Genomic DNA, 60,948 nt, shown 5'->3' on the forward strand with positions numbered 1-60,948 from the left:
GAAGGCATCTGCTCACCCTGGCTGCCCCACCCAAAGAGACACTCGTATTAGAGAAAGGACAGGAAGTAGTTCTTGTGACAGGCTGACTAGTTTCAAATGCACAGAGCATGGTGGGGTTGTAGGGAGTGTCCCCAGAGCTTCTGTCCCCTTGTGGCTCCTTCACCACAAACTGAGCGTCGAAGTACCACATTCTGTCTGTGTGCCACGCTCGGTGTGGGCCTGGGCAGCCCGCTATTGCCACAGTGATTGCCACAACAGAGGTGACAATCTTCTAAAGAAGAAAGGTTTGCTTTGGCTCTAGGCTTTGCAGCTCTAGTCCCTGATTGGTTGGCCTTGTTGCTTTGGATCTGTGATAGGCAGCGCCCCATGACAGGGTGGGTGGGGCATAACTTGTCCATGTAACCTGGACTCAATAGGCAGAAGAATCCATTTTTTAGATTGCTGTGTAGTATTCCACTTTTGGAAGGTATACTCGTTCACCTACTGCCCTGTGTGGACACTGGACCAAATGGACCAGATTTCTAATCTTAGGCTATCAGGAAGAAAGCTATGAGCACTCTTAAGTGAGACCTTTTGTGAATGTCATGGGTCATTGACACCAGGTTCTTTAAAGTGGCTGCGACATTTCATCCCCGTGCCCCTGCCAGCAACACATGAGAATTCTGGGTGTCCCTCTGGGTTTGGGTAGGAGACAACGCCGTCTTTCCTATTTTAGCCATTCGCTGGCTGTGCACAGAGATATCCACGGCTATGATTTGCAATTTTACTGCCAATACTTACTCAGGGGTCTGCCTAGCCTGCTCACCCTGCCCCTGTGACAGCCCTCCGAGCTCTGCCCTGTCCCATAAGCCAGAGCAACCTTGGTATTACCTCACCCCCTTGGCTGAGGACTGGACCCTGGGCTCCCTGGTCCTCTTCTCCCCTTATCCACCTGCTTACTCTCTCCTTCCCCCTCCCCACCTGACTCTGGCCTGCTCTTCCTCCCTCCCCACCTTTCCGGTCTCTTCTCTGTGATGTCAGCGTGCTGGTAGTTACAGTGATAACCATTTCTAGGAGCCACCAGACAGAGAAGGTTATGAGGTGAGGTTTCACCCCACCACGATCTCCTGCTACAACAAGGCCACCCCCCTTGCAGCAGACCCAGTCACCGGGCCTGCCAATTGCCAGAGGCTCAATCAACAATCGAGATAAATCTGACAGGCAACTGATATGGGCTGCCTTAGTTCTGAATGAAGGGGAAATTCACAGAATGTGAAATCAACCGTTTGTTCCTCTAGTGAGCGAGCTGTGGGTGGTCCGCTCACACACAGCTGTGCGACCATTGTAAGACATTTCACTGTGGCAGCCATCTTGCCCTGACTCCAACACGTCTCATGTGATCTTAATTCTTTTTTTTCTTCTTTAATACCTCAGGAGACTGACCCCAGAACTTCACACACGCTAGGCAAACCTTCTGCTACTGAACTACATCCACCCTCCACCCTGTCCCCAACCCCCGTTTTTCTTTTTTGAGACCCAGTCTCATTCTGTAGCTCAGGTTGGCCTGAAACTTCACATTTAGCCCAGGCTGGCTTTTATTACTTTTAAAAATGATTTATTTATTTATATTTTAATGTGCGTCTGTGTTTTGCCTTCACGAATGTCTGTGTGCAGAGTCTCTGAAACTAGAATTACAGACAGGTATGATCAGGTGTGGGGGCTGGGTTCTCTGGAAGAGCTGTCAGGGATCTTAACCACTGAGCTGCCTCTGCAGCCCCTGACTGGCTTTAAATTCATGGAGATCATGAGGCTGCTGGCTCCTCAGTGCTGGGATTAGAGGAATCATCTCTAGGCATAAATCTCTGGGTTTCTCCTTCCTTCCAACCCTAGACTTAACCCTGTTAAGTCTAAAAGTCTTCCCCACAGTGTAACGGGGGCAGTTAAAATGCACCACAGGGGCTAGGGGATTCCTTGGTTCCCAGAAGTGCCTGCCGCAAAAGTCTGAAAACCCGAGTTGCATTCCTAGAACCCACATAAAAAGAAAAGTCTAGGATCCAGCCCTGGGGTAACGGAGACAGGAGGACGGCTGGGACTCCTGACCAGTTAGCTCAGCCTAGGCAGGGGCTCCAGGCCAAGGAAACCGTTTGTGTTTAAAATTATCTCATTACATTTATTCATTCATTGATGCTAACGGCTGTGCAAATGCTACGGTAGTTTGCATCTGGAGGTTAGAGGACAGCTTGTGGAAGTTTTCTCTCCTACCAAGTGGGTCCCAGGGAGCAATGGCAGTACTCCAGGGTTGGTTGCAAGCGCCTCTCTGTGCTGAGCCCTCTTCTTGTGTGTCTAAGGAAAGCAGGCCTGGGGAGATGGCTCACCAGCGAAGACACTGGCCACTCTTCTAGAGGATCCAGGTTTCATTCCCAGCACCCACATGGCAGCTTACAACTGTCTGTAGCTATGATTTCAGGGGATCTGGTGTCCTTTTCTGACTTCTGTAGGTACCAGGCATATAGGTCGTAAACACACACACACACACACACACACACACACACACACACACACACACACGCACGCACGGGGGTGGGGGGCAGGGGGTAAATCTTTAAAAAGAAAAGACCCTGAAGAGGGATACCTGAGGCAGATCTCCACATGTGCACACATGCACAAACATGCGTGTCTGAACCCACTTACCCACCCACCCACCCCCATACATAAAAGGGAAATGAGATTAGATATGGGGGTAAGGTAGGCTGATCAGGCTTCCTACCCAAGCCAGGCGCCCCACTGCCTCTCCTGCCCCCATCCTGAGAAGGAGACAGTGAAGGGCCCTGGCTGATTCTCTGCTCACTGCTGGTGATTCTGCCTGAGACAGAGTTGGGACAATCCAGGGTGACCTGGCTCTGTCATCCCACTCTTCCAGCCTGTCTCCCTTCCACCCACAGAAATCTCTCCTTCCCTCTGGCTTCTAGCTGGGGGAGGGGAAGAAGACCCAATTTATTTGGCAACAAATAAAGAGCTGCCCGATTAAGAGTGGGGGGGAGAGTTTAAAGGAGGAAAGATACGTCGGCTAATGCCATCTCCCGCGTCTTTATATTCTGAAGCGGATCGTTCTGGACGCGGGCAGAAGGCCTGATTTAATATCCTCATGGAAAATACTGCACCTGATCCAATTACCACGGGAATTTTGATACAGTCAGCAGTCAAGATGAAAGATTCAGAGACGCACACCGCAGGAGTAAACACACAGACCGAATTACCCACGCTCCTCCGGGACGACTTAGGAGGCTCGGGTCGTGGTGAGGGCACCTCGGGCCAGACCAGGGGGGCTCCGTGGAGGCTGGTTGCACAGCCCCTGCCCGGCATCCTCGAGGCCATCCACGCCTTTTATCTCCCACGCAGGGAAGTCCTGAGACAGGGCAGCACGGGTGTGATGTGGTCCGGCCTGGTCCTCTCACCCTTTCCCACTCCTAATTGGTACTCCATCTGCCCACTCCTGCCAAGACTAAACAGGTTTCACCCTCACTGTCTGGGCACCCATGGTGTCCTGCTGTGCTTCAGGAAGCCAGTGTCTCTCTGCTACTCAAATTCTTCAGCTGCCTCTAGTTCTGAGAACATTCACCTTGCGGGAGTTACCCACCGGGTCCCACCCCCAGGTTGCGTTCTCTATCTGCCTTGCTATAGGGCTGTGATTCTCAATCTGTGGGTCGAGACCCCTTTGGAGGGGTCCAAACAACTCTTCCACAGGGGTTGCCTAAGACCATCGGGAAACACATATATTCACAGTGAGATTCATAATAGTAGCAAAATTACAGTTATGAAGAGGCGAAGGAAATAATTTTACAGTCAGGGGTCAACCACAACATGAGAGACTGTAAACTAGGGTAATAGCATTGGAAGGCTGAGAACCATTGTTCTTGGGCCTCCTGCTTCCGCCTGTGTGTGGTTGTGGCTCCGCCTATGTCGGTCTTGGCGGGATAAATACCATGAGCCTAGGTTACAGGGTAACAGACTCGTTTTACCCTTCGATGTTCCCACCCACTCCAGGCCACACCTCCCGGCCTTCAGACCAGGTCAGCCTTCCTAAGGCTCGACTTCCGCCCTTTGCCACTTAATATCTACTATTGAGGTCCCACGATGTCTATCCCCCCTGCAGGGCTTGGACCACAGAGAGATCAGCAGGACCAGAAGCAACTTGTGCCTGGATGGCCCTGCAGACTCTGGACAAGATCCCTGTCTGCCTGAGCCTCAGTTGACTCATCTGTAGAATGGAATAATCAGGTCGAGTTGGCAGACGTGAGGGAGTATGACTGGAGAAGCCGGAGCATGGTGGAATACATAGGGTATCTGGTAGACCCGCGCTGCCCAGTCAGATCAGCGCCCCCTAGTTCTACAGGGCTCGGACTCCTCAGCTGTGACAGGGGTCGGTGGGGAAAGAGCTGGTATCTTCCAGGCTTGACACAAACATGTCTGTAGCAAACATCAGACCGCCTTTTGAGCTCAACTCCTGCCGCCATTGCTACTCCTCCATCTTCCATCCCTATCCCCACTCCCTTACCGCCTCACTGCCACTCCCATACCTTTATCTCACCCCACCCCCACTCCTACACAACATTTAGTGTCTTGGTTGCTTCCTGAACATTGTGTAGGCTCCAGCAACCTCCTCACGCCCCACTGTGGTAGAGTGAATTAAGCCTGCATAGGTGCTCTCTGCCAAATCCGTTATCCGAGCTCCCTACCCCCACCCCACCCCACCCTTCTGTTTCAGGACACCCAGCTTAAAGCTCTGAGGGCTTATATCTTGGGAATGAACCACCAAATATGGTGTAAACAGGAAGATACAACTTTTGTTTTGCTTTGGAGTTTTGGAAAGTTGTTTGCTTTGTTTCTTTGTTTCTGCTTTGCTTTTTGAGCTAGACCTCTCTTTTTTAAAAAAAGGATTTTATTATTTTACACGGGAAGTGTTTGCCTAGCATGCACAAGGGTCTGGGTTTGGTCCCCAACATCACGGTAAAAGAACTAAATAAAGTTTATACTCTAGGTGCTTAAAATATCACTTCCTTGGGCTAGGGATGTATCTCATCATTAAAGCACTCCCCTAACACTCTGATTCATAAAAAAATTAACCGGGGGCTGGAGAGATGGCTCAGAGGTTAAGAGCACTGTCTGCTCTTCCAGAGGTCCTGAGTTCAATTCCCAGCAACCACATGGTGGCTCCCAACCATCCGTATTGAGATCCCATGCCCTCTTCTGGCCTGCAGGCGTACATGCAGGCAGAAAGCTGTATGATATATACATAATAAATAAATACTCAAAAAAAAAAAAAGAAAATTTAAAAAATTAACCAAATGACTTTATTATTTTATATGGGTGGGCGTCTTGCCTGCATGTGTGTGCATTGTATATATATACATGTAGTATGCCGTATGTGTGCCATGTATGTCTGTGTACCACATGTATGCCTTGTATCCCCAGAGGCCAGAAGTAGGCACTAGATTCCTGGAACTGGAATTACAGATGGTTGTGAGCCACCATGTGGGTGTTGGGAATCAAACTCGTGTCCTCTGGAAAAGCAACCAGTGCTCTTAATTATTGAGCCACAGCTCCGTTCCACTCCTAGGGTGGCTCTTATACCCAGAGGACGACTTTGGGACTTTGGTTTTAGCATTGGTGTTAGGTTGAGGAATGTCATACACAGAGAAGCACTCCCTTCCGTAAGCCCTGGGTAGATGCTCCACGTGACTGCCTTTGTTGTGCCGTCAGTACTCGCCAAGCTTCTTTGAAGAGTTATTAAATTACTGCTCTGCCCCAGCTCCAGGGCCAATCCTCGATGCTTTCGAAACACTTTGAACTTTCTGAATAACCCACATGTATTTGCCTTTCTAAGTCTTCAGAGCCCACTGAGAGACCGGCCTTGCAGTTCCCCTCTTACACGGCAGCTCACTGTGTTAGCAAGTGTGAACCCCAGTGCTCATGGTTCCTTTCTAAAGTCTGCAACTCACAATTCTGTGTCCAAAGCAGGGCCGGGTTTCCCAGGGAAAGTCAGAGGCTTAGCTCCTGCTTTGAGCACAATTCTCTACTACTCAATCAATGATGGCACCACTATGTTGCTCATATGTGGTAAAAAAAAACACTCCCCAGAGTCTCTGGGGTCCTCCCAGATGTTTATATCAAACTCTAGGGCTTCTTGGGGTTAGTGATGCTACCTTAGCATTGGAATGATCTCACTACTCCAGGGGACTGGAAGGTTACCTTCTTAACTGATTAATGGTCTGGCTGGACACTACACACACACACACACACACACACACACACACACACACACACACACACACACACACACGTTCAACCCATCACCTGTAAGAATACAGAGCGCCTGAGTGGCCAGGGCTCTAGGCTAGTCAGTCTTTGGTTTCCCTCCCTGCTCTCATCAGCCTGAGCCCCTGCCCAGGGCTCCTGACTTGATTCCGTTGGGCTAATTCACTTACAGCTTCATTCTGCTCCGGTGACTCCGTATCCTCCTCCTGGTTGGTTCAGCGACTACGGAGGACTTTTAATGACAATGATTGGATTCTGTGGATCTCCCGGGGCTTTTGTGGCAGTGTTGAGGTCACCCCAAGTACAGGAAAGCATTATTACCCAGGAAGAGACATGAGTGGGGGACAAAATGTGTATCCCCAAGGCCATACTTCAGCACAGCATCTGGCCAAGGCCAGCCCCATGCATACTCAGGAAGAGAAGGCTGGATGCAGAAAACCTTGGGTTTCGGGAGCACACAGGTCTGGGAAAAGCTCTTGCCACCCATCTTTATGGTCTGATTGTGTGGTCAAGTGACACTCTTTCCTTAGTCTCACCTGGATCAAGTTCTTAATCCTGTCTCCTTGATAACAGGTGTGAGTTCTAAGCAGGTCTGATCTCTGAGCAGGAGTGGGTGCTGAGCAGGGTGTGAGTACAAAGCAACAGGTGGGAGTACAGCTGTGAGTTTTGAGCAGGCATGAGCACCTGTGAGTATAGAACAGCCGGTGTGAGTGCTGAGCAGGTGTGAATTCTGAGCAGCAGGTGTGAGTGCTGAGCAGGTGAGAGTACAGCTGTGGGTTTGGAGCAGGCATGAGGGGTGGGAACCTGTGAATGGAGAACAGCTGGTGTGAGTACTAAGCAGGTGTGAGTTCTGAGCAGGAGCTGTGAGCGCCGAGCATCAGGTGTGAATGCTAAGCATGCCTATCAGCAGGTGTGAGTGCTCCATTGGTTTATGTGCTGAACAGTACTTGTATTGAGTGGCAGCTGTGTGTTAAGTGGCAGCTGTGAGTACTGAGCAGGTTTGAGCACTGAGTAGGCCAGGTCCTGTGTCGCTCTGCATTCGTACCAGCCAGCAGCTTCTACTGTGCTCTGCCCATGGACGCCAGAGCTGATTCTGTGCACTGTATACTAGACACTTACTGGCCTCACGGGAGTGGCCATCCACACCATTGCGCTCACAAGATCATGGAGGAGGGACACAGTACCACGACTCTGACTGATTAAAGTGCTTGCCCAGACTCTCACAGCTCAAGCTGAGCAGCCTGAGAGCTGTGGCAGGTGGTGTGAATAGAGTAGGGTGTGAATGGAGTAGGGTGTGAATAAGGGAGGGAGTGACAACCTTCTTTGCTTTTCTACTGTTCTGTTTGGTTTTTTTCTTTTATGGGTCTTCCTCCCTTTCCTTCCCTCCTCCTCCCCCCTCCTCCTTCCTCTCCTTCCCTTCCTCCCTCCCTCCCTCCCTGCCTCCCTCCCTTGCTCGCTTCCTTCTGTCTTCCTGCCCTCTCTTTCTAGGGCCTTAACTTCACAATCCACATGTGTGAATTATCTACTACAGTGTCTGGCTCTAGTAAATTATTGATAAAGTTTAAAAAATGAGGTGTCGCTTGCTCTTCCCTGGGTCTATACTGAGTGCTCCCCTGCTGACGGCGTCCACAGAGCTCCTGCCTTCTTTTCACTGGGGCTGAGATGAGGTTGGGGTTTCTCCGACCTGCCCTCTCAGGCCTGCACCCCCTCATGGCAGCTGTTGGCTGCTCCTGGCCCCAAGGGGAGTTCCTAGAAGAGGCTGTCAGCGCTCCAGTCCCAGTCTATCTCTGTCCTGTGAGCTCGTGTTTCAGATTTTTACCTCCCCGAGGTCTGCTGGCTCTGCAGTGTCCAGCGCTGGCTCGGCACTCACCAGCGTTACCTGAGAAGACAAAAAAGAAAAAGTCCAGATTTCTGGACTCCCCACCACGGCCTCGAGTCCCATGAGCCTGTGCACAGTTTTCCGTTACATAAGAAGTGACGCTTCGTACTTTACCGCCGCACTATTTCATTCTCAGTATTGTGACAAAACAGACATAAAGCCACCACTTTATCCATTTTGTGGTACACGATACGCTGGATGCATTGACATTAGGCACACTCAGTGTTGCAGAAACACCTTCTCTGCCTACTTCCAGAACCTTCTAAGCACCCACAGACAGACTTACCTGAATAGCTGGTGCCCCTTCCCCATGCTCAGTGCCTCTCCCAAAGACTTGGTAGCTTCTGAATACCTATTAAAGATTGATTGATTGATTGATTGTATATGAGTACACTGTAGCTGTCTTCAGACACACCAGAAGAGGGCATCGGACCCCATTACAGATGGTTGTGAGCCACCATGTGGCTGCTGGGATTTGAACTCAGGACCTCTGGAAGAGCAGTGTGCTCTTAACCACTGAGCCATCTCTCTAGCCCTGGGCATCTCCTTTTTTTTTTTTTTTTTTTTTTCCGGAGCTGGGGCCCGAACCCAGGGCCTTGCGCTTCCTAGGCAAGCGCTGTACCACTGAGCTAAATCCCCAACCCCGTGGCATCTCCTATTAAAGAAATGGTAACACAGCCTTCCCAGTCTGGCTTCTTTCACTCAGCATGACTTTGAGGTCCGTTCATGAGTTTAGTGCATGTGACAGTTGGTTTTAATTGTCAGCCTGACTAACTCTGGAATGGCCGTTCTCAACCTATGGGTCATGAACCCTTTGGGGGTCACATATCAGATACCCTGCATGTCAGATATTTACATCAGAACAGTAACAGAATTACAGTTATGAAGTTGCAACAAGATAATTTATTGTCGTAGGTCACCCCAACACGAGGAGCTGTATAAAAGGGTCTCAGTGTTAGAAAGGTTGAGACCCACTGATTCAGAACCAGCCGAGAAGAGAGTTTCCATGAAGAATTGTCCAGGTATGGGCACGTCCGTGGGGGGCTTGTCTGATGAGGGCAGTCCCGGTTTGGATGGTGCCATTTCCTGGTTTGGAGTTCTGAATTATGGAGAGGAAGATCCCGGTACTGACATTCCTTCTTGGATGTTGACTGTGGGTGTGGTGAGCTGCTTTGTGGGGAGCGTGGGAAGTCCTAGAGAATGAGCGTTGCTGACTGTGCATGGCAGGGGCCCCAGTGCCTGAGGCCCATGGAACGACAAAGACTTCCATCCACCGTCCATATGCAGATGTTGATGGTGCCTAGAGAAAATGTCCACAACAACTTCCTCCTCTTGGGTGTTTACAGGGACTCCCCTCCTATGAAGACTAGCTACACTTACCTCCTCCTTCAGGGGTGTGTGTGTGTGTGTGTGTGTGTGTGTGTGTGTGTGTGTGTGCGCGCGCGCACGCTCACCTATAATTCTGTCAGGCAACACCTGAGCACTGAATGATTGGACTAGTGGCCACACTGATCTCCACATGCCATGCCATACTCAGTTGGCACCAGCAGCCTTGGACGACATCTCTGTCCACAACCATATTGTGTATTTACTTTGGGCTTTTGCTCTTTGGGGCGTCAGCTGCACAGGTGTGAGTGCCTCTCACGTCTATGCCTGGTATTCCAGAAGTCTCCAGTCATGCTTGGCTTGTAAGTCCCCACCGTTTCATTTCCTCAAGTCACGCTGGGAGGCCAGGCTCCGGAGAACTGACATCTGTCCCGTCCACAGCAGTGGAAGACAGAGGCGCTCAGGCTGTGAGCCTTTCTGAGGTCACTGTGCCAGGCCTAGCACTGCCACCAGCCTCTGATGTCAACCCTGACTCTCGGGTCCTGCCTTGCCGGCCTTCTATCCTTCACCCCCTGCTATGAATAACCTTTGGATTTTTTAAAGTCTTGTGGAAGGAAATTAATCAAAGACGATTGTGCAAAGTCTAAGGTATTTACTGCTTGCCTCTTTGGAGTTGAGGGTTCCTATTCAGCTTAGTGGGGTGACTAATAGCCTGGGGGCGTGACCGAGAGTAAGTCTAGAACAGTGTTTCCCAGCTTTGCCTCACCCAAGGCCTGGGTGCTGGCCCGGGATCACACAACCCAGGTTCCTCTCAGCCTAGGCTCTGCCTGGATCCCCAATACCTTCTCTTCCACTCACCCCTCCCCCATCCCAGGAGGAGGTAAAGAATGTGACACCTCAAAGTGGGGCATTAAATTTTAATGGGGGCCGATGCATATTTAATAGGGCTTAACAAAGCGTCCTTAAAGACATCCCAGACAGCCCCTGGGGGGCTAGGGGCTGGCTGCTACAAAGGCCAGCCTGCCCGCCATAGCCTGTGCCCCCTCATCAGTCTATGGTGGCATCGTGGGACGACTTGGCATTCCAAACTCCTGCCAGAGCCCAGTGCAGGCCCCGAGTCTCTGAGGGAACTGTCCTTCCATTATTAATATTTGTGAGCTGTCTGATGAGCCCCTGAGGCAGGCGGCCCAGTCACAGCCCTGCAACTGCAGGCTCAGCATAGCCCTTCTTCCTCACATCCCAGCTAACGTCAGGCACCACTGTTGGAGGCAGAGGGTCAGCTGCAGACATCTGGGTACGAGCAGAGGCATGGGCAGGTCCCCCTGAGGCTCTGAGATGAGGAGGGTCTGTCTCCATGCCTGCCCCATGCTAAGAATCCTGGTGTCTTAGATTGGCTGCCAGTCAGGCCCTCCTGGCCCTGCTGACTGCTCTGAGACCAAAGGGACTTTCACTCACGGTCCCCCACTCCCAGTCTACTTTCACACTTACCCTTGGAGACATTTCCGGGGGTCTCCAAAGGTCCTCAACGGGAACACGCCTGTGCTTAGGGATACTTCCGTGCAGAGGAAGTTCCCCCAGCCCTGGGTACATGAAGTACAAGGACATCCCTGGTCTTCCCACCCCAGCCCCCTGGCAGTCTCCCTGATTTCTGGTTGTACAGACAGCATGACCTAGCCATCCGTCTGCACCTGCAGCCCATCGGGGCTGTGTCCACACCTTCGTGACGTGTTGCCTCCTTACTTCCCCCATGGGACTTTCCAAAGTCTACCAGGGCTCAGTAGGTTCATCCTGAGGCTTTAGATGGACTCTGACCTAGTCCTGGCTCCAAGCTTCCCCTTGAGAGGAACTCGTCCCTGTCAAAATGCTCAGGATGAATGCCTGCTCAGAGTCTCTCTCCATAACTACTTCTCTGACACCCATTGCTGGCCTTGTTCCTGCTCAGACCTACTGATTCTGCACCCACACCCACACTCCCTATGCTCACTCCCTCACCTCCCTCACACTCCCACCCCACACACCCATGGTCCCAGTGACCATGACCTGTCCTGAGCTCTGTCTGTGCAGCTTCTAGATGACACCATTGCATCAAATCTCCAAGCCCCTGGCTCTCTCTGAAGGAAAACAGGCTCCTCATTCCAACCCAGAGGGACCCTTTCTGGTTCTCCATACTACAAGGGGCTTGGGGTCCACAGAAGTGCACAGACCAAGTATTACACTCTGTGCCAGTCAAGGCTTGAGCCCTAAAGCAACACAAGGCGACCTCAAGTCTTCCAGGGTCCATCCTCAGGATAGTTAATATATATCTTCTTGTGTGTGTGTGTGTGTGTGTGTGTGTGTGTGCGTGTGCATATGTGTGTATGTGTTTGTGTGCACATGTGTGTGCATGTGAGTCTGTGTTTATGTGTTTGTATATGTGTATGTATGTGTGTGCATGTATGTTTATATATGTGTGTTCATGTGTGTATGTGTTTGTATATGTGTATGTATGTGTTTGTATATTTGTGTGCATGTGTGTATGTATGTGTCTATATATGTGTATGCATGTGTGTGCATATGTATATGTGTATATGTGTGTGCATGTGTGTATGTGTGTTTATATGTGTTTTTGTATGTGTATGTGTTGGTGTATGTGTATATATGTATGTGTGTGCATATGTGTATGTGTGTGCATGTGTTTGTGTATATGTATGTGTTTGTGTATGTGTATGTATGTTTGTATATTTGTGTGCATGTGCGTATGTGTATATGTGTTTATATATATATGTGTATGTGCATGTATAGTGTGTGTTTGTATATTTGTGTGCATGTGTGTATGTGTGTATGTGTTTGTATATGTGTGTGTGTGTGTGTGTATGTGGTGTGTGTACTTGTAGAGGTCAGAGGACAGTCTCAGGTGTCATTTGTCAGGCAGCATCAACCATTTATTTTTAAGAGATGAACTCTCTCGCTGGCTTGCCAAGTAGGCTGTGCAGTGAACCCCAGGGGTCCGCCTGTCAACCTTTCCCATTGGGTTCTGAGACTCAGACTTCACTGATTGAATTATGTCTCAAGTCCCAGCATGTGCCTTCTTCCTCCAATCACTTGCCTCGACTCAGCTCACCTATGCCCTATCTGAAGTGAACAGGAGTTTATTCATAGCCGAATAGTCACTGGCTGGGCTAGCACAAGGCCCTGATCTACATAGAACCTTAAGATTGCCTGCTGCTGTGTTGAGAGAGTTGATTTGATGCCATGGACAGACCTGGGGGTTGGGCCAGAGATGTGGGTCAGTGCTTGCTTGGCACCGGAGGCCCTGAGTTGAATCCCCAGCATAAGAGAGAGGTCATGTGGGGAGAAGCAGAGAGAGAGAGAGAGAGAGAGAGAGAGAGAGAGAGAGAGAGAGAGAGAGAGAGAGAGAGGAGAGAGAGAGAGAGAGAGAGAGAGAGAGAGAGAGAGACACACAGACACACAGAGACACACAGAGAAAGACGGGGACAGAGAAATTGCACAAAGAAGTGCACCTCTGTGCCTGCAGCCTCTGGCTCTCTGAAGTGACATCTGTGGGACTACACTGTGTAGCTATTGTACTTTGAGGCAGACTCAAGAACCTGGGTATGGTAGCCATGCTTTCAATCCTGATACTCAGGGGCAGATCTCTGTGAAGTTGAGGCCAGCCTGGTCTACATAATGAGTTCCAGGCCAGCCAGGGCTACAGAGTGAGTCAGGATTCAAGCTAAGCAAATTTACAAGACTCATGAAGCAGATGAACTTCAATGGTTCAGAAAGGGGCCAGTGAGATGGCTCAGGAAGGAAAGATGCTTGCTGCCAAGACTTCAGGACTTAAGTTCGATCCCCAGGACCCGCATGGTAGTTAAGAAGTGATTCTTACCAGTCCCGACCCTTACACACAGCCCTAGCTCTCACATGCTCCCCCTCCAAACAAACAGATGTAGTCTAAAATTTAAGCTCAGAAAGTTTCAAGTCTCATGAGTCAAAAACAGCAAGCAGTCACTGGGGAGGAGAGCCTTTCTGGTGCAGATGCCTGGCACAGGGAGCTGCCACCCGGGCTGTGGTGACCCGCACTCCTGTGCTTATGGCCAGTCAACTCACTGGGTCGTCTAGACAGACTTGAGTGGAATTATAGTTTTGGTCTGCCACCTACTTCCTATCTGAAGTGAACAGGAGTTTATTCATGTCTCCCCAGGAAAAGTCACACAGCAGTAGGCAGGAGAGGCTGAGGGAGGAAATGGGACGCCAAAGTGACCAGTGCAATCCAGACCCTTCAAGAATGGCAGACCCAGAGGAGCTCTGTTGCGCTGCCCCCAACCCCCGCCTCTCTTTCTTCCATTGAGGTGGGAGCTCCCAGATGATACCTTGTTTGAACAGAGCATCACAGTTAAAGCTATGCCAGACACTTCCTTTGGCAGATGGGAACAGGATATACAGGACAGGGTGGTTCCTCTGAGGCTCAGGCTTGCCCTGGACCAGTGGGACCTGGCAGTGCAGGGGCCTTCTGCTACCTTGCCAGCAACTTGTCACATCCAGGTCATTGCTCAGAAAGAACTGCGTGTCCTTGCAGCTCCCCAGCCCCCTTTGTGTTTCCAGCCCCTCCCCAGCAGCCCACGCCCACCCTCCAAGCTGGTGTGCACAAGACAACTCACATGTGAGACGTGTTTTCAATTCTTTTACCATTTGCTGTCTTGTTAAAAAAAAATATATATCATTCTTCCAACCGTCCTGAGAGACCTGTGAGTCCGTGTCTAAGATGCTCTGGTCCCCAGACTCTGGAAAATTCTCAGCCACCCTGCATCTAGGGATGGGTGGGTGCCTGGCCCAGGGACTTGGCCCTTTAGGCAGTGGGGTCAACCCTGGCCTGAGGACTTGTGGCGTGGGAACTGAAAGGAAGCCCCACTGCTATATTTTGGGGTCCCATTCGGAGATCTTAACCTGCATCCTCTTGCTCAGGGACAGGGGTTCAAAGCCTCCCAGGAGGGTGGTCTGTGTACTGTGGCTTGCTGAACACTCTACTGCAGTTCACCTCTCTCTTCCTTCTTGGGGCTGAGTGCCCTCTCCTCCCATAGGACCACCAGCCCTGGCCCTCAGACTTGTTTTGGAGCCTCTAGAGACACAGGGTGGGCATTTCCTGGCAGACTCGAGGTGGTAGTAAGGAGGTCAGATAGGCCACTCCCACTGGCCACTTTGATCTGGACAGCTTAGAGTCAAATTGTGAGGGTTAGATAGAGTAGTCGAAGGACACTTCTAGAACAGAAGAGTCAAATCCAGTTTCACCTCCCATTCATACTCAGTGTCCCTGAAACCTCCCCATCTGCAGGGCCTCAGTGGTGGGTGCCCACACCCCAGGGCAGGATAGCAAGGCCTTAGTCAAAACACTCTCACCCTGTCTCCTCAAGGGCTCCTCTGAACCTCCAGGCCCAGGAGGAGGGGGCAACTGTGGTTAATTTAGTCCGTTTGACTCTTGCGAGCCCTCTGAAGTTCATAATGTATGGGGACTGTAAGGGACAGAGTGTCAGGTGGGAGCCATGAGCAGCAAACCTAGGCCAAAAATAGGCCCTTGCCTCATAATCAGGCCCCACAGGTGGCCCTGAGCTGGCATGGCTTTGGAGCCTGGTAATCAAGGAATTAATGCTGGGTCGGTGTGAGTGGGCATGCTCTAACTCCGGTACTGACTGTTCGAGGGTGCAGATTAAGCCTGGGAAAGTATCTGGTGGTCTCTGCAGAAAGCAGGGCACGGAGCCTTTGTGGAGAAAGGTGGGAGGGGGTGGAGACAGCACCAGTGGCAGAGCAGGGGTGGCGGAGGGGAAGGCGGGTGTGTGCGTGTGTGTGTATGTGTGTGTGTGTGTGTGTGTGTGTGTGTGTGTGTGTGTGACAGTCACAGTGGTGGTTATAGCGGTGAGGATGACTGGTGGGAGTGATGGTGGGGGCGTGACTATGGTAAAGAAGGTGACAGTGATGGCAGTGGCAGTAATGGTGATGATGAAGGTGGGATGAATGGGATGATGGAGATGGTGGTGGTGAGGCGGCGATGGCGATTTTGGGGACTAGCCAGCACAGGGAGCGAAGGGTCTGAGGATGACTGTAGCCCTGTTCCTGGCAGGCCCACGCTGTGAGGCCAACTGCTGTGTTTCATCTTCATGGCTCCCCAAGCAGGCTTGGCCTATTGTTCTTTGGGGGTGTTTTGTTTTTAAATCTTGAAGGATAAATGAGTAGAGACTTCGAGAGATGCTGTCCCTGGCTCATGATCCTTCAAAGCGGCAAGGCTGAACCAGCACCCATGCCTGTTGCCTCCACTGCTCTGGCCCCTGCTTCAGGGATGCAGAGTCTGGTCAGCCAGAGGGATACACCACAGTCCATGTCTCTCCCTTTCATAAATGACATCCCCCTTGCCCAACCAGGGGGCGAGCCTGTGTGTCCTCAGCAGCCCCTCTGCAGAGTGGCTTCGTGTTTCTTATCTCTTTGACTTCTGCAAGGAAGCTGATTAGCAGATGGGGAAACTGAGGCCAGAGAGAAGCTATAACCTAACAGAGGTCACAGAACACAGGTGAGGAGGTTGCTGACCTGCCCAGGGTGCTGACTCCTGGCTTCTCCCCTGGTCTCCCTCGAGCCCCAGCTGCCCCCTCATGCTCTGGGACAGAGAAGAGCATCCCAGGCAGGTGGGGTCACTCTCCTGAACGTGGCACCAGTCCCTGGATGCCTATGCTCATCCTACCGTCCCTGTGGTGGGATCTCCTGACAGGGGGACCCAGCTGGGCTACAGTCCCCAGTGCCCAAGCTGCTGAAGGCAACGTGAAAAAAAAAAAACAGAACCAGATGCCTCTGTGAACGCTCCTGGCGTTCTCTCCTCTCTCTCTGAAGGCTGGGGCTCCCCAAATGCTTGTACTTCCTCTCTCTGCCTCCTGGCTGCTGTCTCCAGCTCTCCCACCCTGCAGGTGACAGTCCCCACGACAGGCACCTTCCAGTCAAACTCAGCAGCCGGCTGGCCTGCAGTTCCCCCAACCCCCAAATTGCTCTCACTCACTGGCCAAGGCTCTGCTGGTGATCCAGACTTCCACCTCCCCAGGGAGTCACACTCCTGGACAATCTGTCCAGCCCTGTGCAGGGCCCTAGTCTACCTGACAGGCCTCCACCTATCTCTCATCTTCTCTGAAGAACCCATGGCCTTGGTCAGCCCCCAGAGGCCTCCTGCAGAGAAAATGAAGGCCGGCTGTGCTGGAGAAAGGTGACTTTTGTCACCTCCTGGGCCCAGCAGAGACAGAGCTGGGTCTCCTGAGGACCCTCTGCTTTGCCCAATGGCTTGGAGGAAAGTCAGATCCCTAGGCAACAAGCAGACGCAGAGGCCCAGCGCTGTGCCTTGAAGACCCTCATTGGGCTGCCTCTCTCCCCGATGGCCCTCTGTGCCATTGGTCCCAGGGTCTCCTGAAGAAGGAGCTACGAAGGGGGCTCCTCTGGGCATGCTCAAGGCTCCTGTGTGGACCTCAGTTTCCTATCTGGAAGTCAAGAGGGCTAAGCTGGCTGGCTGTTAGCCGCTCTTCCCGCTCTTCCCGTCCTGACATTGCAGGGATGGAGAACGGCCCCCTCCCCTCCTGCCCCACTGCAACCCCATCTCCATCACTAAGGGAAAATAAAAAGAAAAAACCCCACCACCCACCCCATCTAATCCTTTGCCGGCTTATACCACGCAGCTCAGCTCTCTCTCAGCTCCTCTGGGGGATGATGGAAATGTGAATTTAAATAGAGTTATGTTGAAAGAACATTACCTCGCACGGTCCCAGCAGGGAGAGGTCCTGCCGAGATGCCGAGGAGGCGGCGGGTGAGGCCGTCTGTTTGTGAGCAAGGCCAGCACCTTTGGACAATTACAATCAGGACAGCTTGATTAGCCCTCCTTCTCGCCTCACCCCTTCCCATGAATCTCTTTAATAGCTAGCTGCTTTCTTTTGGGGCGCTGGGGCCTGCTGCTGGGAACTAGCCACGGGTAGATAATCTCCAGGTGGCGCCGGCATGCCATTGGCTGCCAAGCCAGACTCAGCACCAGCTTTCTGGGCAGCCGGTTCCCCTGCCTCGCAGAGTGACCATCGGCCCGGGACAGGATTAACATGGCTGTCTGCTCTGAGTTAAGGCTCCAGACACAGAGCTCTTGGGCAGAAGGGAGTGGGTGTTATGAGCTGGGAGCACCCAGCAGGCCCTTCTCCCAGTGTTACAGCCTAAGCTGAATCGTCCCATGCTACTGCGGGACAAGGGGTCCGCTGCCTCTCCTGCTGGCTTCAGAGTGGGCAGTTATGGGGAGGGCAGGGTGGGCAGGATTGTGGGAAATATTCTTGGAGGTATCTGGGTTGACTGGGAGAGGTTGCAAGCTGCAGCTGGGCTTGTCCCCCCCCCCCCCGGGGTATCCCTTCAGCCTGGAGTTCACAGAGAGCCCTGAGGGGGTGATCAGGAGCAGAGTAGTGTTGAACTGGTTAGAACTGAGCTCTACGTAGTCACACTAGGCATGGGGGCGGTGCTCTAGGAGGAAGCCAGGCAGGCAGAGGGAGCAGGAGTCCTGCAATCCCCGCTGGCCCAAACCAGTTCTTCCAGGTAAAAGCCAGGCCTCCAAGATGAGAGGAGCTTGCTGAGGGGTACAGTTCCAAGAGGTACAGTTGACCCCGAATGCAGTGCTGGTGAGGATGACGGGGTGATAACGCTTCTGTCAGTGCTGGTGATGATAAGGGTGATGGAGATGAAGATGCTGATGAAGTCCATGATGGGTTTTGGCTACAGACCCCGGGTCTTCCTTTCTACCTCCTCTTCCCCACCCCACAGCATCAAGCTTCCTTCTCCATGAGAGGACCACACTTGTGACACCATATGGGAGGGGTTGATCCACAGGGAGCTGCTCTGTGACTGAGAACAGATGAAGTCAGACCTCATTCATTCATTCATTCATTCATTCATAATCAAGTCTGCTGTGTGCTGGAGCAAGCATAGTCCCTCACAGCCCTGCTTCCCTGTGGCCCCAGCGCAGCCCCAGCCCGTCAGAGGACTGCAGGACAGGCCTGAGTTGTCGGAATAGAGGTTACCCCTCATCCTCGGGTGCAGAGAAGGCTACAGCCTTCCCACCAACCCTGGGCTCCAGGCACTGTGGGAAAGAAACCCTGAGATTGCAGAATCAAGGCCAGGCTGGGAGAGGGGATGGGGTGTCTTAAAGATGGGTTTGCCCTCTGACTTGGTAATTCCCTCCCCGGGAATCCATCTAAGGGAATAATTAGCGAGGCGGGCGGAGATGCACGGGAGTGTTCACTGTGATGCAGGCTGTTCATGGAACGTTGTTTATCAACAGCTACAAAGTGGAAATAAACGTCTAAAAAGAAGCAAGATTTACAAAGATGCAGCCCCGCCATTCCAATTCTGGAGGCTGGCCACGCGTGGCAGGGCTCCAGGCTTCCCTGGGTGGCCTCTTGAGGTCTCTGTTCTCTCATCTGTAGATGGGGTAACCTAAGAGATGGCTTCCTGTGGAGGGTGAGCTAGTTAGTAGCCGTGAACTCAGCTTGACTCAGCTCCGGGTACCTAGAGCACCTTCTGGACACATCCCCTAATGCCGGTGATGATCAGACTGGCGATTAGACAGGAGATTTAGGGCATTTGACACGATGCCATCAGAAGCTACTACTCAGATCTCCCTTGTCCCCCTGCCGACCCCAGTTGTCTTAGAAAATTCTTCCTAAAGCCACAGGCCAGACACACCCATCTGAAAGGTCTTTGATGGGCCGCATAGTTGTCTCAGGGGACAAAGGCGCTGGCTGCTGAGCCTGATGCCCCGAGTTTGACACTCAGAACCCACACGGTAGAAGGAGAGACCTGATTCCCACAAGTTGTCCTCTGCCCTCTACTTGCGTGGAGCACACTGTACGTATGCATGTACATAATGCACACATACACACACACAGGTATGCACACACAGAGGCATGAACACACACACAGGCATGCACACGCACAGGCATGCACACACACAGGCATGCACACACAGGCATGCACACACACACAGGCATACAATAAATAAAACGCGATAGGAAATTTAAAATAAACCAAATAAACAAATGACTTGAAGAGCTTAGAACATGAGCTCTCTGCCCAGCCTGGTAACGAAATGACGTATGTAGTTAAACACAAAGGCCACCTCTGCTCAGCCTGAGGGGCCCTGCCTTTGCGCCGAGGACACAGATGCCACACGCCCCCATAGGGACAGACCGTGGCTGTTGTCAGGCTATGGTCTACACACTGGTTAGATCACAATGCACTGGTGGTGGCAAGAAATGTGATGGCGGCCAGTCGGCATACATGGTATTGGCTGTCTTGTGGGAGCTTCAGAGCTTTACATACCAGAGACATTGCCAGATGACCCCAAAGTACTGAGGTCAAGAGGGGACAATGCCAGGAGGAAAGATGGCCATTACAGGCTCAAGCCTACAGGAAACCAGAAAACAAGTGTGCACTGACTTTTGCAAAGGTGAGATCTAAAGGGGTCTCTCTAAACCACCCTGCTTCTCTGCGTCTGTGACGAAGGGTTGCCCCAGGACCAGGGTACAGTTGCATGTATGATGTGGTCTAGAATAATAAGTGCCCACAGAGCTAAACTCCCACAGGCCAGAGGTCTGATGACACAGGCTGCGCTGGGCTGGGCTGTGGTAAATATTGATGAAATGGGCTGCTGTTTTCCTGTCTAAGCCCCAGGGGCTCACGCTGCCGCTCCCTCCCTCCCTCTGCCTGGGTTACACAGGCACAGATTCCTAAGAAGAGAAAAGAGAGTGTAGTATATACAGTCTCCAGCAATGCCTGAAAGCAAGAGTGCGGGCTGGGAAGCTCAGACATACAGGGCTGCACTAAGCCCCAACGTTCTCCATCCCCAGCACCACATAACCCAAGCGTGGTAGCTCGAGCCTGTAGTCCAAGCACTTGAGAAACGGAGACAGGAGGATCACCAGTTCAAGGTCATCCATGGCCACGTAGCAAGTTGGAGGCCAGCCTGGGTTACACGAGAGACCCTGTCCCAAAACAAATAAACTAAACACAGGTTCGGAAGAAGTTCTCTAAATCGGTAACAGAGGTGGTTTCTAGATCCAACCTTCATACAGCTATTCATGATCACCTGCCCCTGCTTGTGCATTAGTCAGCTATGACTGTGGCAATGCTGTGTAACAACCATCTCCGACACAGCGGCTTACTAAATAGCTGACTGGTAGCTCAGCTGGGAACAGTAGCTTCTCAGAGCCCCGAGAGGAATGCAGGAATACTTCTTACAGTCTGTGCTGCCCTGGTTCCAGTTCCTCTTTTCCCTGCTTCATCCCTTACAGCCATAATAGGCTCTCTTTCTCTCTCTCTCTCTCTCTCTCTGTCATGTCCACAAGGATGAACTATTTCCTCTAAAACTGGGGGCAAAACATGTCTTTGGGTCCTTAGGTTGCTTCAGGCCACTCCAGCAATAGAAGAATGACACAATACCCCGCCTCTGTCTGCGGTCTGTCCAGGCCTCTCCTGCTTCCTTCCTAGCTCTGCCCCACACTTGTTCACTGGTCCATTTCAGTCAAGCCAGTCTGAGCTGCTCCATCTCCTGCAGTCCCAGCAGCCTCTTCAGTGGCCTGCCTCAGCCTCCCTTAGAGCCTATGTGGTAACTAACCAACAAAGGTATCCACTGGATACTGCTTCTCCGACTTCTGCCTGCAATGTCCCTAGGGCTTCCTATCCTGAGCGGTGTAAAATCTACAACGGGTCCCTTGCCTTGTGTCACACAGTCTCCTTTGTGTCTCTGACATCCTCTCTCCATTGTCCTGTCCCTAATACCTGCCAGTTCTGTTGGCACCCCAGGACCTTTGCGTCTGCTTCTTCCTGTGTCTGGTGTATGTGTGTGTGTGTGTGTGTGTGTGTGTGTGTGAGAGAGAGAGAGAGAGAGAGAGAGAGAGACAGAGAGAGACAGAGAGAGACAGAGAGAGACAGAGAGAGACAGAGAGAGACAGAGAGAGACAGAGAGAGACAGAGAGACAGAGAGACAGAGATAGAGACAGAGACAGAGACAGACAGACAGAGAGCTCCTCAGCGTCTCTCTCCTGTCTTCTCTGAAGATTAGCACTCAGCAGCCCTTCCCTAGTTCCCGGTTCATTTTCTCAGACACACCGTTTCACTGTAGTTAACACCACTAGGCTTAAACTGCACATAGTAGCACTTAATAAATATTTGCTGAAGGCGCTTGCTAGCAGATTGGCTGTAGGTGGAGAGGGAAGTGGCAGAAGAGAAAGCTAGAGAGACAGCTCCAAGTTCTGAGGGGTCATGGGGTTGGCTGAAGTCTCTGTGAGGTTAGGGGGTTGTTACTGTGCAGTGACACCTGTCACTCCAGCTGAGGGTCTGAGCTGGACTCAGAGTGCAAACTCCCAACTCCGAGGCCAGCCGGGAGACAGAATCCAGCCAGTCACGCTTGAGTAATCGTTCCCTTCATGGGAAGGGGAGGTGGGGCTCGGGGGGTCTCCCTGCGAGCGGGAGTGTGGATGGGTCCGACTGCACAGGAAAGAAAAGAGGCAGCCCTGGGGAGGGGACCAGTGCTGTGTTCTCGGCGGTGAAGGGGGCTGGGCACTGAAGCCCAGGTCACCGCCAAGGAGATGATTGGCGTGCCCTTCCTTCTCACTGACACTGCTTCTGAGTGTTGACCCATGCGTCAACCTCCTTGGAGGCACGGTGACAGCTGGGCTGCCTGCCCTGCCACTGCACTGAGACCAGCCCTCTGGCAGGCAACACTGAGAGAGGGTCCCCAAGGAGCCAGAGCTTTCCCTGGGGACAGACACCCCCCTTCAGTCTAAGGGTCCACACTGAATGAGGCCTGCTGGGTGCTGGGCATGGTGTGTTGAGGTAACAGGGTGAGGGGGCCAAGGGATGGAGTGACAGATCCACCTGGGAGCACGTCACCACCCAGATTCCCACTGAGCATCGGGGAAGAGAACCATGTGCCTGGAGACCACACTTTGTGGGCAGGGGAGAGTAGTGGAACAGCCACCATGAACAGTGATTTGGCCAGTTCTTTCAGAGTTAGCCACCCTTCCACTCTAAGTTCCCGCAGAGCACACCCCAAGGTATGGTGCACCAGAAACGTGTGCAAAGGTGCTCGCAGCAGTGCCAGCACCATTCCTTACAGCCTTGAACAGAAACCGGCCAGATGCTCACCAACACAGAGACAGCAGCAGCAGAGGCCCAGGTAGAGCTGCGGACACACACAGGTAGATGACCTGTGAGGGCCCCCAAGGTGCACCAGGTCTCACCCCAAGTGTTTAAGAAGTGGCAAAGCAGGGCTGGGCCGTGTCTGCATGACACAGCAGTTGCCTAGTATGCAGGAAGCCCTGGGTTCCGTCCCTAACTCCACACCAAACAGGCATGGTGGGACATCGGACACTGGGGAGGCAGAGGCAAGTGAAGGAGAAAAAACGCATTCTGTGCTACACAGCGAGTTGAAGGTTAGCGTGGGCGTGGGCTACAGGAAACCTTGTCCAAAAAAATAAAGAGCAAGATGAACCAAGAACAGGAGTAACACGGAAGGGAATGTGACCAAGTAGAAGTTCAAGGTGCCAGCAGTGCCCTACGTGCTGACTGGCATGATGGACAAGACTCTTCTTAAGGTCCACAGATTTGGACTGGAAGTGATAGCTCAGTAGGTAAGAGGTTGGGCTGCTACTGCAGAGGTCCGGGGTTCAATTCCCAGCACCGGCTGGGACTGCTGCCATCTGTAACTCCAGTTCCAGTGGATCGAATGTGCTCTTCTGGTCTCTGCAGGCACTGCTCACAGATCATGCTAGCAAAACACCCATACCTGTAAAATAAAGATGAATAAATCTTTATTTTAAAAAAAGAGACCTGCACATTTGGAGTTGGGGAAGTGGCGCTTACTGAGTATTGTGCTTACAAGCACGAAGACCTAAGTTTGAGCCTGGAAAGTTGCATCAAAACCTGGAAGAGATGGTGGGCGCTCCCTCGGAATCACACTGAGGAGGCAGAGCTGACAGCACAGCCTGGGGGCAGGAGCTGCTCCCTGGGATGCACCTGTGCCGCCCATCCCCCAACTCTCTCACTAATTAAGAGGGTTGCGGTTGACCTAGAGAGTCTTCAGTCCTAAGCAGGAAACTGTGTGGTGAATGAACCTCTTATGACTCAGTTTCCCCTTTCATCCAAAGGGTTAACAGCACCTCACTCTGAAGGGCTCTCTCTTCTGGGGTCCTGAGGCAGACATCATTAGCATCTGAGGGGTTAGGGCTCAAACTTCCCTGCTGCAACCTCAGGCAGGCTTCATGCTCTCTCAGGGCCTCAGTTTCTTCATCGAGTGAGCAAAGGGTTCCCCAGGGCTCCCCGGCCAGCCAATCTATCCTGAAAGGTGGGCCTCCGTCCTAGTGAGGACTGTCCCAGAAGACAAGGTAGATGAAGCCCAAACAGGGACACTGGAGACTGACCTTTGGCACCTGCTTCCTTCCTCAGGACTTGGGAAACGATAAAAGCGACTCCACAAAGCTGTCCTCGATGTCCACGCATGCCCCATGGCGCAGGTGCCTGCCCCACCCCACTTCTCAACACTTATACATTAAATTAAACAATTTAAAGTGAAGACTGGGGTTGGGGATTTAGCTCAGTGGTAGAGCGCTTGCTTGCCTAGCAAGCACAAGGCCCTGGGTTCAGTCCTCAGCTCCGGAAAAAATAAAAAATAAAATGAAGACTCTGGAGTCTGGAGGGAGAACTTAGCTTCTCACCATGGTTTTTAAAAGACCAGCAGCCATCCTCCATGGATTTGCCTCAGCTCTTCCTGTCTTGTGGAAACACACAGAGCATGCAGAGGCCAGTCACATGGCAGACACATAAACCAGCTGGTCCAGGCACCCCAGTTGTGTCCTCTCCCTCCTGCTTGGGTTTCCTGCCTAGTGGGTAACTCTGCATCTGGGGTTCCCCACTCCCCACTTCTCCCAGCCTCAGGGGTGCCAGGGTCTTGAGAAGCACACTGCCTCCACCAGACATAGCTGGTTAGCCTCCACCTTCCCTCTAGGGTGCTCCTCTCTGTTTTCTCCCAACCCTCCTTTTGGACAGGTCCTTACTTCTCTTGGGTTTCTTGTGTCTCTTGCATTCTGCTCTCTCCTCGAGCTTCCAATTTTTTTTTTTTGGTTCTTTTTTTCAGAGCTGGGGACCGAACCCAGGGCCTTGCGCTTCCTAGGCAAGCGCTCTACCACTGAGCTAAATCCCCAACCCCTCGAGCTTCCAATTTATGAGTGTGTGTGAGTGTGTCTGTGTGTGTGTCTATGTGTGTTGTCTGTGTGCGTGTGTCTGTGTGTGTGAGTATGAGTGTGTGTCTGTGTGAGTGTGAGTGTGTGTGTCTGTGTGTGTGTGTCTGTGCAAGTGTGAGTGAGTGTGTGTGTATGAGTGTGTGCATGTATGTGTGTGTGCAGGCACTCCTGAGCACATACATGTGCATATTTGCATGCCACAGCACTTGTATGGATCCCCCGCCTTCTTTTTAAAGATAAAGACTTCAACGGACCTGAAGCTTGCCACTTTGCTCACACTGGCCACCAAGCCCCAGAGATCCTGTTTCTACACCGTGCTAGGAAACACAGATGTGCTGCGCCCAGCTTTTCTGTGGGTTCTGGGATCCTCGTGTTTGTAGAGCAAGCACTTTACCCAGTGAACCATGTCCATCTCCCCAGCCCAGTGAACCTCCAATTTCGACAACTAAATGGCCCATCAGACTGCTCTGTCCAATAAAACCCAGCTTTCTTTCTGAGAGAAACTCCGCTGAAATGTTTAAAATGACATATTTCCTTCGCGCCCTGTATTTACTGGGTGCTGAGTATATCTCAGAGGATCTGGGCAAAGTGCTAGGACACAGGGATGGAAGGTGCAGGTGCCATTCACGGAAGGACTATACTGTCCAGCTTCCGGTCACCAGCACGGGCTGTCACAGCTCAGCCTTGGTGCTTGCTTCTCTGGTAATGGTAACATCTGACAGACCAGCCTCAAGGTTCGAAGACGCTGTCCAGTGGACTCAAGGCATGCACACGGCAGAGTGCGCTCTCTCTCTCTCTCTCTCTCTCTCTCTCTCTCTCTCTCTCTCTCTCACACACACACACACACACACACACACTACACGCACACTTGGTTTCTGCTAATTCTTGCCTTTGATGGCAGTCTCTGGCTTGTCATCATGTTGACAAAGCAAAAGTAAAAAAAAAAGAAAAAGAAAAAAGAAAAAGAAAGAAATCCACCCCGTCACTCGGACTCCCCCATCCCTGCCCGGCTTGGCAGCCCCCACCCACCCCCGTCTTTGTATTATGAGTTTGTGTCAAGGTATGTTGGATTCTAAATTAAATGTCAGCCCACTGTACATTTCTGGCTCCAGTGCAGAAAATGAGGCGCTGCCTCTGGAGCCCATCCAGTTGTTCAGCTCCCCGCGTCTAACCGAGAGGGTGACAAGCCCACTGAATCACTGCACGGCACCTTCCCATGCCAAGGGGAGCCAGGATGAATTTATTTTTAATGATAAATGTGACTGTCAGAGGTGAGTTGAAACCGCTTTACCAGAAGAGTGAAGAGCCCAGGGCAGTGTACGGGGAGAGGTGGGTGGACGAAGGCCAGAGGTCTTGACCTCCTGGCTCACTGCCTCCAGGTCTCTGGAGACAGGCACATTTGACATGCAGCCCACGTTCTGGAGCTCTGCTGCGTGCAATGCTCTCTGGGAATATCAGAGACCAGCAAGCGCTGAGATGTTTGAGGAGATGGGCTTCAGCAGAGCACAGCCCGGGATTCGAATTCTGGATCTACCCGCTGCTGTGTGATCTTCGTCAAGGTACTTAACCTCTCTGTTCTTCAGTTGCCTCATCTTTAAAATGGGCATTTTACCACAGTTCACAGGTCTTTGGAGAGGAGACTGTTCGTGAAATCTGTTGATACGGTGTTCCACATGTGAGGAAACCATTAATCGCATGGCTTTAGATGGTTAGGCAAATTGTTTAACTGTATTCCCGAGACCATTTCACCATCCTTGAATGAGGCTAACAATAGTTCTGATCTGTCAGGATAACTGGGGGACCCCGGGTTCACCACACAGGGCCACTGATGGTGGCCACTTCAGCCACTCCAGAGACATGTCACTCTAAGCCCCTAGCTACTCTCTCTTGTCTCCTCTCTTCACTTCTGTCCTCACTGTCCACCCTGTACCCCTCCCTGTGAAGACAGCAAGAAGCCATAACTCCCCATTGCACTGCAGTGAAGACCCAGGTGAGGACAGCTACCTTGGGCCAGCTGACAACTGTGACTGATGGATCCAGGCTCAGAAGGAAGGGCAGGACCCTCTCTCTAGAATCTCAACTAAAATTTCCAGACTGTAACTGCCTGACGGTTGGAGTTATCACACTCGGGGGACTTCAGGAAGGAGAAGGAGAAGGACAAGAAGGAGGAGGAGGAAGAAGAAGAGGAGGAGGAATAGGAGAAGGAGGAGGAGGAAGAGGAGGAAGAGAGAGAGGAAGAGGAAGAGGAGGAGAAGGAAGAGGAGGAAGAGGAGGAGGAAGAAGAGGAGGAGGAAGAGGAGGAGGAGGAAGAAGAGGAGGAAGAGAAGGAGGAGGAAGAGGAAGAGGAGGAGGAAGAGAAAGAGGAAGAGGAGGGGAAGAAGAGGAGGAGGAGGAGGAAGAGGAGGAGGAGGAGGAGGAGGAGCAGCACTACCACCACCCAAATACACAGTGAGCTAGAGAGGAGGGATCAGGGTGCCAGACAGTTCTGGATTAAGTCTTTGTAGTTCATGAGTCCTGGGTTCTATCTTCCGTGAGGCCCTGCCTGGTCCCTAGCTGGCTAAAAGGCAGCTTCTGCAGTGGCCAGGATGCTAAGCTCAGCCATACTTGTCCCTGACACTTGGCTCCTATCAGCCTGGTAAAAAGTCACAGCCCATGGGGACAGTGTTGGTCTGCTCTGTGGCTTCTCCCAGGAGCTTCTGCTTTGTGAATTCATCTCATTCACACATCCCCGTGGGGCTGATGAGCCTGTGTGCACTGGGCTAGTGCAGTGCACAGGAACTGAGTGTGCTCCTGCCAACCCCAGGCCACCACTGATCCTCCTAGTGGGACTTGAGCACAGCAGGTGCAGAGTGGTCACAGGGCGAGGCCCACAGCTCGCCACGCCCATCTCCACCCCAGCAGGCAGGAGAATTGGTGACTCTTGCTGAGTTGGTGACAGGTCCAAGTAGCAAACACTTCCTGAAAGAACCGCTAGGTGGCCCCCGCTTACCTGTCCTTCCACAGGTTCAGCAGCGGCCGTCCTGAAGGCTCCCATGCACACCTGCTGGACGAATTCACTGTGTCTCTCACTCAGCGCTTGGCCTCCCTTGTCTTAACGTCAAAGTGATGTCTCCTGAACCGAGTATCCACGTCCTATAGAGGCTGACTGACCGCTCTCTGTGTACACCCTGGGACCTTTGGATCCCTTTCCCCGTTTAGGACTGCCCAGAGAGATTTTTAGTGCACACCTTGCCTGGCGTCAAAATTCTCTCCCAGCACTGTGGAATCAGACTTGGGATTGCTAAGACCTACTTCTTGTGAGGGGCCCTGGGAAATCCTTTTTCTCGTCCATCCTTGCTTGCCCAGTGAGGAAACAGGCTCTGAGAGAGCATGAAGCCTGTCTGAGGTTCCAGCAGGGAAGTTTGAACCCTAACCCCTCAGATGCTTATGGAAGGTGCCTGCTTCTGAATCCCAGAAGAGAGAGCCCTTCAGATTGAGGTGCTGTTAACCCTTTGGATACAAGGGGAACCTATGTCAAAAGAGGTTCAGTGGCCAGTAATCACAGTTTCCCACTTAGGCCTGAAGGATCTCTGGGTCACCTACAACCCTTTTAAGTGATGAGGGAGTTGCGGGGGGGGGGCGGGTGTTGCAGGGTGACACAGGTGCATCCTCAAGGAACTGGCTTCTGACCCCAGCCTTAGGTTACTGGGCAGTAACTCTGGCAGCTTGCTGGTGGGAAACCGGGCTGGGACTGCAGGAGACCACAGCCACCGGTAACATTGGAAGTTCGTAGACTGTAGGACCGAGTTTCTGGCTGGTGACAGTCTGGGAGGGCATGTGGCCACGGTGCCTAGCTCCAGCTGTGATCCTAGGGACCACTCTGCCTGTGTTAGGCTCGGGCCCCACCCTCACAAGGTCTACCCCACGTCTGCCAGGCACCTAGAGGGACGAGAAGAGGGATGAAGACGAAGATGGGGCGACAGACTGGAAACCGGTGGGAGAGAGACGACGCCGGTGCCAGGGAACAGCAAGGCGGCCAGAGCGCCCTGGAGCCGGAAAACAGCTTTAAGAAGTAGCGGGGGGCCCAGGCGTCTCTGCGGAGCTGGGGGAAGGGCGGCCGGCGGGGCGCGGCGTGGGGCGCGTGGGAGCCACACGGTCGGAGTCACAACAGCAGCTCGTTAACCGCGCAGATTAAGGACTTTGTCAATTACCTCCGAAGGCTGCTCGGGCGGATTAAACGCTTTAAAAAGTGTTGCTGGTGGGAGGGACGACTGAGACGCCCCCACTGGTGGCTCACATCCCTCCTCCAGCGGTTGGGATAGCTCCAGGACGGCTTTGGAGGGGTTGGCGGGGACTCCGGGTGGGCAGATGCCTTGGGGGCGTGCAGCAGCCCTGCTGCGGAGTGGGGGACTCGGGCACCAGGCCCCAGGGCTGGAGATTAGCCGGCCACGTGCACACTTGCCCAGGACCTGGAACCCCGGAGCCCCGCAAGGGACAACCGGTCTCCGCTTAGCCCCTTCCTTAGGGGTGATCTCTACACCTGGGACTTAGACGAGTCCTGCCCTAGAGGAAGTTTGCGCGGGGCACGGCAGGGTGCGAAGGTTCCTCGGGGAGCCGGTGGCTGCTGTCACGCCCGCTGCTGCGGGCTAGTCCCCTCTCTCAACCCCTAGCGACCCGGCTGGAGCGGGAGTCACTCTTAGAGCCCTTGGGGGAGGAGGGGAGCGCGTGCCCGGGAAGCTGCGGGGAGCAATAAAAGGCCCTGAGAGTCCGAGACGAAGACGCGGAGACTAAGCCGGGAGGAAGAGGGCGGAGCGCGCGGGAGGCGCGGGAGCGGGACGCGGGGACGGCGCGGCGCGGGCGGCTCTCGGAGGCTCGCGCCCGCGCTCCCAGCAATCACACGCGCTCACACGCAGCCTAGCTTGCGGCCGCCGCTCCCGGGCCACCCCGGATCCCCGGCACCGAGGGGACCTCCTGCAAGTGCAACGCATCCTGTGCACCCCTCGCCTCCTTTGCGCTCGCCCTCGCCCCGCACCCCTGCGGGTCCTGCAGGAAGATGGTCCACGAGCGGTGGAAGACCGTGGGCGGCGCGTCCCAACTTGAGGACCGACCGCGCGACAAACCGCAGGTACCCACGGGCACGGGGACCGGTGTGGGGGCTGGAGTTTGGGGAGCTTGAGCAGAGATTAGGGGGAGTACCTGCTCTTCTCCTCCCCTCAGCGGAGACTTGAACTCTAGGCTCCCTGCAGAAGGCACCGGCTTCAGCCAGTCCCCACCCCCATCGGAGACCCCGGTGCTTGCTCGTGTAGTGAGGAGAGAGGACCTATAGTTGGTTGTGGATCAGCCCTTCAGTTGGGGACAGCCGACAGATGACGGGCGCGCAGAGTCCCATTCACCCACAGCCTCAGTGGGGGTCCTCCTCACTCTCAATTCCTTACCTATGCTAGGCGCCCCGCTCATCTTTCCAGGTTTCAAGAGCAGAACCCCCCCAGGTCCTCCCTCTTTACCCAGGCGCCCAGATTCAATTGGGGAACAGTAAATATTAATCTCCCATAAGAAGCCTAGGCACTATGATTCTCCGACTTTTAAGACCAGGAGAACAAGACTCAGAGAGGTCCCGCTGCAGCCCGAGGCCACGCAGCCCTATAGGGATTTGAACCTAGGTCTGGCTGATCTCTTTACCTACTGCCTCTGCAGGGACAGTGAAGTGTCCCGGCTTGGAGGGTGCCCAGGGCTGTGCAGTGCACCAACTGGGACAGAGCAGGGAGGGGCTGCTGAGGTACTGGGCATCCGGCTTCTGAGGCAGAGGGGTGGCCGCAGGACTGCCCCAGGCTGAGCCATCAAGGGACTGGGATAGACAGGCATAGTGAAGAGGCCATTCGCCAAGGAGAGCAGATAATGGGGCTGCCCGTTTTAAATTTTAAATTTCTCCCAGACAGATGTCACTGGGGAAGGAACAGTGAGAGTTTGCAACCAGAGAAGGAGGAGGAGGTGGCAGGGGCGGGCGTGGCCACCCCTCACTATTCAAAGCTGCAACCTGCCTGTCTTTCAGAGTAACACTGGTCTGGCAAGGGGACCAGCTAGCTGCAGTTTGCAAAGCTAGCTCTTCCCAAGTACACATTTCCCACGTCGCAGATAAGGATCAGGGAGGTTGGACATGCCCAAGACACACAGCATGTGAGCCAGAGAGCTAGGACTCTACCTTTCAAACCTCAGACTGGTTCTATTGCTTCCCTGGGTGGTCTGTCCCCCTTCTTAACTGTTCCTGTCTTCACTGTGTCCCCAGGTGGCAGGGCCCGTTCTGCTGAGATCTTAAAGGAGCAGTGGAAACTTCAAGGCTGGTCCCCAAGGCTGCCCCAGCCTGGTTCGGTCTTTCCTCCTTTTGGTACCTTATGGGTCTCACTGATTGTTATTTCCCTCCCTGGGCCCAATCCCACCTCAAGACCTTTGCTCTCTCATTTGATTGACACCACCAGGCCCCCAAATGCTGCATACCCAGGGACACCCTACCTGTCCTACACAGGGTGGGAAAGAGGCCGCCTCCTCTTGGAGGCCTCCCTGATTGCCTGGGGTGGGGCTCTTGGTCCAGATGGTTTCACTGTTTTTTAAAGTATGCCCCTGGCTCTAGATCCCTTCTCCCTTTGGAGCTCCCTGGAGCCACAAGTGTCCCCATTGCCCCCTACCAAGGCTGTTGCCTTTCCCGGAAGCCCAGCTGAGGTAAGGGCCATTGCTGGAGGTCAGAAGCTTGAAATCTGCCAGGAGGAACATGGAAAAGGAGGGGTGGGGTTTCTGGGGAGTCTGCTAGAAATGGGGCTTCAAGGTGTCCTGGGCCAGGTGTGGCCTCCCAGATTCTATTGCCCCTTGGAAGCTGCACCAGGTAGATCCCAGCCGGGTCTATGCTGGGTATGGGGTATCAGACACCCCTTCCATCCTCCGTGCATACTATGTGTTGTCATGGCCACATGAGGCTGGGGGTGGTAGAAAGAGAGGGATGCCTCAGCTCCCCCGGGGCCTTCCCCCTTGCTTCCTCGTTATATCTTGACCCCTGACATATTTGCATCTCTTACTAGTGACCTGTGAAAGGGATCAACCATTCCCTCTTCTTCCTCCTCACGCCACCTGAGCTGATGGGGAAGCCCGGTGAACTTCTGGTGTATTTGTAAACCTCAGAGTGCTGTGCACCCCCACACAGGCTGTTCCTCCTGTCACAGCTCTCCTTTTCGCTCCCAGGGTGGGGTACCCGCACAGTGGCTTCCCACTGGAAGGAGACTGTATTCCAGCACCAGGCTAGCTCACACCTTTGCCTATCATGTCTTGGTCACATCACCCTAGGACGCCACAGATATAAAAGATGAGCAGACTGGGGCTAGGCTCTCAGGCAGGGGAATCAAACCTGCGACCTCTGGACGCAGATGGGGCCAAGGGGAAAGGAGCCTGTTTTTCCCTGAACCGGCTGCTCCCAGAGTTTGTCATTTAGCCAGGCCTGAACAGCAGAGGCTCTCACTCTTCCTCACAGCCAGACATGGCTGCTCCTGGGGATCTCACTGGACCTGTTCTACCTGGCTGTGTTTCAGAACTATCTCCTCATTGGATGGGTGACCTTGGCCAAGTGGCTGACTCCAGCTTCATTAGGGTATCCTTCCTGCCCCCTGTGCAAGAAGGGTCTTGTGGACCTTGGGGGAAGGAAGACAAGCTACAGTGACATTTGTCAGGTGTCTGGAACCACACATGGGCTTCCCCTGGGGTCTCTGTAAGGTGTCACCCTGGACCATCTCCTTGAGGGGAGCGGTGACTTCTTGCTGAGTGAACCAGGAGCTGGCCTCCCTCGGTGGCAGTCAACCTCCCAGCCATGCTTAAGCCGGTTATTTCCAAACTAGAAACACCCCAGGAAGTAAGGACGCCACTGTGGGAAGCCTTCTAATCCTTGTCCTATTACTTCACTCCATGGCTATTTGTGGAGCCCCTACATCATACCAGGCGATGCAGCCCCGGTCACCAGGAACACAGAATACTCTGGGGACCAACCTACAAGACAGGAACTGCCACTGGCCATGGTGGATACCATACAAGGAAGACTTCTCTTTCTTCCCATTTACTAGAATATGAGAAGTCACCATCAGATTTGGGGTGGGGGAGGAAGAGGCCACCGGAGGCACACTCCTTCAGCTGTCTCTTGACTCAGCGTGGTGCTGGAGAGTCAAATAGAGTTATGCTGGTGATGTTTGGCTGAGAAGGACCTGGGTAGGTGTGGCCCTGGGGAGGGAGCAGCAGACTTGAGTGTGGACTTGGAGCTGGTCATAGCTAAGCTTCAGTGTGTGGGTCCTGAAGGGGTGTAAGGGGACAGTGCTCTGTGTTCAGGCCACTGGTGACACTGGTTCTGAAGCAGGCGATAGAGATGTGGCCAGGTTGGCGGTGCAGAGCTAAGGCTCAAGTGAGGCATGTGGAAGAGGGCAGGATCTGGGGGCCCTTCACAGACACCTGTGGAAACCGTTTGTTTGCCAGCAAAGCGAGAGCCAAACCCAAGGTTTCCCAGGGAGTGACAGTGTGAGTATCTTAGAGTCCCTAGGAGTCGTGCTGCAGGCAGCATTGTCTCTGTCCCCTTGGGTACTTTTAGTGGCTGCTCCTAGAACCATCCAGAAAGCCAGAGCTCCCCAGATTGCCAGTGCACGGTCAGCAGCACCAGCCTACCCTAAGCACAGCTGCAGCCTTTGGCTGAGGCTCCCCAGAGGGGAGACAGAGTGGCCCTCCAGATACCCTGCCTTCCTAACCCAAAAGAGACATCCTCGCTCCGGCTGACAGCCAAGAGGAGGCTCTCTGCCTCAGACCCGTGGGACTGGGCCACCAGGGAGAGCAAACAGGAGGGGTGCGTGCCATGCACGAGGATGGGGTTATCAGGACCCCTTGATATTAAACCTCACCCTCCAGATGCCAAATTCTCAAAGGTTGATGGCTCCAAGAAATATACTGGACAAATGTCACCTCGCAACAGAGGTGTTCTGGGAGGCCCCTCAGGCAAACCCTACTTAGCTTTCCTTTAGACAATGGCTTAATTTTTTTGGTCGTTTTTTTTTTTTTTTTCTTTTTTCTTTATTAACTTGAGTATTTCTTATTTACATTTTTTTGGTCGTTTTTATTTTATTTTGTGTGGTGGGAGAGCGGGGTTAACACTTGCCACAGCGCATGTGTAGAGGTTCAGAAGACAACTCTCGGGAGGCAGCTCCTCCTTCCTCCTTGGCGTGGGTTCTTGAGGTGGAACTCAGCTTGTCCAGCTTACCAGCGAGCCCCTTAACCTGATGACCACCTCACAGGCCCTGCCAGGGGCTGCGTAGGGAGCCGCCGCTGACCCCTACTGCAGGGATCAAAGACGTCCCTTAAGCTGGGAACAGGCAAGCCTTCAACCCCATCTGCTGACCGGCTTCCGGTTCCTTCTAGGCACTGTGCCTTGTCCTTGGGAGGCTCTACTCCCTCTCCTTGTATGTGAAGGTTGGGGTGCACCTTGCTCTGCCTGGCCAAAGACTGATTAATAAGCTTCAGCCCAAGGCACCGTGCTGGCCGCCTGGCCCAGGCCCCTTATTATCTTGGGCGATTTCTCTGCGAGGCACGTAAGCCGCAGCCTATAAAAGCGAACAGCTCTTCATCTTTAAGGTTGATCTCTGAAGACTAATTCTCCTCCAGGAGTGAACTGCTCCTTCGCTGAGCTCCCATGCCACCCTGGCTCCGAGGGACCCTGCAACTCCCTCCACCCTCCCCAGCTCTGTCCCCTCTGTCCCCACTCCCCTGGGAAGATGTGTGCTCAATCCATCAGGATGAAGTCCTGGAGATGTTGAGCCTCCCCCCACCCCCACCCCCACCCCCAAGCTGGCTGGAGGACCTTAATGCTACAAAATCAGAGGACGCAGCTTGGAGATGCTCAGGGCAAGGTATCTCCTGATGGGCCAGAAGCCGGTGGAATAGCCATTTAGCTGCCAAGACAGTTGTGTCCCTGAATCCCCAGCCTTGCTTCTCAGAGAAGGAATGTTGGGAGACATTCAACCCATGGCCTCCCAGCCCCCAGTTGTCTTAACACCTTCTCCCCCACCCTTCTACCCCCACTGTGTCACTTTGGGACTGGGTCTTTGCTCACTGGGCCTCAGTTTCCACATCTCCAAAATGAGTCCGGTCACAGCCTTCACAGCAGGCAGTAGCTGCAGGCTTCAGGGGCAGGGATGAGGGCCATGGCTGAGGATGACACCAGAAGGCTCCCTGCAGGCTGCTGGCTTGCCTGGGCTAGGGGGCTTGGCCCAGCCTGGGGTTGCCCCCGTTCTGTGTATGCCATCGTGGAGAGGACGTAGCCCCACCTCAGGATCGAAGACTCTGGCTCTGCCAGGACGTCCTGGGGCTCTGTGGTGCCAGGCATCCCGGCTTGTCCCAAAGGCATGGCCTGGCCCACCCACTTTTCCTACCTCCATCTATCCATCCACTTCATAGATGAGGACTTACCTGCGCCCAGTGCTCAGACTGGGCACGGGGCCCAGATACTTTGTCCTCAGACTTTGTCAGGCCCCTAGCAAGGCCCAGAATCAAGTCTACGGACACAGACACCCCTGGAGCAGACACAGGGTCTGAGCCCCCTCTCATGCCTCTACTGGAGTGGCCCAGAGCCTGGCTCGTGGGACTCCCTGTGAGTAGAAAGGTGCTGAAGTCTGTCGGGGAGGAGTCCCCCAGTCCCTGGGGAAATGGGGATGAAGCAGTCAAGGAGAGCTTCCTGGAGAAGGCCAGCCCTTTCCCCCAGCCTCTGCTGCCAAGAGAGTCAGGAGACGGTGTTCGAATTTTATAGGAGAAAAGCCGTTTGCCTCACTGCTTTCTCCGTGGTAAATGCAACGGGTATTTTCTATGTGGCTAGGAAAGCAAGCCAGCAATCAGCTACACCCCAAAGGTCTTGCCGTGTTTGAGAAAGGGAAGGTGTCCTCCCAATGCGGAGGACACGCGGACATAACGCTCTGGGTAGGAGATAAAAACCACCTCCAGATGCTCTGCGCGCATTGATCATGAGATAATAAAAGCCACTAATATTTACTGCAGAAGTGTAACGTGCCCGGCACGGCTCCAGGGCCTTTAATATACTAATTCAGCTAAAGAGGTACCTCCAGTCCAGGACGTGGGGAACGGAGGGGCAGTGTGTGGGAGAGAGCTTGATATAGGGGGTGCCTGCCCCTTCCCAGAAAGCGGGGTGAGGTGGGGGCACAGAGCCGATCAGAATGCTGTTTCTAATTGGCTGTGTGACTCTGGGCAGGTCCTTGTCTTCTCTGGGCTTCTGTTTTTTTCCCGTGTATAAACATTCAGGGGCCATGAGTGACTTGACTTGGTAGAATGAGTGGGTCCCCAAGGCGTTTGTTGCTACACAGTCACGGCACCATCTTAAATTACAAGTGACACTCTGGTTTTGGTTTCAGTTGTTATTAAGGCCCTGTTAGGACAGCTTGGGGCAGCAGCCCCCTTTTTATAGCAACAGCTCTGCCCGGTTTGTCCCCTGCATGTACGCTGGCTTGGGGAAACACAGTGCCTGTATTGCCTCAGCCCTTCTCATAGTGGCCTCAGAGCTCCTCTGCCTGACTCTCTGACCTTTGTCTTGTCAGGGCCCTGCTCTAGGAAGAGAGCAAGGTAGAGAGATGGCTCGGTGCAGGGGTGAGAAAAGAGTGCTCTCTCTGTCCCTCCCCTACCCCAGCCTCTTTGCTCTCCCTGCCTCTGTCTCTCTGACTGGGCTGTGTACAGCTTTCTTTGAGGGGGGTCTCTTGCCCTTTCAGCCTCCTGAGCCTCCCTGGGCATAAGCTGGCGTCTAACCCTTGCCTTCTTTTTTCCTGTCCGTCTGTCTGTCCCTGCCTGTGTCCCGGGCTGACCCACAGCGAGCAGGCTGCAGTTACATCCTGTGCACGGTGCTCCTGTCCCTTGCGGTGCTGTTGGCGGTGGCTGTCACCGGCGCCGTTCTCTTCCTGAACCATGCCCATGCACCAGGCACAGCGCCTCCACCCATCGTCAGCACGGGGGCTGCCGGGGCCAACAGTGCCCTGGTCACCGTGGAGAGGGCTGACAGTTCCCACCTCAGTCTCCTCATCGACCCTCGCTGCCCTGACCTCACTGACAGCTTCGCCCGCCTGGAGGGCATCCAGGCCTCCATACTTCGGACACTGAGTGAGCACCAGGCACAGCCGCGGCTGGATGGTGCCCCCGAGCTGCTGGACGCACTGGCTGATCAGCTGCCCCGGCTGCTGGCCCGGGCCTCTGAGCTGCAGGCTGAATGTGCTGGGCTGCGCAAAGGTCACAGCCTCCTGGGCCAGGGCCTCAGCACCCTGCAGAGTGAACAGGGTCGCCTCATCCAGGTGAGGGTAGGATCTACATATGCCGTGTGCATGTGTGTGTCTGTGTGGAGGGATGCGTGCCTTGATTTGAGGGGTGGGGTCACCGGTACCCTGTGCCAAGTGCGTAATGTCCACAGCCTCAGTCCCTAAGTGTTCCAACCTGGGCCTTGTTCTTTCATTTGTAGAGGGCTGTGTTCTCACATCCATGACCAGTATCCCAACCCACTTTTTCTCCCCTGCTCCCTCCCTCTTCATGGTAACTCTGTAGCCTTGTAGACCCAAGGCTAGAGCAGTTTCCCAGGCTGAGAGGCTGTGAACTGTAAGCCAGGTGGGCGTTGCCTCCCCTGTCTCCCGACCCACCGCAATCATTAGGTGCAACCTGAGGTGAGGAGGTTTGAGGCTTGCTCTCCGTCTATCATATGACAACCCAGTGTCCTCCTGAAGGGGTGCAGCTCCCCACCACTTGCTCTGTGCTGAGCTATCCATAGCTGTTTTGGGATGGTGGCCATTGTGGGGAACCCAGCCAGACCTTTGGTCTCAACTCCTCCTCCCCTCCCCTGGACCCAGCCAGATTCCTTCAAAGATCACGTGGAGCTAGGGGAAAGCTTTTGGCTTTGCCTCTGCCATTTTCCAGAACAAAAAAAAAAAAAAAAAAAAAAAAAAACCAAAAACAAATGAGGCCTGGAAAATAGTAACATGGGTGTGTCGTGGGTACCACAGGTAGATCAGGCCTGAAGGGGAGCCCGGAGTACCCTGCCCAGCCTCCAGCCCTGTGCCACTGCACCATCTGACTCAGCTTAGGGCTGAAGTCAACTTCACCCAACCGGCCATCACAGCTGCTTCTATACGTCCCTCGTTTGAGCACCCAAGGTGACCAGGCGTTTGGTCACCCATAGCTCATGAGCAGTGTCTCTCTTCCCTCCCCTTGAAGGCTGCAGCTGGAGAAATTACAGCCCTTGTCACCCTGTCTGGGTGACTGACGGGGTGATGGGTCCCCTGGGCTGGGGGACATACAGCCAGCTTCCTGCTGCCCTTCCCCCCAGGCCCATCAGCAGAACAGATTGCCTGGCTCCGGGTGACACGGGTGGGGTGGGGGGGGCTGCTCTGCCTTTCCCGAGCTCAACCCTGGACAACTCAGGTTGGCTGTGGTCCCCTGCGGAATGCCCCCATGCAAGAGGGATGGTGCCCCTAGTCTCTAGTACAGCAGCTCCTCGGTGCAGGGCCATCTAAGATGTTTTCTGTCCGCCCAAATCATTCAGAGACAACCAGCCAGGTCTCACCCCATCTTGAAGTTTCTTACCTTGGCATTGGCACAGACCTGAGGTTCTGTTCCCAAAGGCACGATCGTCAGAGGTCTGTTGCTCACCGACCCTGCTTAGGTTAGCAGTTCTGCCTGTTAACCTGAGGCTACAGTGTGGGATCCATCTTGGCTTTCGGCCACCTTGAGTGGACCACATCCCCTCTCTGGGAAGGTTCTTCCCACTTGTAAAATGGGGTAAACGGCCAAGCCCAAGGAGATGCTGAAGTCCTGACTGTGCAGAGCTCAGCAGGTCTCTAGCATATAGAGACACCCATTCTCAGCGCCATTTGTAGATTCTACATGGAGACCATCATTGAGCTCCCTTTGTGAGTAGAAGCAATGGTCTGCCCTGTAAGCACATTGCAATGCAGTTACCCTAGGGGCAGGTGCCTTTGTCGCCCACTCTGCAGAGGGGCAGACTGAGGCTCAATGGGAAAGGGCCCGGCGGGAGCCTGGCTGCGGCTGAGCCTCGCTGGAAGCAGCTGCCCTGATTTCACGGCCTCTGGTTGCCGCCAGCTTCTCTCGTGATGGCTTGCGCGGCTCAGCGAGCAGGGACTGACTCCCTATTAATTCGGGGCAGGTTTATATGTTTCAGTGGTAATCATTTGCTAGTTTAAACCGAGGTCTCCTCGGCCTGCCAGGGAGAGGGAGGGGCTGTGCCTGAGCTGTTGAATGTCACGGCCATGGTGACTCAAAAGGATGGGCTTGCGAGGGAAGATTTACCAAGGGGTCTTTGTCACCCCCTCACTAAGGGCTGCCTGCGAGCGTCCCCACAAGGGCTCCATGGAGCCTGACCGTAGATCACCGTGGTGGGCTCCTGCAGCCCACTGCCGTTCTCCTGGAAACCACTGAATCACCTGCTCAGCAGAGGGGAAACCAACAGGGCCTAGAGCTTCACAGGGCCCTGCCTTCGGACGAGCTGAGAATCACGTTTTGTAAACTGCTGGCTGGCCGGGCGTATTTCTCCCTCTTCTCCAATGGGCTATTATCTGGCAAGTGACAGGTTCGGTGAGCAAGACCTAGCTTGCTTCGTGCTGCCAGCTGCCTGCTAACCCCCCCCCCCCACACACACACACACACACACACACACACACACACACACACACACACACACACACACACGGTCCTATAGCCTCCTGAAACCCAGGGGGGTATGAGGAGGTAGGGGACCCCTGGCCCTTCCGGTAGTCAGCATAGTAAGACGCCCGTGATCTATGGGTCTCTGGTGTGCTCCGACCCATGGACAATGATGAAGGGGGAGATAGGAGAGGTAAGTGTTTCCTCGCATGGCTGGAGTCTTAGGGAGAGCAGGTAATAGTGACAGTCCCCTCATCCTGGTCTGCAGAAGGGGAAAGAAGGGTGTCACACAGCCACAACCCACTCAGAGGACACCAGGGCCCGGCCCCACCCACACCTGGTGTGGTCGTAGGACGGTTGTGCTCTTCCTTCCCTGCCACTCATCTGCCTTGAGGAAGTGGCATGAATCCTGATTCCCCTGTGGGTTTATGGAGGTGGGTAGGGAGTTGGGGTCCAGGGGTAGGGGGTGGGGATTCTCCTTCTAGGCCTCGGATTCCCTCTTGGAACATGTCTCTTTGCCGTACCCTGGAGCCCTGTGAGTCGATGTACACCATTATGGAGACACCCCATAATGTTCAGATGGAGATGGGGTGGGGAAGGAAGCAGGGGACATCGTTGTTTGGAGCCCAGTTTGAACACAGCACCCTGAACCCTGGCTGTATGCCCTTCCCAATACTCAGGACTGCCCCTGCCTTAGCCTCCTCATGTGGGGGTCTTAGGGGAGATCGGAGGTGGGATGTGCTATAGCCAGGAATGAAAAGCAAGGTCCCCATGAGGCCCAATGCCGTGCTGATGTACTGTGCTGGTGTGCCTATGTGAGCTCACCAGTCCCCAGAGCAGTTAGGCTAGGCTGGTGAGGACTCCTTTCTCTCCTAACAACCAAGGGGACATGGTTCAGGGGGTAGAGCGCTTGTCCGGGAAGCAGGAAGCCCCAGACTGGAGCTGAGTTCCCAGCACTGTATATATTGAATGCGGTTGGCACTTGCCTCTAATCTCCACACTGGAGCATCAGAGGTTTAAAGTCAACCTGAGCCACGTGATGCCCTGTCCCAGTAAAGGGACGAAGGCAGCTTCAGGAGGAACTGGTTGGTGGGTAAGCTCATGCTGATGCCTGCTGGTACCTTTTCCCACACGGTCGCCATCAGCTGGGCTGGGTGCATAGAAGCGACCAAGCTTCCACCTGAGCCCTTGCCCTCTAACCCCTCGAACTAGAGAGCATGACCCTGAGATCAAAGCAAGCCAGGGGAGCCTTCCCTGGCAGGGCCTTCTGCAGACCTGTGCCCCTCTAAGGCCTTCTGTGCTCCCCAGCTTCTCTCCGAGAGTCAAGGTCACATGGCTCACCTGGTGAACTCAGTCAGCGATGTCCTGGAGGCTCTGCAGAGGGAGCGGGGGCTAGGCCGGCCCCGCGTCAAGGCTGACCTTCAGAGGGCACCTTCCAGGGGAGCCCGGCCTCGAGGCTGTGCAAACGGTGAGTGAGATGCACTTGCTCTCTGGTGCCCAGTTCCAGAGAGACAGAGTGCGGTGGGGAGAGTTTCTTTCCACCTGTCCCTTGACTCTCATAGACAAGGACATGCTGCTGCTGTAGAAAAGGGACTTCCTGCAGCTAGGTGACTTGGAGCCTGACCTGTTGAGCTGTGAGCCCATTTTCCAGATGAGGACAGCGAGGCCTCAGGGATGTACCTGGGACTGAGGGCTTGTGCTCTTCTTGACCTCTGGTGGAGAGCCTTGTCAGAGTTACCAGGAACTTCTTTGGAGGGAAGGGATAATAGAATGTAGTGTCTGGGGGACTGTCAAACCTGATGTGGTTCCTCGTCATAGGATCTCGGCCCCGGGACTGTCTGGATGTTCTCCTGAGTGGACAGCAGGATGATGGTGTCTACTCGGTCTTCCCCACTCACTACCCAGCTGGCTTCCAGGTCTACTGCGACATGCGTACTGACGGCGGGGGCTGGACGGTGAGTCTGGCTCGTGCATTCACCTGCAGAGGTAGCGCGCAGAGGTCCATGTGGAGGAAGGAAGGGGCTCTCTAAGCCCCATCCTGCCTAATGCCTGCCTCCCTGGTCAGTGGGAGAATGGGACTCTATCAGGCAGCAAGGACGGTATGACCACAGGTACCCTGAGGTTCCCCTTGGTGCATCCAGCAAGCCAGACATGACCAGTTGTCTGCAGAGCACCAGGCAGGAAATGTAGGCTTGGGCTCAGCAAAGGACTCTGACATCTGCAGGGGCCTTTGTGGGGGAAAGAAGACAAAGAGGAGCCGGACTGGCTGTTCTTGATGAGATCTGAACTTAAGGAAATATTTGCCCTTCTTCAGTAGCATTCAAAGGGTATTGACCATTGGGAAGCAGGCAAGAGCTATTCCATGCACTGTGACTTCTGGGCTAGCGCTGAGGGGCGCTGTAGGAAGTGAACTGCAGTTCCTTCCCCACAGTGGTCGCTTCTGACCCTCTCAAGAGCTCTGCAGGCTCCTTACACGTTAACTATTGTGTGAAATTTAAAAATGCAAGCCTTCATCACAGCACTGGGGAGGCAGAGGCAGGCGGGTCTCAGAGGTGGAGGCCAGCCTGGTCTACAGAGTGAGTTCCAGGACAGCCAGGACTGCATAGAGAAACCCTATATCAAAAACCAAAAGCATATACATAAACAAAAATGCAAATCCCTCTTCCTTTGTGAAGAATGAAGCGCTGGGCTTGGCTGGAGGAAACCTTGCTCTGTTCATTGGGTTTCCTTGAACAGTAGACATGTTTGAGCACCTACTGTGTACTGTGTACTGTGGAAGTGTAGAGTTGAACAGTCCCCTGCAGGGGGTTAAGCTGAAAGGGGGCAGCTTGGGTTGGGAGGGTGGGTGTGGCTTTTGAGCACAGGCAGTAGAGAGCAGTTGACTTCTCGGGGCACAGTCAGCTGGGGTGCGCAGCTGTGAAGTGAGGCTGGATTTGGAGACAGGCACTGGGTAGCCATGGAAGGTACTGAGGGGGAATGCCATGAGGCTTCAGCAGTGGTCTGACTGTATGCTCTTGGGCAGAGCTGGGACACTGACTCTCAGGTGTCTGCGGATACCTGTGGAGTTCAGCCAACAAGGCTAGGAAGCACTGGGGCCCAGAGGTCATAGTTGGGCCCCTCCATTGATCCGGTAATGCTGTGTGATCTTATGTAAGTTACTTAAGGTCTCTGAGCCCCAATTCTTCACACGGTTGCTTCTTATTCTTAACTCTGTGCACTGCGTGCATCTATGCGGGTGTGTGCCCACGAGTACAGGTACCCTTAGACGAAGAGAGGGAGAGTTCCAAACAGTTATGAGCGGGACTCGAACTCAGGTCCCCTGTAAGAGCACTAGAGACTCTTAACCACTGAGCTATCTCTCCAGCTGCATCCTTAGATGCTTTTAAAGGCGAGTACCAGAAAATGGGTGAAAGGACCACAAGAAACTTACTGGAGGGAGACGAGAGGTTGGAGATTCCGGGTCATGGTCACTTAGCCAGGATCAGTCAGATTTCCGGGCGAGGCTGGAGTAGGTCTGGTATGAGCTCCAGTATCTCAGCCACTGCCACTGAGTGTTACACACCGTGGCTTTGAAGCTGCCCAGTCAGTAACTCAAAGTCACCTCTCTAGACGGGGTGGGGTCACCCTGCTGTGCTGGAACCTGGCATTTTAACATTCAGGCTGTGATTTACCTTCACTCGAGCCAAACCAAAGCCAAGGCCGAGAGCTGAGGGGATAGCGTTATTTATCAGTCAGCAGAGTGTGCGCCCCACACATGAGAGCCAGGGTAAAAGCTGCGCCTGGCTACCCGAGCCTGTACCCCAGTTTGGGGGGAGGCTGGGACAGATTTCCTGGAGCTTGCTGGTCAGTCGATCCAGGCTCAGGGAGAGACCCTGTCTCTGCAAATGAGGTGGGGTACAGTCGGAGAAGACACCGGAGGTCAAGCTGAAACCTTCCCAATCACACTCACTCACATGTGCACATGCATACACGCACAGTCTTTTCATTCATTCATTCATTCATTCATTCATTATTTATTTATTTATTTATTCTTATATCTTTTTTTAAAGAATTATTTATTTATTTTATGTATATGAGTACACTGTAGCTGTCTTCATGCACACCAAAAGAGGGCATTGGATCCCATTACAGATGGTTGTGAGCCACCATGTGGTTGCTGGGAATTGAACTCAGAACCTCTGGAAGAGCAGTCAGTGCTCTTAACCTCTGAGCCACCTCTCCAGCCCTCTCTCTTTCTTTGTTTCTTTCTTTCTTTGTTTCTTTGTTTCTTTCTTTGTTTGTTTCTCTGTTTCTTTGTTTCTTTCTTTCTTTGTTTCTCTGTTTCTTTGTTTCTTTCTTTCTTTGTTTCTTTCATTTATCTGAGACAGGATCTCTCTATGCAGTTCTTGCTCAGAGACCGACCTGCCTCTTCTTCCCGAGTGCTGGGACCAAAGGTGTGCACCATCACCCCTAGCTCATTCGGTTTTTAAAAGAAATTGCAGAGTCCACTTGTGTGCCTCCTGGTCCACACTGACCTAGAAGCCAGTGTTTTACCAGGAGCCACTCAGATATTTTGCCCCACCCCATCTCACTCTTCAGGAAGGGAGGCCCCTTGGTTCCGTGAAGTACAGGCAGAGCGTTCCCGGTGTGGCCACTCTGCCCGTCTCTGACCTTGGCTCACACCCGGTGCCTCCACTGCTTACCTGAGACCCATGGCATTGACTATTTTTGGTGTTTGATGTCTAGGCCGATGGACGTCCAAGGGGGATTTTAACGCCAGTTAAAGCTACAAAGCAGAAGGGTAGGAAGTGTTTCCAGAGAGCACCTGGGACTTGTAGAGCAGGCAGCCTGAGTCGGCTTTGAAAGGGGTCGGTGTCCCCAGTAGAAGGGAAGGAGATATGGGGGTGGGGGGCAGAGCAATCGCAGAGAAGGAGCAGAGCAAAGTCTGCAATTAGGAACCAGCCTGAGTGCAACCAAGGATCCCCAGAGACCCTGAAGATGGACAGATCTCTAAACTTGTCTTCGGGCTCTAGGGGAGAGCTTTTAAACGTAGCGGATCCGTGTCTGGGGTTAAAAGCTCTTTTGTTTTTCTAACTGCAAAGAGGCTGAGTTATGGCCTTTGCCTCTGGGATTCCTAGGCAGGCAGACCAGCCAGGAGGCCCCTCCCTGCCAGGCCCAGAAATCAGAATTAAGGGTTAGGGGGGCTTGGTGCCTGAGTGAGGCTCTGCTGGCCGCACATCTGTCTTCCACTCGGGCTGACTTGGAGCCAATCTTCTGGGGAGTCAGTCAGGGTCTGGGCCTGGTAATTCCTTTGGCCTTGGCTTCAGGGACGATTAACTGGGATAGGTGAGGAACAGCGCCCGGCTTAGACCTGACACCCCTTCGCCTGAGTGGGGGGGTTCTTACAGGAGAGGCCAGAGTGCTCTGCAAAGTGCTTGCATGGTTGGGAAACGTTCATATCCATTTGGCTTCTGTCTGAAGCAATCTTCCCCTAGATGCCTGCGGGCACCTGTCAGGATCACCCCCTCCACACATACAGACTCTCCTGGATGTTCAATTGTTGTTTGGGAAGGTGCTGGCCTCTCTTGGCCCATCCATCCTCATTAGGTTCCCTGTCAAAACCACCCAGCTTCAGGCACCAACACTGCATGGTCCTCCTCAGCGGACTGGATGCTGTGCTGGGCCTCAAACCTGTGAGTGGGCTTCTCCGTCACAGCATGCCTTCTCGAGTCCAGAGTGGGTAGGATCGGGCCCAGCACGAGAGGTTCTTTGTAGTCCAAATACCACTTCCTGCCTGGCATTGCCCCATGCCCCTTCTATTCCCAAAGGCTGGCAGAGCAGTCTGGAGAGAGCAAGAGGTTTGCCTCTGCGACCCAGCCAGCCTGGCCAGGGAAAATCCAGGCCTTCCGAAGCAAGTCAATGCAATTTATTGCTCCGAACAATTAATTGAGCATCAGGCACAGGGAGTCATCTGGGACTGAGGCAGAGAGGCAGGCTCTCAGCTGAGAGGGCAGAAGGACAAGGGAGCTGGCTTGCGTCTAGGCTGGGGGGTCACCGGAGAGAGCCTGATCTTAGTCTAGAGACCTGGTGATGGCGGAGAGAGGGGCTCAGTGTAGGGAGCAGCAAGGCTTGTTCTGGACTAAGGCTGCTTCATATTGCTGACCCATCTGGTATAAGAGGGTCTGAGTCAGGGGACAGTGGACAATGGTACATGTGGGTGAAGGGCCCATGGAGTTGAGCACCTTCTGAGGTATGAGTGAATTCTCTGTGTCACAGGGTTTCCAAGGGAGGGGGTGACCCTAACAGGCAAGGAGGGGTGTGGTGATCATGGAATAAAACTCAAACATGAGTTCCGTGAACTCTGAGTCCTTGCTTCTGGAAGTGGGGGTACCATTTGGGAGTGATGCCACTTGGAGCCCTTTGCCATTGGACAGATCTCGGGCAGATAGATAGATGCTTCAAGGTGGCCTTCCGGCTCACTTGGCCCCTGACGGTGACTAAGCCAGACCCTTTGCTGTCCCACACTCAGACAGGCTCATACAAGCCAGGCCAGGAAGAGACCTCACATGAGGAACAGGCCATAGGAAGGGGTGTCAGGACACGCTGAACTTTGAAGTTGAGAAACTGAGAAAGGGCACCATGGATGGTCTTGTGACCCAGACCAGAGACTTCCTCACTGGGTATAGACCAGCCCTAGCCATGTCCTCTGCGAGGCCTCTGTGATCACCCTGACCCACTTTCCACCCTCCTTCCCTCACGTCTTGCAGATTACCACCTGCCCCTATGTCTCCCATCCCTGTCCTAGGCAGGGTGGGTGGGGATTGTGTTCTCTCGAGGTCACCTGGGCTTAGGACAGCACCTGCACTGTCCTTATCCCCTTACAACACTACTCAGATGAGTGACCCTCCCCTCTGGGCCCCCAGGATGCTCTGTGGAGTGGAGAGCAGGTTGGGCAGGGGAGGAAACCCTTTGTAACCAAAGCCTTACCTTCGTGTAATCATGGGTGGGTCCCACATCTCCTCCAGTAGATATTCAAGACACACACACACACACACACACACACATACACACACACACACACACTCATACTCATAATAGTCTCACACACACTTATATACACACATGCCTATTTACACACACAATTTCACATGCAGATACACACACACACACACACACGCACATGCACACACGCGCATGCACACACTACCCTACCTGGCTGTCACCCACTCACACCTTCTGCCGGGCACCAGGCGTTCTCCCACTGAGCGAGTAGGGTCGCGGGTTCAGATGTGCCTCTAATTGGCTCCGTCTAAGAGGAAGCCCCCCTTCCCCACGTCCTCCTGTCTCCTCCTTAGGCTGTGGGGCAGGAGGAGAGCCGTGCCCTCTCTGTAGAACTTCAAAGGAACCTGGCAGGCAGTCGGTGTAGAGAGAGATCAAAAGCTCCAGGGGACCCTATGCTGGGGAGGCCAGGCTACAAGACTGCCAGGGAGACTATGGCCAGCCCCCTCCCCTCAGGAGGGCCAGTGACCTGCTGGAGTGTCCCCACGCTGCTGCCCAGAGCCCCCTACCTTCACACTGACTGAAGAGACTGGCGCCTCCCCCTTCCTGTTCTCCGGATTTGCTGGAGGAAGCCGCCTCCACCTGGTGCAGGTCAGTTTCCACAACTCTGGCGTCCACTGTGGAGCGAGCGCACAGTGTCCGTGGGACACCACACGTGAAACACCAGGCGCAGCACTGGATAAATGGCAGCTCGGAGCACTGTTTTGCCAGAGCCGGCAGGCCCTGGCTGCCAAGCCTGGGAAATGTGGCAGGGTGCCAAGCCCGGGGGTACCATTTCCAGTCACAAACAAGGAGCGGGCTGTTTCCTTCTGGAACCAGCAGCTGTCTTCTGTTTTTTTTTTTTTTTTTTTTTTGGCAGGGGCTGGGGTGGGGTTCGTTTGCTGTCAACCTACTGTGTGTCATCAGCAGTTTTGTGGGCAGCTGTCAGACCTACTGTGAGCCATCAGCTGGTTTGGGGGAGGGGACAGATGTTAGGCCTACTGTGTGTCACCAGCTTATGCTGACTCTGGTTCATCTTGAGGAGTAAGGAAAGGGCTCAGAGGGGGAAACATGGCTTCAGGACTTGTTGCGAGTCAGGCAGCCATGGGAAGTGGGCGGAGCACCTTGAGGATATCTTCAAAGGTGGAGCATTTCCCTGGCTCCTCCTTCCTCTACTCCCAGAGTCACCTGCTGGGCAGGCCCCTACCTGTCCCCAGGTCAGCAAGCCTCTCAGACTAGGACAATCTAAAGCGTCCTTCCTGAGGTCATTCTAAGGTATAGGGATCACTGCTACCCCAGGGTCATGGCCTGTGGGAGAGCATCCTTCCTTCACCCCCTGATTTTCAGGGTCTCAGTGTTACTCCAAGTATAGCAGCCTCCCCCGAGTGTCCGACCAGTTCCCAACCGCCCAGAGCCACGGCTGAGTGCTGGGTGCCAGCATGTCATGTGTGGGTAATGGGACAGGGTCTCATGTAGCTCAGGCTAGCCTCAAAGTTGCTGTGTAGCCGAGGAGGACTTTGAGCTTCTGGTCTTTCTGTCTCCGGCTCCCATGTTTTGAGATTTCTGGAATGTTTCATCACACCCGGTACTGAGGATTGAACCCAGGGCTCTGCGCATGCGAGGCAAGCATTCTGTCAGCTGTGCTACATCCCTACCCTTGAACTCTGATTCCTCACATAAACTATAGGACCTGGGACTGTCTGTCACAATCTCCAGTTAATAGATGAGGAATCTGAGGTACACCTGTCAGATGCATCTATGCTGTGTCTGCAGGCTTTGGTGTGCCTGTGTCTTGGGACTGCCAGCTCACTGATGCTGTGCTCATCCATGCATGCCCAGTACACAATGGGCTCGGGGGCAGCCATGATTCCACGGGAGAAGCCAAGACATGGGCAGTGAGTGACACTCTTAGCAGAGTCTAGTACCCTGGCTCCTGGGTGCCACTCAAGGGTGCTCCCCTGGGGTTGAGAGACAGTTGGGCTCACGGGTGTGCAGGCTTAATTAATTTCTTATCTACCAGGCCACAGGATGTCTCCACAGGGAATACATACACCATCTCTAGTCTCTGACCATCCCTAATCCCAAAGGTCACATGCACTCCCAGTCTTGGTCTCAACAACTGCCGGATGGGAGCCTAAACCACCCCACCCCCACCCACACCCCCCTCCCAGCTGCAGTGCGAGGCCTGTTCCCCCCTCTGAGAAACATATGGAATTCCTGTGATCCCAGATCCCACTGGCCACTTAGGATACCAGCTCGAAGCTCAGTGCTATTGTAGGCATGGAGTGGGCTGGGCAGGGTTATCCTCCAGTGGACACTCCACTAGGCCCAGACCTGTGGAGAAGGGCTGAGGAGGCAATGGGTGTTGATGTGGCCCTCTGGCCCTGCTGACACTCCCAGGACAATCAACTACACCAAGTGCGATCTTGACTGTCCTTTGAAACCGCCCAACACCATCTGCAGGACCATGTGAACCACACACTTCCTTGGCAGAACCCCCTGGGTGGGACTTCCAAGCTGTGGTAGCAGGAGGCTGGGTTTTAAGAATCAGAACCAAGAAAACACACGCTGTCTGCCTTCCCACTCATGGCTCCGGCCCAGGAGGCCTCGGCGTCGGTGAGTGTTTCTCTGTTGCCTTCCAAGCCGGAAGCCAAGTGAAGCTCAGGAGCTGGGCCAACACCCACTGCAGGCCCCGGGTTGATCAATAACTACTTTGCTCTGGCCTTGGCCTCCTCAGCCTTTGCCTACCTGGGAAGCCTGGGGCTGAAGGAGGGGGTGTAGACACTTCAGGCCCGTGGCTGGCAGCCTCCTGTCCGGCTGATCCTTGCTCTCTAATTAAAGTCCGCCATCCTGTCGTCGTTGCTAAAATCCAGCTGATTTTCAGAACTCCAAAGTCACAGCTGCAGTTTGCCTTGGGCCTCAGAGTCGAAACACACCCATGCGCCCAGCACCCCGGTCTTGTCCATCTGGCTATCTGGAGCACGTGGGCCTCTCAGAATTTGTTAGGACACACACTGTACCCCAGTGGGTACCAGCGTGTGCGCAGGGACGCTCAGTCATTCCAAATCCAACCCATGACTAGCATGGCCCAGGGCAGACACCAGGAACCTGACGGCAACAGTTCTTAAACTGTGGGCCTGGATCCATTGGCAGGTGGCGAAATCAATTTCCTGGGTTGCGATCAACGTTGCTTTTTTAAATCGAATGGAGCAGAGCAGAAGAGGACACAGTAGGGAATGGCGCAGCCTGCTTATTTCCTGCCGCCGCCGTTTCGATGTAGGCTGCGCGACGGCCTGCCTGTGTGTGGGGGTGGGACGTGCACTTCTCTGAGCCCTGGTCCAAAGATCTCAAAGTCCCATCTCCAAAGCCATGGCAGGAACGTGTAGTGGCTCCTCAAGGGTGGGTCACAGAGTGTCTTAGTGCAACTTCAATGCCCATGTTGGCAAATGCTAAGGTTTCTTTGTATTTGTGTATGCACGTACATGTGTGCGTGTGTATGTGTGTGTAGGTGTATGTGTGTGTGCCTGTGTGTGTGTTTGTGTCTGTGTGTGTATGTGCTGTGTGTGTATGTGTGTGCGTGTGTATATGTGTGTGTGTGTGTGAGAGAGTGTATGTGTATATATGTGTATGTGTATGTGTGTATGTGTATGTGTGCACACGTGTATGTGTGTGTATGTGTATGTGTGCGTGTCTGTGTGTATGTGTCTGTGTGTGAATCTGTGTGTATGTGTATGTGTGTGTGTGTGTATATGTGGGTGTCTCTGTGTGTGTCTGTGTGTGTGTATGTGTCTGTGTGTGTGTATCTGTGTCGGTGTGTGTATGTGTGTGCGTGTCGGTGTGTGCGTGCACGTGTGTAAGCATATGTGTGCACACGTGTGCACATGGACGCCAGAGAACAATGTCTGACGCTGCTCTTCAGGCTGTGTGTCCCCATTTGTTGTCGTTGCTGAGACAGGGTCTCACCATGTTCAAGGCTGGCCTTGAACTCAGAGATCTGCCTTCTTCTTACTCTGTGCTGGGATTAAAACCATGCCCGGTTGAAATACCTTTTTGTTTTAATTTGAGCGTGTGTCATTGGGCTTGCCAAGTAGGACAGACTGACCAGCAAGTCTCCGGGGATCCACCGTCTCTGCGGCCTCCCCACTGTGTGTCCTTAGACTTGGCTTGGCTTGGTGTGTTCCTGTGTGCATACAAGCATGCAGTGTGTCCACACGCACATAGTGTGGTCACAGTGTATTCATGTGGATGCGTGTGTGAGCACACAGTGTGTTCACATGGATGTGTATGAGCGCATGCTGTGTTCACAGTGTGCTCATATGGATGCGTGTGCAAGCACACAGGTCATTCACATGGATGTGGCTGTGTGCTCCACGCTTGCAATGCTGACACAAGACAAAGGACATGGCATGCCTTCCTCTATTGCTTTCTACAGGATTGACTCAGACATGATCGCTCACCGGACCAGAAGCGCACCATTTCTCCTAGGCTGGCAGGGAGCCACCTGTCTCTGTCCTCTAATGTGGAGATTAAAGGTGCCGAGAGCCAGGTCCAGTTTTCTACAGGGGTCTAAGGGTTTTGACTCAGGCACTGTGCTTTCACAGCAAGCAATTTTGAACTGATCTATCTCCCAAGGCCACCATTATGGTTTCTTCAGGGCCAAATCTAACAGTCTAATATGAACGTTGGCCGTTCGATGTCACTTTAAAGAAAGAAGTGGGAAGCCCTGGTGGGCGCAGGGTGTGTGTCCGCCTCAGGTGACCATCCAGGTGAAGGCCGCAGTGCAGTGGGGACAGTCTGGTGGGTAACAGCAGCTGTGTCAGCAGTGGAGCAGTGGCTGAGCATGTGCTGGCTACCTCGCCACTATCCCAGCTCTATCCGCCATAACACACAGAACACAGAAGCAGCACAGAGCCCATCTGTGCCGGAGGAGGGACGTGGTGAACAGCGGGTACCTTGGAGGGAAGCAATGGGCCCGGCACCATCTGTCTGATTCTCGGCCCTCCCGGCTTGGATTGCTTTACTGTGCCCTTTAGGGTTAGGGAAAGGCAGGACCAGGCCAAGTTCTAGGAACTATAACTCGGGACCACAGGGCCCTCGCAGTGCATCTGAAGAGCAGGCTGGGCCAGGCCCACAGCTCTGAGCTCTCTGGGGCTGGGTTGCAGAACTTGGAGGCTCCACCCAGAAACCTTCCTGTCCCTTCTGACCCTCATCCTCTCAGGAGGGGCACAGCTGGACCTCTGTGTTTTCAACTCCACTGCCTGCAGCCTGCGCTGGGCCTGGCTGCCTGTGGGAGGTGCTGTTCCTCTCTGACACCCTTCTCTATAGCAGACTTCCCTGTTGGCTCCCCACAAGTTTCATTCCCATGGAGGGGTTGGAAGCCTGGCACCCCACTTTCACTAGGCAAGGCACTAGAAGGGTTTCTTTGTGGAGGTCCCAGGATGAAGAGCTTGCTGTTAGAATTGAAGGACAGAGCTGCGCTATAGAGCAGGCCAGTGTGGGTCAGGGTTCTGTCTCTAGGAAGCCGCGTTTCTCTGTGCAGACTATTTTTTCCCTTCTACCCTAGATCTGCTCTGTGTCCATGTGTGTCCGTGTGTGTGTGTGTGTGTGTGTGTGTGTGTGTGTGTGTGTGTGTGTGTGTGTGTGTGTGTGTGTGTGTGTGTAGTGGAGAGTCCCCTGCACACTGGTCCTTCTGTGTTTTCCTGCCCCAAGACCCCTGAGGGCAGTCTGGACCTTATGCCTTGGAACTAGTTATCTAGAGAGATTGGATGGGATCGTATGCCCGAAAAAGGCTGGTAGCACAAGAAGCCTAGGGAGGAGGTGTGTAGAGCTGGCGGTTGGAAGAGAGAGCGGGGTAAGGAGGAGAGGGGAGAAAGGAGACTGGCTAGGCCTTCTAAGCTCCTCTTGATCTGCCCAGCTAGCACTGACTGCACACCCATTGCAGGAAGCTCGTGGATCCTGGCAGCCTGTGGTCTTCGCAGATGACAAAACAGGTCTGGAGAGATGAAGAGATCCGAGCAGCCATAGGCTCTAGTCCAGGCCCTTAGCACTCGACTTCCCCATTTGACGGGACTGGGTTCCACAGGGTGGGGGCCTTAGGGCTTCCAGTGGGAGCCTGGCCTGCGGGGGGTGGGGGCTTCCAGACAGCTGGTCCCACGGATCTCCTCCTCCTCTTCCAGCAGAAGCAGGCTCAGCCTGTCTGCCGCCTTCGCCTTGCCTTCGGGAGGGCCTAAGCTTCTGCCAGGATTAAGCCTTTCAAAGGGCGCGTGCTCAGGGTCCCAATGTGCATCAGTCAATACGGCTCTCCACACCGCTCAGATCTCCCCAAGCCGTATCGAACTTCCTTCCACCCAGCGGGTCCCTCCTGAGGACTTGATATTTCAGGGCAGGACCAGGTCGAGGGAAGCAGGAGGAAAAAAAAAGTGTCATCTTCCCCCTAGCCTGTGACGTCAGAGCTGCCCAACTGTCTGTGACTGACGCGTCCCTGGGGACCTGGTGCATCTCGAGAGCAGACGCCGATGCTCTGCCCGGGCACCCGGGCGGTTCCGAGCTGCCGGAACCTGGCTGCTTAGTAATGAAAGTGGCAGCCAGAGCTCTGACATCAGACAGACACAGATGGAGGCAGGTGGGCGCTGCCTCTGCAAATGAGCAGGAAAAGGCTTGTTAAACAGAAAGGCGGCGTGGGCCAGGCGGCCCCAGAACGGGACTGTCAGCGATCGCGTAAATACCCGTCAGCTCGGCCGGGACCAGCACCGTCCTTATTTCAAGGCAATTTAACCAAGGGGACTTCAGACTCCCAAATCGAGAATGTTATTAAAAAGAACAGCGGCGGCTCTGGCGGCTCGTTGGTACCCGAGTCACACCCGAAGCCTGCTCAGGACTCATGGGCCTCCCTCAGAAGTGGTTTGGATCCAGGGTTCCCAGGCCACACCCCCTGGATCCTGCCAGGTGTACGTGGTTTGTGGAGAGGAGCTGTGTGAGAGGTGGGGATCTGGGGGTCAGGGTTGAGGTGAGGAGCTGCTTAAGAACCTGAGAATGGGGCTGAGAGATGGCTCAGAGGTTAAGAGCACTGACTGCTCTTCCAGAGGTCCTGAGTTCAATTCCCAGCAACCACATAGTGGCTCACAACCATCTGTAATGAGATCTGGTGCCCTCTTCTGGCCTGCAGTCACAATGCAGGCAGAATGCTACATAAAAAAAAAAAAAAAAAAAAAAAGAACCTGAGTATGGTGTACGCTTACAATTCTAGCATTTGGGAGGCTGAGGCAGGAGGATTGCTATGAGCTGCATTGTGAGTTTCAGGTAGATCAGTACAGGGGAGATCCTGTCTCAGAAACAAAACACAACTCCAATAAAAAACATCAAGCAGGGGGCTGGAGAGATGGCTCAGTGGTTAAGAGCACTGACTGCTCTTCCAGAGGTCCTGAGTTCAATTCCCAGCAACCACATGGTGGCTCACAACCATCTGTAATGGGTTTCAATGCCCTTTCCTGGTGTCTGAAGACAGCTACAGTGTACTCGTATACATGAAATAAATAAATAAATCTTAAAAAAAAAAAAGGACGAGAGAGAAAACATCTACTAACATGTATAAAAAACAAAACAAAACAAAACAAAAAAACATCAAGCATATGCCCCTCTCCTTCCCTCTCTCCCCCTCCTTCAATCTTCCCCCCCACCTTCCCCCTCTCCCTCCACCCCTCTCTCCCTCTACCTCCCTCTCTTCCCTCACCTTTCCTCTCTCCCTCACCCTCCCCATCTCCCTCTCCCCTCCCTCTCTCCCTTTCCATCTCCCCCAATCTCTCCCCTTCCATTCTCCCCTCCCTCCCTCTCTTCCCCCACCTTTCCTCTCTCCCCCACTCCCTTCTTCTCTTCCCCCTCCTTCTTCCCCCTCCCTCTCCTCTCCTTTTCCCCCTCTCCCTCCCTCCCCTTCCTCTCCTCGCTCTCCCTCTGTGTTTAACTTTTTCTCTTTCATTTGAGACAGCATTTCGTGAAGCTCATGCCCTTGGATTTTCAGTGTAGCCACAGATGACTTTGATCTTCCGCTCTTCCTGCCTCTGTCTCCTAGTGCCATGCCACCACGCCTGGCTTAGACCGACAAAACACAGAGAGCTCATGTTCAGCTTGCAAGCACTGTGCGAGTGGGGCCACAGCTTCCTGGGGAGAACCAGGAAAGGCTCGGCCCTGTACCCACAGCAGAAGTGGGCCTGGGAGCTGAGGCTTCCCCACTGTGGCAACTCCTCCTTGTGGGGACAGTCCAGGGCTCTGTGGTGGGTTAGTCAGACCTGCCTCTGGTCAGCAGGAGCCTCTGAGACTCTGGTCTGCTCCAGGTCCCAGAACCAGGAGCTCTTGAGAGAAGTGGGTGGCCTGGCCCCCACCCCAGCCCATCCCTGTGTCCCATGCTGTCGGGGGTGGGGCTGTGAGGATGGGTGGGAGTCAAGGGTCTGGGGTCCTTATGCCGCTGGCTCCAATGCTGTCCCTCCTTTGCCCTTGCAGGTGTTTCAGCGCCGGGAGGATGGCTCTGTGAACTTTTTCAGAGGCTGGGAGGCTTACCGGGAGGGCTTCGGCAAGCTTACAGGGGAGCACTGGCTGGGTAAGCTTCCGCACCCTGGGGATTCCACGCTCTGCCGGGTCCTTGCATGTCCTTAAACAGATTCCACTCTAGTCTCTGAGGCCATTCGCTGGTATGTGGGAGCCACTAAGGAGGTTCAAGTGATGGAGAGCTTGGGAACAGACCAACAGGAGACCTGTATGCGTGGGTCCCATGAACGTGCAGTGTTCAACGTGACAGGGAAGGCTGTCACCCAGGGGGGCAGGTGGACCCCAGTTCCAGGCCAGCCAGGCTTCATAGTTTAAGGCCAGACATGATGGTTCATGCTTGTAACCCTAGCACCAGAGAGACTGAGGCAGGGGGATTGCTACAAGTTTGAGTCCAGCTTGGTGTGCTTAGGATTTCCAGACCAGACAGTGCTACATATTAAGGCCCTGTCTCAAAAAACAACAACAGTAATAACAAACCCAACTCAGCCACATAACCGTTCTTCAGTTCTCAGGCCTCTCATAGGAGGTAGGGAGGGGTTGTCTCGGTAACTCTAGGCGGGAAGCCAGAAGCATTGTCTTGTTTGGGGACTGCCTAGGAGCCCTCTACAGTCGTGGCTCACTCCGGCTGCGGTGGGCATGGGGACCCCATCCCAGGCATCAGGAAGACTGGGAATACCCCGGGTATTGTACTGCCCTCGGGGCCAGCAGTGACCATGCTGGGGATGCTGGGTGTGAGCCCCCAGTGAGAGGTGAGTTCATACTGAGGAGTGGGATCCGGGGTGGGTGCCAGGTGGTGTGGGACAGCTCCCTGGTGAGAAGAGACTTGCATTGCACCAGCATGCTGACCTGTGGTGTCAGTTCAGTCCATGTTCCTTGACCAGAGGCAAGGAGGGCAGGGTCCACCCCATCCATCCTGGTGCTCAGATGGGGACAATTCTATAGGGGAAGGCTGCACACCATTTGGACTGTGGTCAGAGTTTGCTGGGAGCTCACTGTGGGGCCATTTAAATGTCACACATCAGGCCCTGGGGCAGCCAGGAGGTCGTCCTGTCGTCTATTCAGGATTGGGGCTTGCTTTGATGAGGGGCCACAAACAGGAATGGGTGGGAGATTCCTCCTCACCCACCTGAGGTGGTTATGTGAAGGAAACGCGGTGGTGACCGGCTAAAGGCTGTCCCCACTTCCCACCACAAGCTTAGAGCAGGGTTGGCGCCTCGCTGCTCGCTGCTTGGTGGCATCTTAATTGAAATCTATCAGCAGCTGTAGAAGGTGGGGAGGAAGCATTTAAGCAGGGCCTTGATTAGCTCTGCAGACGAGAAGCCCTGACAAGAATGTCAACCGGGAGGCCTTCGGCATCCCTGTGGCACCACCTCTGCTTTTCTGCCCCTCCATCACCTTCTCATTGAGGGCTTCCTCTGTTTCTATTGATTTACAGATGCTCTTTATATATTACAGTTACAGGTAGACATCACACATGTCTGCTTTCATTAATTTACCTCTCTGGTTTATTTTCCCCACTATTGCTTGTTTCCTCAAGTTTTAATTTTTGTATGTGTATGTGGGGTAATATGGATGGATGCAGGTTGGGGTGTGTGTGTGTGTGTGTGTGTGTGAGTGTGTGTGTGTGTGTGCGCCAGAGGTTGACCTCAGGTGTCTGCTATTCCTCAGGCACTATTTACAATGCTTTTAAATTTTATTTATGGCTGGAGAGATGGCTCAGAGGTTAAGAGCACTGTCTGCTCTTCCAGAGGTCCTGAGTTCAATTCCCAGCAATCACATGGTGGCTCACAACCATCTATAATTCGGTCTGGTGCCCTCTTCTGGCCTGCAGACATACATGCAGGCAGAAAGCTGTATGCCGTATACATAATAAATAAATAAATGTTAAAAAAATCTTAAATTTTATTTATTTGTTCTTTTGTGTGCTGTTTTTTTTTAGAATTATTTATTTATTTTATGTATGTGAGTACACTGTAGCTGTCTTCAGACACACCAGAAGAGGGCATCAGATTCCATTACAGATGGTTGTGAGCCACCATGTGGTTGCTGGGAATTGAACTCAGGACCTCTGGAGGAGCTGTCAGTGCTCTTAACCTCTAAGCCATCTCTCCAGCCCTCGTTTTTAATTCAATTTTACTTGTTGTCATCTATTATGTGTACAGGTGTGTGTGTGTGTGTGTGTGTGTGTGTGTGTGTCGAGACCAGGGGACAACTAGAAAAGTTAGTTCTCTTCGCTATGTTAAGGAGTGAACCCAGGTTGTCGGGCTTGGCAGCAAGCCCTTTTACCCACCGAGCCATCTAGCTGGCCCCTTACGCTTTTGTGTGGTGTGCCTTAGATTCAGGTCTTTGAGCCTTGGACTTCCCTGGGGTGACTGTGTGTGGTGTGGGCTCCTGTGTCACTCTGAGGGACAACTAGGCTGCATTGTAACTCCCAGCCCATTGTCCAGGGAGTCAGAGACATGGTTGGCGGAGATCCTGAGTTGGTGAGAGCGGGAGCTTCCTGGAGTGAAGATGGAGGAGGCTGAGGAAGGGGATGGGGACAGCACTGTGACAGGTCTCAGAGGTCCACCCCTTTGTCAAGCAGCTCGTCCGGCCCCCGGGGCAAGGCACTAGGAAGGTGCACCCAAAGCCCAGGACCGTTAACCCTAGCTGTAGTATGCGGACTGTAGTGCTGTCTCCATCATACCCTATTCCTGGAAAAAATGCAATCTGTCCCAGCTAAGGTCTAAAGAAGAGCAGGGGTCTGGGCCCTTCTGTCTGGGTTCAAATCCCAGCTCTGCTGCCTGCCAGCTGTGTGATCTGGCCAGGTGACTGAACTTCTCTGGGCCTTCCTTCTCCCACCCATACAATGGGGCATCATTGTACCCACCTCCTTGCTAGTTCTGGGCAGCGTGTGACCCGGTCACGGGCTGTGCTGAGTCTCTGTAATTAATCAGGTTCTGATGTCACCTGATTGATCACTATGTAGGTATGTGGGAAGCCAACACCAAGGTGCTGAGACTGTACCTGGCTTCCAGGAGGCTGTTGCCATGGTCACCTGCTGCCTGAGCATCTGTCCATCAGTCCTGCACAGTTGTTCAAGCCACGCCCAGAGAGGGGAGAGTTGCCTTGATGACAGCAGCCCTGGGGAGAACAGGCCAGGCAGGGAGGCAGGATGTAGTGGGATTGCCCGCTCTTGGGTGAACCCCACAGCCTCCTGGTCTCGGGGCTGAACAGAGTCAGCAGTTCTGAGCAGGGGGTTTGAAGGGGGAACAGGGATCCTGGGGTGATCTGCTGATTGCCTGGCAGAGAACACTGGGGTTGAGCAAGGAGGGTCCGTAAAGCTGTCGTGCACACGGAAACCCAAAATCTAGCCCACGGGGAGGGACCGATGGAACACTCTAGGCCTGCGAAGCTGTGAGGCGTTTAATTAAATGCCCTCTTAATCAAGGGTTGATGCTGGTGGCAGGGAAGTGCCCTGCTTGTGTGAGACCCTGGGATGGCCCAAGGGCCAGAGAGCAGGAGAGTGGGAGAGAGGAAGGGGGTAGGCGGCAGGGGTGAGCAGAACCAGGCCCGTGGATAGCAGGAGACAGGCACTGCCTTGGCCCTATGAACTAAGTGTTTATTGAGCACTTGTCATGCTTGGTCCCGCTGTGCCCACTGGGGTCGCAGCAAACACTGACTGTAGAGTTGTGTTTGGGGAAACTAAGCTGACTGGGAAATTCACACGGAACCAGGGAGAACCAGAATGATGAATATTAAAAAGAAGGAGGTGCCTGGGTCAGCGTGAGAGAGCAGCCACCTTCCCAAGGCTGAACGGAAAGGCGACAGGCTGATAAAGACAGGCAGAGAAAACGGCACGCTCGAAGGCTCAGAGGCCAGGTTCAGACGCCTGCACTGCCGCCCATCTGAACTGCAAATTCCGACCTCAAAATGTGTACATTTGGGGGACTGCGGAGATGGCTCAGTTGGTAAAGACAACCTCAGTGTGGACCCCATACCATGTTAACAACAACAGCAACAACCCCTCAAAACTAAGTTAACTGTCAGGTCCTGCACCATCCTGGTGACGGGGGTACGGGGTTCCTGGGGCTCATTGGTCAGGAAGCCTAGCTGAATCAGTGAGCCTCAGGCTCCGTGAGAGACCATGCCTCAAAAAAATAAGGTGGAGGGGGACGGAGGAAGATTCCTGAGATGGACAGGTTACACGGGATGGCCACACCAAGACTGGAAAGATCAGCCCTACGTAAAGCGAACACAGGAAATCAGATAATGACGACTAAGCCTCTACTTCCTGCCCAAATCCCGCCTGCAGGGAGAAGGAAGTGGCCCAGAGAGCAGAGCACACACTTAGCAGTTGTCCCCAGCTCCTGTCTGGGTGGGTGGAGGGTATCCACCCCCATCCCTTGACTTCATCCACCTTTCTCCCCTCCCCCGTCTTCAGGGCTCAAGCGGATCCACGCCCTGACCACGCAAGCAGCATACGAACTTCACGTGGACCTAGAGGACTTTGACAATGGCACCGCCTATGCCCACTACGGGAGCTTTGGTGTGGGCTTGTTCTCTGTGGACCCTGAGGAGGATGGGTACCCACTCACGGTGGCTGACTACTCCGGCACCGCAGGTGAGGCCCCAGTGCAGCAGGGAGAACTGGCCTGCCGGGTCGAGCCCCTCTGCTCTCTGGGCTCAGGATCTAGGTCACAAGTCCCATCAGGTCCTCGCTCTCGCAACCCTATGGAGCCTGGGCGACTTACCCATTTCACAGAGCGAAATGCTGAGCCCAGAGCTGGAGCCAAGAGATCCCGGGGGTTGGCTTCTATGGGGCTATTAGGGTGTAGATGAGATCTCTGGGCTTGTCTCAATAAATGGAATGGGCAAGTCCGAAAGCAGGGAGGAGGTTAGAGACAGACTGGACACAGGGACAGCCAGAATGCCTGCGTGTGGCATGGGGCTGGTGTGTATACTCGCATATCCAGACTCACACGGTTGGTAGACAGTGTTCGGGGGGGGGGTGCTGTGCACGCTCCTGCCCGGGCGTCTGCCCAGGTGCCCACCCCTGTGTGCACATGCTTTGCAGGCGACTCCCTCCTGAAGCACAGTGGCATGAGATTTACCACCAAAGACCGGGACAGCGACCACTCAGAGAACAACTGTGCCGCCTTCTACCGAGGGGCCTGGTGGTACCGCAACTGCCACACGTCCAACCTCAACGGCCAGTACCTGCGGGGCCCGCACGCCTCCTACGCCGACGGTGTCGAGTGGTCCTCTTGGACGGGATGGCAGTACTCACTCAAGTTCTCGGAGATGAAGATCCGGCCACTCCGTGAGGACCGCTAGACTGGCACGCTGCCCAGCGCTAGTGTCCTCTGGTTATGTCTAGTCCACACACATCTCATCCCATGCCCACTCCATGCCCACTGCTGCGAGAATACGCTCTGCTCACCTGTGCATGGCTGGCCTGCTCTTCGGTAGGGCTGGCCCAGGGCTGGCCCTGAAACTCAGCTCCCTGAGCCAGTGACGCCCCTTCCCAACCAGGTCCCTGTGTATCAGGTAACATGATCGCTTGTTTCTAACAGTGGAGCTGGCACCTGGCAACCCCAAATCCCACCTGCCCGGGCTTTGTCTGCTGCATCCTGGTAGGGCAGCATCCCCCACTTTTCCTGGCTTTGCAAAACCATCCAGAGTAGGGGGCACTCCAGCCCCCTCCCTCCAGCAGATAAGAGTGGAAGAAGGTTCAGACCTCCTCGCCTGCCTGACACCTGCCTGCCTGCCCTAGCCTCAATCCCCCAGGGCCTGGAGACCCTACCTCTTATCAGAGGACCTTGGACAGCTGCCACAGCTCTCACTTGTGGCCAACTGAGCCAGGGCACAGCTGTCTACAAAGCCCCAAGGCCAGGACCAGTCCCCTGGGTCACCCTTCCCCTGAGTCTCCGAAGAGCTGGGGCGGGGGTTTCTATT

At 53.9% G+C, this 60,948-nt stretch overlaps 1 protein-coding gene across 1 annotated transcript; it reads left to right on the forward strand.

Moving 5' to 3' along the window:
- The first annotated feature begins 29,696 nt into the window (after positions 1–29,696).
- On the forward strand, positions 29,697–60,677 carry Fibcd1 (fibrinogen C domain containing 1). Its single transcript, XM_032902805.1, has 7 exons — positions 29,697–29,872; positions 36,627–37,100; positions 40,765–40,924; positions 41,275–41,411; positions 54,967–55,063; positions 59,435–59,614; positions 60,068–60,677. Exons 1-7 carry the CDS (start codon positions 29,801–29,803, stop codon positions 60,325–60,327), a joined length of 1,380 nt encoding a protein of 459 aa, XP_032758696.1. The 5' UTR covers positions 29,697–29,800; the 3' UTR covers positions 60,328–60,677.
- The last annotated feature ends 271 nt before the right edge of the window (positions 60,678–60,948 follow it).

This window comes from Rattus rattus, chromosome 5, assembly GCF_011064425.1.
Source record: "Rattus rattus isolate New Zealand chromosome 5, Rrattus_CSIRO_v1, whole genome shotgun sequence".
Classification (NCBI taxonomy): domain Eukaryota; kingdom Metazoa; phylum Chordata; class Mammalia; order Rodentia; family Muridae; genus Rattus; species Rattus rattus.

Excerpts from the sequence above, each read along its gene's own strand:
- Fibcd1 (XM_032902805.1), top strand. The coding sequence starts at position 29,801 with ATGGTCCACGAGCGGTGGAAGACCGTGGGCGGCGCGTCCCAACTTGAG. Across the intron at positions 29,873-36,626 it reads GACCGCGCGACAAACCGCAG|CGAGCAGGCTGCAGTTACAT; the intron begins GTACCCACGGGC and ends GCTGACCCACAG. Across the intron at positions 40,925-41,274 it reads GCCTCGAGGCTGTGCAAACG|GATCTCGGCCCCGGGACTGT; the intron begins GTGAGTGAGATG and ends TCCTCGTCATAG.